The 72,089-nt window shown below is 34.3% G+C and overlaps 4 pseudogenes; 2 read left to right on the top strand and 2 right to left on the bottom strand.

Moving 5' to 3' along the window:
• The first annotated feature begins 693 nt into the window (after positions 1 to 693).
• Positions 694 to 6,639, top strand: LOC120214340 (annotated as a pseudogene).
• A 3,576-nt stretch (positions 6,640 to 10,215) lies between these two features.
• Positions 10,216 to 12,901, bottom strand: LOC120214279 (annotated as a pseudogene).
• Positions 12,902 to 14,308: 1,407 nt separating this feature from the next.
• Positions 14,309 to 16,719, bottom strand: LOC120214292 (annotated as a pseudogene).
• Positions 16,720 to 41,020: 24,301 nt separating this feature from the next.
• Positions 41,021 to 52,684, top strand: LOC120214339 (annotated as a pseudogene).
• The last annotated feature ends 19,405 nt before the right edge of the window (positions 52,685 to 72,089 follow it).

Genomic DNA, 72,089 nt, shown 5'->3' with positions numbered 1-72,089 from the left:
AGAGAGATGAGATGGATAAGGAGAGAAGAAGAAAGAAGGGGTCAAGGGAGTTGAAGAAGAAGAAGAAAAGAAGGTTCATGCCACATCAGTAAAAAAAGATTAACAGAGGGTTAATTGTGAAGTTAGTAAAAACTAGTAACGATATGCGAAATAAAAGTTTGATGATTGTATTGTAAGTTTTAAAAGTGGGTGACTAAAATGTAAGCATCTTAAAAGTTTAGGGACAAGTTATATAATTTACCCTAGTATTAATGGATTATTTTTTAAATTTGAGTTAAATCATTCAATTTTATATTATATATGTATATCACATTAAAAATAAATAAATAAATAAATATATATATGGTTATAAAAATCGTTTAAATTAAAATCAAATAAAATTATAATATTATTAATATTTATAATTAAATTCAAATAAAAATTCGAATAACTCAATTTAATTTAAAAAAAAATTAATTAAAAATAGAATTATAAAATATTGGATATCAACTTAAATAATTTTAATTTTTTTATCTCACTTGATTTGATGAAAGGCTTATCCCTAATTATGATATTGTATTTTATTATATGGCCGATGTCAAGTTGCCACATGATAAATTTTACTAGGAGTTGGTATAAAGAGAGAAAATGATTTAAAAATGAAGGTAGTGACTGATTTGTGATATATAGTCTAATCGAATAAAGACAAATCGCTGGGAAAGTTGACCAAACGAAGCTCTTACAGCTATTAAATTCGATCTAAAAGAAACACCTAAAATACACATGGAATCAGTCATGCTCTGCATTCCATCCTGAAAAATTCAGCGGCAAAAGAGATCTAGTTGAAGTCACAACTAAGATGGGGGGATGGAGAAACGCCGTTCAAGAAGCCGCCGCTTCCAAACCGCTATTCGTGACCATATACGCCACCGTTATCTTGGGGATAGTCGCGTCTTCGTTTTATGTGTTCTCTGCCATTTACTCTCCATCCGCTTCCGCTACTCACTCCATCTCTACTTCTTGGCTGTCCTCCCTCCTCTCTCCCAAGGTATGCTGCTTCTCTTTTTTTACCAAAGCTTATGAGTTTCAGAAAATGGTTGAGCATATTTTATTAGAACTGTACAGTAAATGAAGGATTGCTACTGGGTTTTTGTTAGTTTGACTTTTTGTTTGTATGTTAGACCTGTTTTTCCCTTAGCTTTTCATGGAATTATGTTGAAACGTTTTGCCCAAATGTAGTAAGGTATCGATTAGATCAGTTCAGTTTTATATATAAATGTCTGAATTAATGATTATATATTTTAAGATTTGTGAGCTCCTTGAGCAACCTCAGTGATTGAAGGGAATGTTCGAGCAATTGTGTCTTTAGTGTGTGCGATCATTGTCAATTGTGTAAGAAATATTGAACAGATGAAACCTTGAATCACCCTATATTAATAATAAAAAAAAGATTTGTTTATAAAATAGAAAAGTTATGGTTTTAAATTTAAATGTTATATGCATTTTAGTAAATAACTGAATTGAGTTGATTCATATTTATGTATTTAATTTCATATTTAGATTAAATTAATTAAACTTATTTATGTAATTTATTATCTAAAATATGTTATTTGATTTAATTGGTTCGGATTTTCAAAACCGAAAGAACAAAATAAATTTAATTTTTTTTGGATTAATTCGATTTACTCGATTATTTGCCCACTCCTACCCAACTGCATATTTGGTTGTATTTTGAAGACATTTTTTATGCCTACCATGATGTTCTTCTAAACTGCATCAACCTCACTCTTTTAGCGTTCCTTTTACCATTAGTCCATTACACGATTCTATTAACTAATGTCCTCAACTCAATGTAGAAGATGGTGTATCTCATTCAAGCAGCAGCATTTCTCAACCAACAGGAAAAGCATCACTACCTGGTAGCAACCAGTTGGGACCTATTTTGGAGGTTCCACCTAGTACTTCTAAAAATGCCACCTTTGGAGTCCTTTAGACTAACAAAAGAATTGGTCGGAGAAAGGGCAAAAGATAATGTCATTATAATCACCTTTGGTAACTTTGCGTTTATGGATTTTATCCTGACTTGGGTTAAACACTTGACGGATCTTGGTGTTTCTAATTTTCTTGTTGGTAAGCTGTTAAATCTTCTATCTGTTACATAAGAGGAAACTGTGCTTAAAAGTGGACAATGAATTGGAATCGTTGTGATTTAGGTGCAATGGACACCAAACTGCTGGAGGCTTTGTATTGGAAAGGTGTTCCAGTCTTTGATATGGGCAGCCATATGAGCATAATAGATGTTGGTTGGGGATCTCCTACGTTTCATAAAATGGGAAGAGAGAAAGTATTACTTATAAATTCTATACTTCCTTTCGGCTATGAGCTATTGATGTGTGATACAGACATGGTGTGGCTCAAGGTACTTCTTTTCCTTCTCAGATCAAGCTTTTATACTAAGCTATAGTTAATGGTTTCACTTCTCTTTCCCCTGAATTTGATAAGTTTTATTTATTAGAATGCTATTATACCATGGAACAATATTGATTCTTTTGATGCTATAAGAACTAAAATTCTAGTGATATGGACTAGTTTTTCCCGGGGTTGCGCTCCTTAAACCTTAAAATTTATGTATTCGCTTGTGTGTATTTTTCTTGGTTTGTGTAATGCTTCTTTCACTGATGCCATCATTTTATTGTATTTTTACCTCATGATTCTTTATGGTCACTTCGGAAGATATAAATTAAAATCATACTTCATATGCCATGTTCCTTTCCCAGAATCCACTTCCATATCTTGCCCGGTACCCTGATGCTGACATATTAACTTCAAGGACCAAGTTGTGCCAACAATTGTTGATGACAGATTGGCTGATTGGAAACAAGGTAAAAGATGTTTCTGAAAGTATTTCCTTTCATCTACTGATCTTGTTTTCAAGTTGTGGCCATAGTGGTATTGTTGGTGTAGACCTGCCCTCCTTTATGGAGAAGGGCAGGTGGTGTGGGTTCTGATTTGGTATTTTAAATTTAGCATGTTCTACGTTGCCCTTAGATTATTTTTACCTTCTATATTGTAAGTGTTAAACACTTCCTTTATGTTGCAGCGACTTCCCAGTTCATAATACAGCTTTAAGCCTGTTTTTCTATTTGTTGTCTTGTCTACACTCTTGTATTCCTACGGAACAATAAACTTACTCACTTATCATTATCTTCTATTACTCGTTTTGCAATTTTTGTGACTCCAGTCTATTGATTCTTTCTTTTCCTTGAACAGTTGGTGCTGCCTACAATATAGGAATTTTTCACTGGCGGCCAACTGAGCCCGCGACAAAACTGGCAAAAGAATGGAAAGATATGCTATTATCTGATGATAAGATATGGGATCAGAATGGATTTAATGAACTTGTACGCAAGCAAACAGGGCCAGCCATTGATGATGAGAGTGGACTTTTTATGCTTTTGATGGAAATCTCAAGCTGGGAATTCTACCAGAAAGTATATTTTGTAGTGGGCACACTTATTTGTTCAGGTAGGATCCATATGCTAGTTCATGGTGATATTCATATAGTCTCATGTTTTTATTTTACTGACGGTTGTTGAAGTTCTGGTTTCTTCACGTATATACCTTTACATGTTTATACCCCTGTGAATTTAAAATATGTGCTTGTACCACTTAGTAAATAGCAGCATATGTTGTACAACAAGCTTGTTCTAAGCACTAATGCTTTTGATAGGTCATGTATGAACAACTTAGGCTGGAGCCATATGCAGTGCACACCACATTCCAATATGGTGGTACTGAAGGGAAGCGTCACCGACTACGGGAGGCCATGGTTTTCTATGATCCACCAGAGTACTATGATGCACGGGTAATTTTGTGCCTTTTATTTTCCAGATGTGATGTTAGGAGTTATATTATGATTACAAATGTTCTGTGCCAACTATGACTTATTAAGTATTCTATAGATTTGATTTTAGGATCCATATTATCTCACCAAAATGCAGTTTAAAACAGTTTCTGCATCCTGTTACGTTTCAGATATATTTATTGATCTGACATGAACATGCTAAAGTTTCAGTAAGTTTTTTCATTCATGTAGAGGTGGAGGGGTCATATCTAAATGGATTACGGCATCAAACATATGCAATGTGGGTATTTTGGGATGACTTAAATGGTACATGTAACATGCAGTTTGGTTACAGTATTGTCTAATAATTTATTTGCTTTCCCCACGGATATATCATTGGTTTAAAACTTTGGGGAACAAAGGAGTTGTGTATGATGAATTGTCTTCTATTCATGTAGTGTTAATTTCACTTTTGTGCCCGTAATCAAACATCGACTGGTTCTCTTCTATTATATGTCTCCCTCCTATCATGTTTATGCCTGTTTTGGTTAGGATGGATGCAAGAAGTCTGAAATCTACGATCCAACATGTTATCAAGTACACTTCGAGTTTTATAGTGAAATGAAACACAATTTTTAAACCTTTACCATTAATGAAGGGGCTATCAGTAATCTATCAAGGAAGATCCAAGTCATTGATTTTTTTTTTGGAAATAAACTTGGAATATATTAACCATAAACTGCATCATCCAGTACATGAGTAATACAATCCGGGCATTCATGAGTAAAATATTAAGTCAATTGAATTTTAGATATTATACTTGCTTAATGATCATTCACATGTTTTATGCTGCCAGATAACTTATTGAAAGGAATTATGCAGGAGGATTCTTGTCATTTAAACCATCTATTCCAAAGAGCCTGTTACTGGATGGAGAGCATAATCTAGAATCACACTTCTCTCTTATTAATTACCAAGTATGTGTGTATTAATTTCGAGCACAACAAGCCTTTTCTGTTTAATCCCGTATTTATTCTCATATTTTCTCTTTGATGATTTTGTTCAGATGAAACAAGTAAGGTCGGCATTGCTATTGCTTCATTGTTGAACCGTACACTGGTGTGTATTCTATGATCAGTTAACATGATTATCTTCATAGTTTTTGTTTACTATTCTAATGGGTGGTGTGAATATAATTTCTTGGTGATGGAAATTGAACTAAGAGATTAAAATAGTTCTTATAAGAATCTTGGCTTACACCCTTAAAAGTAGGAGCTTAACATGGATTTCTTGTGCCTAGTGGTAGCAAGTAATAGGTAAAAACATCTATAAATTGAAAAATCCACCGTACTAGAGAAGAGAGCCAGTGAAATCTGTTGCGTAACGGTGCAAGTGGTATCACACTGTGTGGGGAAAGTATCTAATTTATTCCAAATGTAGATTTGTGGTATTTATTTGTATAAGTTTATGTAATCATCCTTTTTCCTTCTCACTATGTCAATTTCAGGTTATGCCTCCATTGGTGCAGGTTTGACAGACTCTGGTTTTCAGGCAACCTTTTCTCTGCCCTTTGGACCATGTTTTGAGGTAAATTATAGTTGATTGTGAGAACCGTTTATCTTTTCTTGTTCTTCCGGTAAGAATCGTTTCATTGCGGCACTTATTTATTCCTCCCTGTTATCTGCGCAACCATGAAAATAAATAATTTCTATGTTAGGGCATTTAGCCTCTTTTATAAGTTCAACATAATATGGATTTGTGGATGCTTTTTTTCTTTAGCATTAGATGTTCTAAATCTGGGGAATATAACTTTCAAAATTGTAGGTAAATGTCATGTTGAAGACCTTCCAGAGGAGGAGTTTGGTTCTGCAATTAACATCAGAGAGTATTTTTTCTCAACAATCCATTATTACCCCAACAAGTAAATGAATATTAGTGGTATAGATTAAATTGTTTCTTTTCTATCATCTCCAGTAAACTTTACTTTCAATGTTGTTTCAGGTAAAAGACTCCTGGCTTGATGTTCAACTTTGCCGAGAAGGAACTGAAGATTGCCATGCATCAAGTAACTCAAGTATCAGGTGTTTTAAGATTCCCGAAAAACAGCACCGAAGAAACGGTATGGCCGATTCTTCACATGCTTTTGTAAAACATTCACCAATGGCTTAAACTCAAGTAGTTTGATAGTCCTATTATAATGCAAAATGCAGTTCACCACAGTGTTCTCTTCATTCAAGGATGTCAAAGTCATCGAATTCTCGTCAATGCAAAATGCTTTTCTCGGTTTCGCCGACAAGGCAAGTCTTTTCATCAAGCTCAATATCCCATGTTCCATTAGTGACTTACTTTGTTGTTTTACACATTTGAGTTTGAGAGTGTACTGATATGTTGAATTTGTTCAGACAAGAGGAAAAAATTCAGGAATCGGATGAAGCGGTACGTTGGAATATGGTGCTGCGTTGAGAACCACACTCCCGGACACATATATACGACATGTATTGGGATGAAAAACCAGGTTGGAAACCTGCCCCACCTGAAACCCCAGAAGAGGATCATCCTCCTTTCTAACTTCCTCAGCAGCTGCATTTGGAATATTACTTCACACATGGTGGCGGGGTCCCTGTTGATTCTTTGAATGCTCATTCATTTTATGTTTAATTTGGGTAATTTACCTATTTAGTCACTCACCTATCACTGCTTTTTATTTTGGTCATCTAACTACTAAAATTTTCATTTAGTCATTAATGTTACGTTTTTGTCTTGTATTGGTCACTGACCATTAAATAATAATTCAAAAAGGTTCTACATTCTATCAATTTCGTAATGATCAAAATAGAATAAAAATATGACATTAGTAACTAAAATGAAAATTTTAATAGTTCAGTAATCGAAACAAAATTCACATTGTGGTTGAACATCTTTTTGTTTTAAACGAAGTAATACATTATATTTAAAAAAAAGTCACGGTTTTGCTAGATTTGACCCACCATTTACTTTTTCCCTTTTCTAGACAATTTCTTCAAACTTTGGCAACCTAATGGTCCCCTAAAAAATTAGAGAAAAGAAAAATCATTTACCCGTATCATATCTTTTCCTTTAATTAAATTTTGGGTAAATACACAAAATGGTTTTGCTTTATTGAACTCTATGACTATTTAAAGTTACAAAATGGTCTCCTGACTATAGGATGTTGTTTTGTTGAGTCCCTCGACTATTAAAGTTACAAAACGATCATTCGACTATTCATCATGTTTCAAATTTGTCATTTTCCTTTTTAAAAAAATTGACTAGTCTGAGTTGGATGTTAATCTACTATTTGAAATATGATAAAATTTGATCCAAGAATTTCAAACGACTATCATATCTCAGACAATATTAAAATCTAGCTCAAACTGTCGTTAATCTTTTAATGGAAAAGGACGAGTTTAGAATATAATGATAGTCAGATGACCATTTTGTAACTTTTAATAGTTGAAGGACTCAATAAAGTAACACCTTATAGTTAGGGACCATTTGTGTACTTTACCCTTAAATTTTATTTATCATATTCCAACCAATTACAAATATTAATATGCTATATAGTGAAATACTTGATGATTACAAATAATAATATTTCATTAAAGCCACCATTATTGAATATTTCCTTCTCGTTATTTTATTATTCTTCTCAGGGTTTTAAAAAACGGTCTGCGACTACGATTTCGGTTGCGATATAGCAGTTTCGTCGCCGTCCGAGTTACCCGCGACAATTGCAATAGCATCTGCGACGGCCGCAATCAAGGTAAATCTGAAATAACCGAAAACACGACCGCGACCGCGATTTAAAACCTGATTCTTACATGCCTAAGAAAAATTAAATTAGCAAAACATTTCTTATTATATTTCATCATGTTCCTTTTCTCTTCTCAAATTTCATCTATTCTACAAAATAATTTACTGGAATTTTTTCAAAAAAAAAAATGACATCCCTCCATACTCACGGTCTCTGTTTGTTTTAACTGAAAAAACAAAACTTGTTTTAGCTCCAAATCAACTTCAAAACCTTGTCTTAGTACCAAAAACTCGATCTTTTCCCGAGTCTGAAGTTAAAAGTGACTGTTTTTCAACTTTGTTTATTTTGGATTTTAGTTTCTTAATTTGAGTTGGTTGAGCTAACCTGCCTAGGCTGCCAACTGATGACAAACCTGTCTGCTATTTGCTGGCTGATCTTATCGATGATAAATTGCTTTTATTCTTTGGCCTATTGAGTTTTAGACTTTGTTGATTGTTGGTTTCTTGGAATAATTACTAGTAAGCTTTTGATATTATGTGGCTATATGTCAATTGTGTGATTCTTTCTACCGTATGGAGCTTGGTTTTGTGGCCATAATACCTTATACACTTGTTTGGGAATATCAAACTGCAACCGGATAGTTTAATGAGCTCCTTAGGATGTTTATAATCGTCTTGCAGGATTATTCAGTAATAGTAAGAATAATGATGTGGTTTTATGGATAAACTTTTGAGCTAATCTTTGTCCCGCTTGCTTTATGCTTCGGTGGTTTTCTGATTTGGTAACACTTGGCCTCAGGGAGGATCGAGGGAGGCGGATGGGAGCAGTGGCGAATCCAGAAATATTTTCAAAATGAACACACACATGTTAACAATATAGAATTTTTAAATGGGACGGGTACAAATAAAATTTCAGGGTAGATACCATTCATAAATATACTAATCGAAGAAAACTTAAATTTCATGGTGGGCACGAAAAATTTCAAGGGGACACCATCAGTAAAATAAGTAATTAATCGAAGAAATTTGGATTTTAAGGTGGACACGTGCCCACCCCGACCAAGCCATGGCTCCGCCACTGGGTGGGGACAGTTGCCCCTTGAAAATTTAAATATGTTATATATTTTAAATTTTTTAATATATTTCTATTGAAATATGTTTGCCCCGACATAAAATCTTGTGTCGTCTGATGGCTTTTGGGTTGCATGCGCTGTTGGGGCTAATTTAATTCTACACCACTGTTAAATGCTGGTGGTATGCTGTTATCTTGAAGGTAGCTTATATTCTGCATAAGGATTGCAGGAATTTCTATTTGGGATGACTGAAAAATCCATTTTTTTCATTGCTGGAAAAATAAGGATGGAGAATACTGTTGTCGTCCTGATTTTACTTGATATCAAAGAAAAAATTGTTGTATAGTACATTGCTGATTTTTTTTTTTTTTTGATGTTTTAGGATGCCACGATGAAGATTATCATTTTCCTCAACAAGGGTCTCGAGCTATATGCATTCTGTCTGCAAATGGGGTGATTTCAAGTGTCAACCTGATTCTTCCGGGGGTACACTGACATATAGATTCTTAGCATGGATACTCACTCTCTTTATATCTCTGCGAATTGGTGTTTGATTTTTTACTTCTTACCTAGAATGTAGAATTTACAAGGAAAAATAACTTCATTTCTAAGCTGCAATTGCTCTGTCAATATACAGCTTGAAATAAACTGTTTATCTTTTTTTTTTTAGTAAAAGGCATGCAAAATCAGAGATTAATGCTTTGTTCAATGTGTTTAATGCTTTTCATCCTAGTCTATCTACTTTCTTAGATGTTTGCAGTTTAGATTGTTTCGTCAGCAAACATCTCATTTCTTCTCAAATTTCTTGGAGGGTCTATTTTAGTACTGTCCTTGTCTGGTTCATTCATGCCTAACGGAACAAAAACCAGATCTGGTGGGATGAGTGTTCCATTTTCAGGTTTCCTAGTAGCTGGTCTCCCAGTAGCAGATTGTTTCGTCAGCAAACATCTCATTTCTTCTCAAATTTCTTGGAGGGTCTATTTTAGATACTGTCCTTGTCTGGTTCATTCATGCCTAACGGAACAAAAACCAGATCTGGTGGGATGAGTGTTCCATTTCAGGTTTCCTAGTAGCTGGCCCAGTAGCTTCACCCTGTGCAGGTTCACTTGTGTTTATGTTCTATCTCCCTTTGTTGTTTCCCCTCCTCTGGGATTTTACAACCTTCTTTTAAGCGAATGATTCCGAGAAGAATGACCCTCTAAATTTCATACTTTTGGTTGTAGTCGGCAGTTTTCTAGCAGGGAACCAGCATGAAAGTGGCAATCAAAGCACAATTGATGAATCTCAATTCTCACTCGTTCATATGTAGCTTATTGATAGCCTTGCAGCTGTTATGTCATGTAGAATATTTCTAATGTAACGTTAACGTTGCTAAGAGGTTGGCTTTTCTTCGAAACGACGATGGATTTTGATTTCAAACATTCCAATTTCATTTCTAATGGCTTGTTTATGTAGCTTTTGACTTTCAATTCTAAAAGTGTGATAAGCTTCATAAGAACAAAAGATATTACAGTTATCGGCCCGTGTCAGGGGAAATAATAAAGAACACTAACCGAGGCCTGTTCCGGAATCCTTGCGAGTACATCTGCCTTGATGCGAGGCGGTCTGACTATACGGTCAATGAGTCCATATTCAAGAGCCCTTGAGCATTGAAGCGTTTCATCCTACTTAAGTTCTTGTTAATCTACATGTGCACGTTCATTGTTATTATGTTTCGATAAATAAAACAATAAACATATCATCAATCAAGGGAAAAGGTGGTCTGATTAGAATTTCGTCATTCCACGAAATCTGAGAAACTAGTCCAATTGGGTAACAATGAAATACCTTAACTTTGATCCTTGACCTGAAAATTAGCAGCTCGGTAATTTATAAGCAAGGAATTAGTAAAAGTCAGCCGTTCAGTAATATATGCAATAAATTATCAAAAAAAACAGTTCAAGTTCTTACCAACAACTGGACTAACTTCTCAGTTTTTGCAAATTAGAGGGACTAACTTTGCAGTTCTATAGAGTGGCGAAATTCATAATTAAACCGAAATCAAAAAGAAATTAACCTCTTGAAGTAAGAGCAAACAAATTCAAAATGGAGATTTCATGTGTTTCCAGTTATCCAGTACCCAATAGCTGTTTAGAGCTAACGCACAAGAGGGGAAGCTGGCAACACTCGAATGAAACAAAAGAAACACATTTATAGTAATTCACTTTTGAGCTTGAGCTTTTAACATACTCACCATCTCAACAGACTGGCCTCTTTCTTAGCTAGCTCACTGAAAAGTAATCTCTGATTCTAAGAACCTCATTTGCTTCATTTTGGATATCATCAGCCTATCAGGATTTAATAACTTCATGATCAGCAGAATCAAAATTGAAAAGTGAAACAGTATTCACTGCATGATAGCATGCAGTCATACCTGACCACGAGCTGCACCAGCTGGAGACTGAAGAGCAATTCTTGAAAGAGGCATCGCAAAAAGATTAACCTTCACATGACAGAAAGCAACAAGTGAATGTTTTCAATATTTCACAACCTAGGGATAGACTGGAGGACTGGCCGGCATTAAAGAAAATAATAGGAATCGCTACTTCATGCATCATGCCATTCCACAAAAGTTTATAGCATTCGCTTGCAATAATAACAACACAAACTTGATAGATTTAGATAGAAAAGAAGGGAAATATTAACTTTTCCCAGCCGCAAGAAGGAAGCCTGCTAGATTGTAGGCATAGCCTACACAGTGGGTGCCTACAGGGCTTTTAAAGCTTTGCATTGTGTCATAGATCACCAAGCTGGGAGTAAGCTGTAAAAGATAACAGTTCCAAATCAGATAGTGACCAGGGATAACAAATTAGAAATAGAAATATACACTTCAGAAAAGCATTAAAAGAACCTTACATCTCCACCAGGACCATTGATGTAAAAGTAAAGCCTTTTATTATCATCAATACTATCAAGGTATACATTGTCGCCAATATTTGGTTGCTAAATTCCTCATCTATATGTTGTCCAATGAAGATAACGATCTCGGTACTGCATCCAATGTAAGTCATTAACCTCTAAAGGTGCATAATAGAATTTAAATCAGGCTTAAAAATGAAAACAAATATTTATGCAATAGTCAAAATCTATTACAGGCGTCAAGAATATATCCATAATCAGATTGTCAAGCCACTTCTGAAAACAGAAAATGATCAATATAACAGCATGACAGTAGAATAAAGCTTGCAAGAGTAGAGAGTGAATTATTGGAATCATCTCCTACATAAAATGACCTGAAGCAGTTAAGGTTCTCCATTCTTATAATGTAAAATTAGTTATGATTGCTCACCAGTGTATTCCATAAATCACCCATTGCCAAGTTCCTTCACCAGGAACTCTATAGGGAACTTTTGGAGTTCCTATAGGCATCATTCCAACTCGTGACCTTGTAGGTTTGCAATTTCGAGTTCTGCATAGACAAGTCATAATCATCAAGAGGTTCAAAAAGAAAAATTGGAAACTTGAACTTAGGGATGTCATGTATTATCTATTGAGAGTTGAGACTACATGGCACAAACTTCGCCTTTTCCATGAGAAAGAAATAAGATACAACAACAGCCATGGCATAAACACAATCAAGCCTTGTAGCAGATACACAATAGTCATCAAACATGCTAAACTGCTTAAAGGATATGCACAAAGGAGCAAGCTTTGAACCAAGAATTATCAAACATAACAATCAAAAGATGTCCCTTTTTTCTTTTTCCTTTGGAAACAAGAAATAAAGTTCAAGAAGTTGGCAGCTTTGCTTGCAACAAGCACACTGTAAAATCCAAATTATTCTTAACTGTAAAGTTGCTAATAGTAACAGATAAATAATGGAGTAATCCAAATTACAGAGTAAGAGTATAAACAAACAATTACCCGCATGGAGACTTTTATTAACTCTGCTATAAATCTGCACTCAAATTCGGTTTCCCAGTTGCAAACAACCTTTGAAAGATGAAATTTAGGGGGAAAAGTTCAAAATTTACAGGGTATATATAAATGCGATTAGACTAGAGAGTTGAGGAAACGAGCATACAGGGAGATTGAAGCTTCGACCCAGAGTAAAGCTTAGTCCCACAACTGGATAGAATAAAATGCAAAATACATGTGTTATATACGTATAAAAATACAATACATATGTATAATACATAGAAGAACGAGAACCTGAGAGAGGATGATGAAGATTTGCGTTGAGAGAGATTGCCATTGTTTTTGTGGGGTTCAACCCTACGATAGAGCTTTATTCGGGAAAGTAATAAAAAAGATAGATATCGGATGATTTAGCGAAAGATCTGATGGACGTGTTGCCGTTGTTCATGACGAAATCTCTGCCGCTCCATTGATATCAGAGTTTGTTGTTTTCTTTTATAAATGTGTTATATTTTTAATTAAATTAATATATTACTGTATAATCATCATTATTCAAAAGAATGTATTTTTCAAAAGAATGTCATTTTTTTGAGATTTTGAATTTGACGTTTGAACAGTTTTATCTAAAAAATACGTGTGTGCTTTCGATGGTTAAAAAATAGGGTAAGTTATACATTTAGTGCTTAAATTGTCATTTTTTATTATTTTTTCTACTTAAACTCTCAATCTTTTCAAAAATCATACTTAATGTTTCGTTTTTTATTTCATTTTAGTATCTCACCATTAAAAACTTAATATGTTTAGTACATAAACTATCATTTAGTCCATTTTAGTACATAAAATTTAAAAAAAATTCAAAAATTAACTTTAAATTTTAAACATATGTACTACAATGATACAAAACTAATTAAATATGATTTTGAAAAAATTAAAAGATTAAATACTAAAACAGGCCAAAACTGATAGTTTAAATATTAAACGCATAATTTACTTAAAAATATTATGAACAAGTACGATCTTTTATCAATCATTTTATAAAATATTTAATATATTAATGTGGTACTTATTAAAATGTAAAATCAGATGTTAAATAAAATAAAAAAAAAACATTTATGAAGAAGTTAAATTTATATATACTGCACTAACCAAGTGGCCTCCATGGTAAAAGAATTGTTTATTTCTAAGGACCGGGTTCGAGCACCATATATGCTAGAGGTGCAAGTGTTCAATGTTGAAAGGTTGAGAGTTATGTTTGAACATATTGTCTTGTACTTACCCTAGATTATTCAAAAATAAATAAATTTATATATACTATATATTTAACCGAATAAATATCTTCAAAGGATTTTATAAGCAAATTTATTTGAGATGTCCAAATAAATAGCTTGTTGTTTAAGCAAATTCTTAATGCTATATATCAGTTGCAACAAAAGATACGTTTAGAGTAAGCTCTAAACCAGCTTAATATTGCTTAAACAAGTCTCGAGTTCGAGTCTTTGTATATGCAGAGAATTCCCGTTAGAAGACTCACCCATAAAAAAAAAGAGACGTATAGATCATGGAGATGTATAGATAGAACTGAGTCAATTATTTCTTCTCTTTTATATAGCTTGGGACATACGGTATGGAAACATACTTGTTCCTTTGTAACAACGTGTTGTTTATTTGGATATAAATACAATCAATTTATCGCCAAAAAAAAAGTTGAAAAAGGAGATTGTAAAAAAAAATAGAAACAGCCAAATGCCGGTGCAGGACAACAATTTAGATCAACAAACAGTTTCAAGGAAAATAAGAAGAAGCAGCAGCAGCAGCCATCTTCCATTAATCATCTACATCTTCTAATGCAGTGCAGATTATCCTAATAAAACACATATGGGAGTTCCCAGGTTAGTAGGCTACTAAATATAAAAGCAACATTTACAGGAAGCATCTCGTATACTGTCAGGGAAAAAAAGTAAAAATACCAGAACAAGGCAAAGAATATGAGAACGGCGACGTAGGCGAGTTTAAAAATGCGTTGCTGCTTCTCCTCATGAAGCAAGTTAAATATCTCTGTAACATCGACCAGGTGCTGTTTTCGAGTGTATCTGATGACCAGATAAAGTTAGGGAAACAACACAACTCGACAAATTATAAACCATCTGGTATTTTTATTTTCCCCAAGGAGTGAGTTTCATATGATTTGATCCATGATTAATACTTATAAGAAGCAACTATAATTAATGCAAGGGGAACCAAGAAGACTTGCATTCAGTCTTCAATGGCTAGCGAGGAAAGAAGGTTGATTTTAACCCAAATGCAAATCTTGAATCCATCTAACTTGGCAAAAACAAAGTGCCTCCCGCTAATCAATCCCCTCTTCCCACTCTTACTCTATTTTCTCCCTCACAAAGATGAGTCAGGCACTCTAAATTCTATTATCGATAAACATTGTCCACAGGACATGCATATACACACATAAGATTAATAGGATTTTCTTTACAATTAGTGCTTCATCGGATAACTCTAAAAACAGACTGAGGGAAAGAGGTACACAAAGAAAACAAAAAGTTATTTGTCGATGATTGTATTAACTGTAATGAGTTTCGTGCAACATATAGGCAAGAAAATTTCAATTTTATTCTTAAAAGCCACAAGGTGAAAAACTCATCATTCACATTATCAAACAAGCTCTCCAAGTCGGAACTTGATAGGATTGAAAAACTAGACCGGGGCTTAAATCCTACTTGACATAGGTCATAAGCTAAGCATTTAAAGGAAGTTGCAGTGAAGAAATTTGAATTTAACACTGAACCTAAGCTAGTTTTCCTCAAAAAGAACTACACCGATAATAAATTTTAGAATGAGAAGGGAGAAAAAAACTTACAGTCTCACATTGTAGTATAAATATGGAGCACATAACAGTGACATAACCCAATGCCCGTTAGCAGATAGAATAAACATAAAAAACCTTGGAGGATAAATTCCGGCAAGACTGCTTTGTTTATCCGCGATGAAGAGTCATAAGGATGATGTAATCCGACTCTAAATCAGCCAAGCATATGAGCTGTAGCAAAATCATCAAGCTGTTAAATTTCCCTTTCCAGTTCTCAATATAACAGGAACTTATCATATGAGCTAAAAATACACAGATTTTAGTTTTCAAACTTCTTGAGTCCATTTAAATTTCAAATCCAAAACAAAACCCCAATGACCTAGTTACTCGATTCAAAGGGACGCGTGAAATTGTATATTATACCTCCAGAGAAAACCCTCCGAAAGTACCAAATCCACCAACAAAGACCGTCGAAGGACTACACCTCTGGCACAGAGCCTCCAGAAGTCCCCCCCCCCGGAGACATTGAACCATCTTCGGAACCACTCCGGAATCCATGCTGTCAACCAATTAACATGAATGATGACTGTAGGCCTGACACCAGCCGTTAAAAGGCCAGCATAAAAGCCCATCAGATCAACCTGATGGGAACTCAACATTATTCATCATCTCCCCACACGACCTCTCTTCCTTTCTGTTGCAGAAAAATCACCGACTAACACCCTTTTTGCCTGGCTCTAGCTCTTCGCAATGAACAACCAACGGAAACGAACAACACAATAAACTTGTTCCCATCAACAAGAATAATACGCCATAATCAAAACTTCAACTTCAGATCTTTGATAATTCACAAAAGCAGTAATAAACAGCACACCATTTTTACAACAAAATTCAACATACCCAGATAAATGCCCACTAAACTACTATTTATTCTCTCTTTTCTCTCAACACAAAGGTTTTTATAGCATTTGATAAGTAATTCACTCGAAAATAGAATGAAGAATCAGCTAAAAATTCATTACTCAGAAAATGGAAAGATAAGAAGAGGATGTTGACCTGGAATAGAGGATAACGACGAGGGCAACGAGGATGAAGAAAGAAAACAGCCATATGAAGAGATTTATCATGCCTCTTCCTATGCCTCTTTGTTTTTTTTCTTATTTCTGCCTTGGATCTTTTGCTACGCTGGGTGACAAATGCACACGGGTTTCTCCCTAGGAGAGATGATGAGGAAGGTTAGTACTGGCTTGACTGATTGCTGTGGATCCTGAAATGTCTATAATAATACGACAAGGAAAGACAGTTTTTAAAGACATCGGCGACTTGGGTTTCTTTAACCATTTAGGATTATTTTCCATTTTTTCTCACATTTACGTCCACAACTCCGACCAGTTTACAGTTTAGGGTTGTTTAAATTAAGGATACATTACTAATTAGTACCTAAATTATCAGTTTTACTCTATTTTAGTGACTAAACTTTAAATATTTTTAAAATCATATCTAAAGTTTAGTTTTTATTTTATTTTAGAACCCGTTCAAAATTTAACCTTACGTTTTGAAGTTTTTTTTCTTGAAAGTTAGGTACAAAAAGGGGACAAACCTAATAGTTTAGGTAATAAACGCGTTAAATTTTTAACGGGGTTACTATAATAAAACAAAAACTAAACGTTAGGTATAGTTTTGAAAAAATGAAAAGTTTAAGTACTTAAACGGACCAAAACGAATATAGTATATATATATATATATAATATATAATATATATATTATATATATATATATATATATATATGTAGTTTACGCTTAAATTAAATAATGGAATATATTTTATGAGTTATTATTTGGTTATTTATGACATTAACAAAAATTGAAAATATATAACAAATATTTAATTTAAAAAGGGTAAATTAGGTGTTTAGTATTTAAACTAATAATTTTAGTCTATTTTAGTACATAAACTTTCAATTTTTTCAAAACTATTTTTAAGTTTAGTTTTTGTTTGATTTTAGTATCACATTCAAAATTTAACGTTAAGTTTGAAATAAGTTGAAAGTTTAGGTACTAAAATAGACTAAAACTTATGATTTAGATGTTAAACGTGCTAAGTTTTTAACAGTGGGTACTAAAATGAAACAAAAACTAAATATTATGTATGATTTTGAAAAATTAAAGTTTCTATGTTAAAAGGACTAATATTAATAGTTTAAATACTAAATGTGTAGTTTAGCCTTTAAAATTATTTAAATGAATTTAATTTAACATAAAATATATTCCGTTATTTAATTTAAGCGTAAACTACATATATAGTATTTAAACTATCTGTTTTCGTCCGTTTAAGTACTTAAACTTTTTATTTAAAATATATTTTATGTTAAATTAAATTCATTTAAAATAATTTTTAAAGGGTAAACTACACATTTAGTACTTAAACTATCAATATTGGTCCTTTTTAACACCGAAACTTTTAATTTTTCAAAATCATACCTAATGTTTAGTTTTTGTTTCATTTTAGTACACACTGTTAAAAACTTAGCGCATTTAATATCTAAACCATAAGTTTTAGTCTATTTTAGTACCTAAACTTCAACTTATTTCAAACTTAACGTTAAATTTGAATGGGATACTAAAATCAAACAAAAACTAAACTTAAAAATGGTTTTGAAAAAATTGAAAGTTTAGGTACTAAAATAGACCAAAATTATTAGTTTAAATACTAAACACCTAATTTACCCTTTTTAAATTAAAATATTAGTTATATATTTTCAATTTTTGTTAATGTCATAAATAACCAAATAATAATCTCATAAAATAACGCACCAAGCATGAAAATTAAGAGTATGTTTGTTTCATGTAAATTCAGATTTTTTCTTCATTTTTAGTGTTTGATTGGAGAAAAATTAGTTATTCAATGTAAAACATTTTTCTAATTCATAGAATTTTATTTGAATTTGTTGAAAAATAATTTACAGTATGATTTTCTATAAGTTATTTTCTAAAATTTCACTTCAAAAAATAAATAATCAAAATAATGTTATTTATGTATTTAATATTATATAATATTTTAGAATTATTTTTATAAAATATTAATTATTAAAATATTTAAAAAATTATTAATTATTTTTTATGGGATTTAAGGCATGAAAGGGGTTTTGTTGTGTATTGTAAAGATATGTAGTGATTTATAACACCCAAACATCATTGTCCCTAGAAATAATTGTATGGAATTCGGTGTCTCAAATAGGCATGTCCCGATGAACTAGTAATTTTTCCAGAAAGGATCGATCCCTTAGGGGAAAGAATCGATCATTTACCAAAAAGGATTGATCATTCAAATGAAATGATCGATCCCTTTTCAAAAGGATCGATCCCTCTGGAGAAAGGATTAATCCCTTTTCAAAAGGATCGATCCCTCGAGGAAAAGGATCAGTCCCTCGAAAGAAATGAGATCCCTTCGTTGTTTTATCAATGGGAAAAATATGGAAATTCATTCAGAAGAGGTCTAAAGCGTTATAAAATGTTGTCTTGGTCTCAGCATGTTTGAATGAGTTCAGTTTGGTTCATTAATTAATTTACCTAATTACTTAAACCCTAAATCCAAAAACTAATTATAATGATCAAACTTGACTAATAACGCTATGAAATAAAGTGACATAAAACTAGCCTTGTTTTGATACTTGAAGAAACGACGAGGACACTCAAGTTACTTAACAACGCGAGCGTCTAAGTGTATAAAATATATGGATATATCCAATCTAGTGCTTGGGCACATTAATGCTAGTTGGATGTTGCATCGATGCTACGTGATCTGACACATCCCGAGTACTCTAGATGAGTAGACTAGTTGGGTAAGTGTCGATGCTTCGTGACCCATACTTGACCCAAGTGTTAAGGAGATATTGATGCTAGGTGACCCAGGTCTTCCTTAAGTGTTGTAAGTATAGAGGGGTAAGAGTTCTGCGATGCTATGTGACCCCGAACTACACCATGATACTTACTATTTTTTTGAGTGTTGCATTTGCTTATAACTATATTGTATCATGCTTATATGTTGGATGCATGTATTACATCTTGGTTATTTTTAATGGCACTGAGCTTGTGAGCTCAACGTATGGAATGTTTTCATGCGTAGGTCAGTAGTAGGTGCCAGCTGATGAGCTCTTCGCCAGACTTGGATTCCATACTCGACTTCTTCAGAGTACGTTTCGAGAGTTTAGAGGGCATGTACTGTCATAGACACTTATTTAAATTTTCAATCGTAACTCTGTATTTCGATTAATATTTTTGGAGACTTATGTCGGGAGCTCCCCTGTATTAAAAACTTATATTTTGTATTTGTTGATAATTAAATTTTATGGATAGTACTTCATGATTTGTTTTTAAAAAATGGTTAGCCACTTACGTGGTTTCGTGTAAATCCTAATTCAATAACCTTCGGGTAAAATTAAATTAGGATGTTATATTTAGTGGTATCAAAGCGTCAGGTTTAGTCTTTTCTAGGACCCGCATGTTAGAGTTATTAAGCGTCCATGAAGTACATGCCTCTAGAGTGTTAAGCTTATTTATAAGTTTGGAAATGTCGATGCTGACTCTTTTCTTCTTCTTTAAATTGTAGGTTATGGCTGACGATCCTACCCACAATTAGGAGGGTTGTGTGTAGAGTCATACCTCATTAGTTGGGGATTCTGGAGATGAGTTTGCTCCCGACTTCGAGGACATGAGTGTCCCGGAGAAGACAGACATAGATGAGGCAACATTCTTCCGTGACCTCACACAGACATTGAGGTACATAGTTAGGGCTATCCCTAGAGAACCCACACCACTTTTTGTTGCCTCTCAAAAGTCCCTCGTTGAGAGACTTTGCCACTACAAGACCACCGATTTCTTCAAATCAAATGAGAAGGATCTTGTGGCAGCTGACTAATGGCTTTGTGATACCCTTAATATCCTGCGACAACTTCATCTTACATCTGAGGATAATCTCAAGTGCATCACCGCTCTACTAAAGAGTGATGCTATTGACTGGTGGAAAAAGGTAGAGATGGCACTAGAGCCCGAGCGTCCTACGTGAGACCTTTTTCTGTTTGCGTTTAGATGAAAGTACATAGGAAAAACCCACACTGATGAACTGAGATATTAGTTTGTTCATCTAACTCAGGGAGATTACTCGGTTTTAGGGTTAGTGACTAAAATAGAAGTTTTTAAATTTGGTGATCAAATTATGAAAATTAAAAAGTTTAATGACTTAATTAGGAGTTTTAATTAACAGGATTGATTGATAGAGATGAAAAGATTGAAAGGTATAATGGTAAATTGAAAACTAAGATAATTATTTGGTAATGGTTATATAGTAACCACGTGGAGTTTGAGGAAGCAAAACTTAAGATTTTCCAGAGTCTTCTTTCTCCTTCAGTCGTGTAGCTCAGTTGTGAAGGTGAGTTCCATAATGGTTGATACTTAAGCTTAAGGAAAGCTTAGGTTGTCTTAAAACTAAAAGATGAAGAAGTTATGATGGATTAAAGATAAGAAGTTTCTAAGTAAAATATTAAAAAAGAGTTGGTAAATAAGCTTTGAAGTGAAATTTGACTTGTCAATGGTTTAATTAAGAAGTTAGAAGAAATAGAAGTGAATTTGGAACATGTTGATTATTTGGTATGATTTTTGAATTCAAATATAATAGTTATATATGGGATGTTAAGATGAGTTAAAGTGAAATAAGTTAATTTTTGTAAGTGTGGTTAAGTTTAAATGCATGAAAGAATAGTAAAATAAAGAATTTAGCTGGGTAATGGTTTATTTTCGAGTTATAGGAGTAAATTCTGGGCTAGGGGTATCGGTACTGTTCATTCAGTACCGATACTTCAAAGAGAAAAGAAGTGGTAATTAAGGTAGGGGTATAGATACTGGTTGAATGAGTATCAATACCCTAAGGCGAAAATTCATATAATTGTTCATAGAGTATCGATATCAATAAGGAGGTACCGGTACCATAGTATAGTAGTATCAATACCATGTTAAGGGTATCGATATCAGGCAATATCGAATCTAATAGTGGTATCGATACTGGAGGGGGTATCAGTACTATAACATAGAAGTATCGGTACTGTAAGGGTAGTATCAATACTACTTAAGTTGGAAAGTAGAAATTTGTACTTTGATTAGCTTACAATAATAAGAATCTTGGCAAGTAATTCGAATTCCTATATTTATTGGATTGTGTATTCGTGTAGATAATGATCGAAAGCAAAGTCCGAACAAGTCGACCAATTAATAGTCCTCGAGAAAGAGATAAGAGATCGACATTGACTAGTGAGGCCAGGTGAGTGCATATTAGTTAGTTTATGATGTTTAATGGAAATAAGACTTACGACAAGTTTATTTCCTATAGTAAAATGTATGAGTTCATAAATATCATCATGTGTTTGTTATGATTTATATGTGTGCATGAGTAGATGTGTTGACATGTTATTGTATATATATATATTACATGATTTGTGTAAATACATATTAATGTTATAAGCCAGGTGAAATAGTATAAATGATCTATGTGATTATATAAGAATATGAAATAAGAGATATGACAAAGACGTAAGGAATGATATGAACATGTAACATAAGCTACGAGCTAAAGAATATATGTGAACGTAAGATAACTCAAGGGTAAGCTATATGATACAGTATAAGTGATTACACAAGAAAGGTTATGAGCTCTATGAGATATGACATATGTGATCATATGAAAATGGACTAAGGGAAATATAAGGAAACTAGTATATAAATGAAGTTATATAAGTGATATATGCTATGTGATTTGGGTGAACATAAGAGAACAAAATATAAGTTGTGTGGTATAAATATAAATGATTATATGAACATGTAATATAAATTAGGGAATGATGATCTAGGTGTTTATATGTCTATAAGAAGATATAAGAATATATCTATAAGCCATATGATATGCACTATGTAAGTTAAATGCTATGTGATATGGTTTATGTAATTATGTGAAAATGTGCAAATTAGTACATGTATAAGTATCTATGTTATTCTATGTTCTATGTTATATATGGGAAACATATATGAACAAGATATGACATACAAGTTTATATGAACACATGAGAAGTGATATAAGTTATGTGACATATGAATATGAATCATATGAAAGTGACATGAACTACGTGAAAATAAGCTACGTGATTACATGTATAGGTGAATATGTCTATGCGATATAAGTGATATGAACTATCATAAATGCTCATGTTATGTGATATGAGAGCTAGGGGTATAGTTGGCATGCCAAGAGTCGAGGGTTCTACGTGGTCCTTCGGGACATATATGTAATCCTTTGGAACATATATGTGGTACTTCGGTACACTTATTTTGTCCATTGGAATATGTATATGGTTCTTAAGGAGTGGTCCTTTGGGACATAGTGGTCTTTCGGGAAAAATTTCATATGCCACTAAGTGGAATTATACGAGTTGTGGTGACAACATAGGTGCATAACCCCAATGTACTCATATATCTTTAGTTCTCACATGTGTACATGGGCTAATAAAGAGATACCAATAAATTCATTATATATGATTTATATTCTTTGTGCTATGAAACATGTTACAAGAATTATATGATATTATGTGTGCTTCTTTGTGAAATGATATGTGTGTTATATGGTATACAAAAATAAGAAGTACAAGATCATATGTTAAAAAAAGATTAATGATAATAATATATTATAATGATAAGAATGTGAATGATGATATATGTGCAGGTAGATAATTGTTACATGACATAATACAAGTTGTTATGTGTGTATTGTTTGATTAAGAATAACTAAAAGATATGAATGATAATGGAATGAGGTATTGATGGAAATGACGGGTTATGTATATGAATATATTTGATTATATGGAATATTATATGATTTTGTGTGATATCATTTTATGAATTGTTCATGAATTATTAGGAGTTAGAGTTTACATTATAAGTTTTTATACCACACTAAGTCATCGACTTAGCGTGTGAATGTTTCATATGTAGGTTTGAGAAGATTGAAGAACAAGGAGGAGCAAGACAGGTTAGCCTCTCCTTTCCGAAGATCATATCAGAAAAGAGTTTTCAAACATAAGTATTTTGTTATATGAAATGTAGTTGACATGTATTGATAGATTTGAATTGAATATGCTCTGAAAAGTTTTGTAAATGTTTTGGATTGAAATGGAATAAATTATGCAGTTTTATTTAATAAAATCTGGAACTTTTCATTATTTAGTAAAAGTAAAAGTTTTGAAAAGTCAATGTGACACCTCGGACTTGTATCCGATTCGGGTACGGGTTGGGTGTGTTAAAGAGTATGAGAGCGAGTTTTTACACCTGAGTCGCTATGCACCTAAGCTAGTGTCTAATGAGGAGTACCGCTTGAGGAAGTTCATAGAGGGACTTCATATTGATATTCTCACGCATCTGGCGGCCAACCCACCGGGGGTATTTTTCGAGCTGACCTACTAGGCCAAGGCGATTGAGCGAGTTCTGAATAAGAGATCTAGTTCAATGAGCGATTCTGAGGGGTAGAGTCATTGAGCACCTGACACCTTCAGACCATCACAGACATTGGCCAATAGAATAAGAGATTCTCGTGGATCATGGAGACCATTCTCATCTCAGTCGTAGAAGTCGGGACAAGTGTTCAACCGTGGACAGGGATCTGGGAGCCGTAGGAGGCTTTTGATTTCAGCATTCGTGGTGACTACTGGCGGATCAAACAGGACCATGCAACCATCGAACTGCAGGCTTTATGGTAGGAGGTACTCAAGAGATTGCCATAGGGTTTCGGGAGCTTGCTACGAGTGTGGGTCCCTTGAGCACCTTATTAGATATTGCACTAAGGCTGGGAGCACCGTATCAGTTACTCAGAGTTCGACCCAATCTACGTAGAGGGGTCAAGGAACTCATTAGTGAGGAGGTAGTATCGCTTCTAGGTAGCAAAGAAGAGTTACCGCCAGATTGGTAGATGGGCCTGAGGCTAAATTTGCTTTCTGCGAGTGCGCCGTTAGGGCTCATAATGACGATGAGCCAGCCAACATTACCTCAATTATCTTTACAATTTTTGGTATGCCAGTTACTTCTTTGATAGATCCCGAGTCAACCCACTCTTATATCTGTTATGAGCTCATCCGGGAGAGAGACATCCCAGTTGAGCACTTAGAGGTTAAGGTATGTATGTCAAGTCATTTGGGGTTAGATATATTGGTGGATAAAGTCCACCGTAGATGTTCTGTAGAGATTCAAGATCAAATCTTCCCTGCCAACTTGATGGAGTTACCGTTTCGTGAGTTTGACGTAATCCTTGGGATAGATTGGCTAACTGAACATGATGCGAGTCTGAGATGTCGAACAAGGCAGCTCAAATTGCGTAAGTGAAATGGTACCGAGGTTGTTATGGCAATCAACGACTTTAATTGTACTTTAAAATTCGTCTTGGCCTTGGAGGCCCATAAGTTGATAAAATCGAGTTGTAAGGCATTCCTAACTCACGTTGTTAACACCCGAATTCCTAGTCTAGATCAGGAAGAGATCCGTATGGTGAGAGACTTTCCGGATGTCTTCCTGAAAGAGTTGTCGGGTTTACCACCCAACAAAGATCTAGAGTTTGGCATTGAGGTGATGTCAGATTCAGCTTCAGTGTCCATCGCTCCCTATCGTATGGCACCAACGGAGTTGAAGGAACTTAAGACCCAGATTCAAGAACTCCTAGAGCGATGGTTCATTTGCCCAAGCGTATCATCATGGGGAGCACCGTTGTTATTTGTAAAGAAGAATGACGACTCAATAAGGTTATGCATTGACTACCACCAGTTGAACAAGTTGACCGTGAAGATTGGTATCCATTTTTAAGAATTGATGACCTGTTTGACCAACTCATAGGATCTAGAGTGTTTTTAAAAATTGATTTGAGGTTGAGATACTACCAGTTAAAAGTTAAGGAGGCTGACATAGTAAAGATTGTGCTTCTTACATGTTATGGTCACTACGAGTTCTTAGTGATGTCGTTCAGCCTCGCCAATGCCCCCGTAACGTTAATGGATTTGATGAACAAAATCTTCTATCAGTAATTATATTGTTTCGTGGTGGTGTTCATCGACGACATCTTGGTATACTCGCGTTCTGAGGAGGAACATGACTGTCACCTCCTCACCATTCTGCAAACCTTGACAAAGCGCTAACTATATGCCAAGTTCAGTAAATGTGAGTTTTGACTAGCAGAGGTATCATTTTTGGGTTATGTAGTGGTTGTTGAGAGTATTCGGGTGGACTCATAAAATATTCGAGCCGTAGTTGAGTGGGAACCACCAAAAAATATAGCCAAAGTGCGTAGCTTTCTGGGACTTGCTGGTTATTACTGATATTTCATGAATGAGTTCTCTATGATTGTCACTCCAATGAAAAAGCTACTGCAAAGGGGAGTGCTTTTCATTTGGGATAAAAATAGTCAGTAGAGTTTCGAAAGGTTAAAATAGATTTTGACTCAAGCCCTAGTGTTTACCCAACCAGAACCGGATAAGGACTACACCATGTTTAGTGATGCTTCACTAAATGGATTGGGATGTGTATTGATGCAAGAATACAAATTGGTTGCGTATGTGTTCCAACAACTCAAGTCGCATCAGCGCAACTACCCTACTCATGATCTGGAATTATCTGTGTTGGTCTTCACTTTGAAGATTTGGAGGCACTATCTATTCAGAGAGAAGTGGTACATCTTCACTAACCACAAGAGTTTAAAGTATATGCTCTCCAAAAAAGATTTAAATATAATGGATAGAGTTAAGGATTATGACTGCATGATTGACTACCATCTGGGTAAATTAAATGTAGTAATCGATGCTTTGAGTAGGAAGACTGTATCTGATCTTCGAGCTATGCTTGTGCGCCTGAGTTTGATCATCAATGGAGGAATATTATCAAAATTACGAGTATAACCTGAGTTAGTTAAGGAATTCATAGAACTTCAGAGTACTGACACTCGATTAATGAACAAGGTTGAGCAAGCCTCACGCGAGCCAAGATTTTGGGTGAGATGAATTGTGGTCCATTTTTTTCCACCCGAGAGGAAACAAGATGTATCAGGACCTTTGACAGTTATACTAGTGGCCATGCATGAAAAAAGAAATATCCGAGTTCGTGTTCAGATGCTTAGCATGTCAAAAGTGAAAGTAAAATATCAGGGTTACTTCAGCCCATCCAGATTCCGCAGTGGAAGTGATTGACTATGACACGAATGAAACACGATGTTATTTAGGTAGTGATTGACCGATTGACCAAGTCTGTTAATTTCTTACCTGTTCGTATGGACTTCGCCCTAGAGAGGTTAACTAGGTTGTACACTTAGGAAATAGTGAGGTTACATGTGGTTCCAACATCGATAATCTCTGACCGAGACCCACACTTTACGTTGAGGTTCTAGAATGTGTTTCACGAAGCTTTGGGAACCCGAATGCATCTTAGTACGGCTTTTCACCCGCAAACCGATGGTCAGTATGAGCGTGTGATCCAAATCTTGGAAGATATGCTTCGATGTTGTGTGATTGATCTCGATGGTAGTTGGAAGATATGTGTCGTAACCATTTTTCGGTTGGGCCCCGAAATTGGGCTTCGACGTGAATTAAATAAATTGGGAGTCGCCACCGATCATTTACTTTACGAAAAGCGGGTTGATCGGATACCTTATTTCTTATCTGATCTGCGTTTTACCAGAGATATGTCGGATTCGGGAGTCGGTTACAGTCAAGGAAGGGTTAGCACAATTGAACTGCTCTTTTAGTACTACGTAATTTCCAGTTGTCATCAAGTAAGAAAATTGAAAGTTTAACTCAAAAGGTAAAATTACGATCCAAAATTACTTACCCTAATTCGATTTGAAAATATACCTTTTAAAAAAAGGTGAGAAACATGTTAGAGGAAAAAGACAATGAAAATAAATAAATAAAACAAAGAAAACACATAAATAACACGAATAAACAAAATAAGATAAAAAATAAGAAAATAAAAGAAGTAAAAGTAAAAATAAACAAGAAAAAAGAATGAAGTAACGAATCTAATAATAAAAAAACAACAATAAAAATAATGAGGAAAAATACAAAGAAAATAGAAAATAAATGAAAAGAAAAAACAATCACATAAAAAAATAAAAAAAATATAAGTTAAAAGTAAAATAGTATATCAATTATAATGATAATTATAAAAATATAAATATACGTTAATAGCAAAAATAAATAGTAATAATACTAGTTATGAATATATATATATATATACAAACTTATAAACAATGTATAAAAAATAATAGTAATAATAAGTATTAAAAAAATAGTAATAAATAAAAAAAGAAATAAAAAAAATTATGAAGAATATGAAAATCAAAGTAATATATATATATATATATATAATAAAGTATAAATGAAATAAAAAATAATAATAATGGAAATATAAGTAAACATATATGATACTAGTAGGAGATTAAATTGAAATAAAAGCTAAATCAGTGGGCAAATGTCAAAGAACATTGAAGATTAAAACCGGCAAAAATAAAAAAGTTTTCATTTTTTTTTATAGATTTTCGCACTCTCACTCCAAAAATGTAATTTGTTTTTGCGAAATAGCCTCTGTGGAACGTAGATCTGAAATCAAAGTTTCGAAAAACTCCCTCCGGGTCATCGGTTAAAGCATTTGTCTTTGGGGTTCTCAAGCAAAGAAAACGCGATTAACAACGTATGCAAGTGAAGAGTAAAGAGAAACAAACGAAAGGTAAAAAAAAAGCTTTCACCTTTATTACTTCGAATCGTTTACAACAGCCTCAAAATCACTTTTTCTTTGCTCGTATTTTTCTGGCATTCATTTTGTGTAACTCCTGTGTGTTCTGGTGTGGTAATTACAAGGCTTATTTATAGTACTAAAAACCCTATTTTAGACTAGTATTTGAGTCCTAATCCAACTCTTCTTTGTTGGTTACATGAAGACTCCTCGGTTGGCAGGAGAAAATCTGGTGTCTTCAATATGATCGTTGGTTGAGTTCACCTACAATAACAGCTACAAGTAAATCATCCAAAAAATGCCTTATGAGGCCTTGTATGGGAGGAAATGTAGGACGCCCATGTGTTGGACAGAACTTAGTGATAAGAAGCTAGTTAAGATATGAAGCTAGTTAAGCCTACTTTGATCCGCGAGATGGAAGAGAAGGTTTGACTTATTCAAAGATGACTAAATGAGGCCTTCGACCGACAAAGATCATACGCTGACTTAAAGCTAAAGGACATAAAGTTTGAGGTCCGTGACAATATTTTTCTTAAAGTATCATCGTGGAAAAGAGTACTACGGTTTGGCCGAAAAGAGAAACTAGCTCCGCGTTTCGTCGGGTCGTATGAGATTCTCGATATAGTTAGACATGTAGCTTACCGCTTGGCTTTGCCGCCGGAGATGAAGCGCATCCACTATGTTTTTCATGTGCCGATACTTAGGAGATATCATTTGGACTCATCCCACATTATTCCTTTGGAGCATATTGAGGTAAGTCAAGATATGACTTATAAGGAATAACCAATAAGGATATTAGATCAAAAGGTCAAAGACTTGAGGAACAAGAAGATTCCCTTTGTGAAGGTTCTATGGAGGAACCATGGGGTCGAAGAAGCTACATGGGAGACCAAAGTGGACATGCAACTCTAGTTTCCGCATCTATTCTTCTCAGGTAAATTTTGAGGACGAAATTTCTTTTAAGGAGTGGAGAGTTGTAATGCCCCTATTCCCGGGTTAGTAGTTTTGGGTAAAAATCGAGTGAATTTAAATGGGCTAAGGAAGTTATTTAAAATCTTTAGGTCAATTCATAGTTATTTTGGTTTGAGCTTGAGCCCAACAAGGTTTAAAAATGGTGTTTTTGAGTTGAACACCAAATGAGAAGGATTAGGAGTGCAAAATTTCCCTAGCTTGGTCAAAAGGTTGATTTCTTTTAATTTCTAGGTGTCAACACACATTTTCGTCCTACTAGGATTCAAACTCCTAAAAATAGGATACAATTTTGCTAGGATTCAAACTCCTAAAAATAGGATAGAGTTCTACTAAGATTTAAATTCCTAAAGATAGGATCCACAAGCACTATAAATAGCCATTGTAACTCACCATTGTAACACACGATTTACACACAAAACATAGAGGAAAGCACGGGAAGATACAAAGGCAAAGCTATTGTAAAGGATTCGAAAAGGAAATAAAAGACAACTGGAAACTACGTAGTACCGAAAGGGCGGTTCAAGGGTGCTAATCCTTCCTTGACCGTAACCGACTCCCGAGCCCGACATATTTCTGGTAAGACGCAGATCAGGTAAGAAATAGGGTATCCGATCAACCCATTTATTTTTAAATAAATGATCGGTGGCGACTCCAATCCACATTTTTCAAGTCGAAGCCCAATTCCGGGGCCCAACCGAAAGACGGTTGCGACAGCTTGGCGACTCCGCTGGGATTTTCAAGTGAGTCAGGCTAAGGTAATTTTCAGTTGTCTTTTCAACGAAAAGGGTAAGTTTAAATTTTAAGGTAACAGTTCGATCCTTATTGCTTACTTTTGATTATATTTTTTCGCGTAAATAGTTGTACTAACCGTTTTCTCAATGATTTCAGCCCTTAAAGTCTTTTTTCATCTAAGGCTCTAAACCCGAGCTCCGAACCCGTTTTAAGTGGGGGTGAAAGCGACGCATTCGTGTGAATTTATTCACCGCATATGCCTAGCAAGTAGCCTTCGGGATTCATATACCTTATGTCTTCGTGTGAATTTATTCTCCGCATAGACATAAGGGAATGTGTCCTCTCGAGTTTAACTTAGTCCATATGAGCCTGTCATGGGTTTAGGACTAAGGGTCTGGCAAGCCCAAGGGGGCACCAGTAAGGAGAACTCGGGTACCATTTTTTAGCACCTAAATAGGGAGACTTTGAAGAATTAGAGCCTACCCCAAAACCTCATTTCAAACCTTAGGATGCCAGAATTATTTCATGCTTTACTTTCTGTTCAAAGCATACGAACTAGATAAATATACGGTTAGGATTTGTTTGAAATTAGCATGCGGGATAGAGATCATCTCCGAGTAGGAATACTAAGCATGTTCGGGTATATATCATGTGGGGTAGGATTTTTCATTTTATTATTTTGATTTACCTCACTATTTTTTTTATTTTGTCCTTTTTTATTTTGTTTTCATCATTTGCATCATAACAAGAGGCCATTGATCCCTAAAAAGGTATTTGTTACACAAAATAATCTGAATTAATGGACAAAGGGGTTGTAATACAAGAGATGAAAATACAAAGGATAGTCTACAAGGCGACTATGTGTCACATTCAATCCAGAAGACGTGGTGCCCACAATTGAAGAGTGTATCACTCTGCTACATTATAAAAGACTCAGAATGAACCGAGTCTACATCAAGCACAATGAAAGCTTATCTTTGAAGAACTGACTGGCAGAGGTTGCAGGGACAAGATAAAGGTTATGTATCTTGGAAGTCCATTTAAACACGAAAATGGCAAAATGATAGCTGAAATTGGAGACTATTGCTGGCGAATTCAAGAAACAGACTAATGAACTTCACATAGTTCCTATCAGTTAAGGGCTCCAATGACGAATTCGTTAGGAACAGGCTCAACAAAAGTAAATGCTCAAGATGCGGTCGTTCGAGACTTCTTGGACCAGTACAAAAAACAACTCAACATTTTCACGGTTCATCCAGAGAGGCTGGAGCGGTTCGACAGGTTATTCAACCGATGAAAGACGAAAGCAGAAGACTAGTCAACATGTCAGAAACTGTTAGGATATTTTTGTCTCTTAAAAGATAAAACATTTTTGTCCCCAGTAAGGATTATTCATAATAACAGGCACATTTCTTGGATCAATGCCTCGAACATCTCATGCATTTTTGCATTTTGCATTTTGCATCTACATTCATTTTAAGCATTTTCATAAACATGAAATTTCTTCACGGAGGATTCGATAACACCACAAATAAGAAAGATTGTAACATCAAAAGAAAAAAACTGAAAACAATACAATGGGAGCCCGATCAGTTGGTTGTATGACTAAGCCTGCTAGGATGATCTAAGAAAAGAATCCCCGTATCTTAAGGGCTACGATGTTGAAGCTGTTAGCTATTACCACATAAGAAGCCCCAAACATTCCTCTGAAAACTGTAAGGCGCTTGCCGAAGAAGGGGGCATGGCATATACCATTCGCACTTAGAGAATTGTTTTGTTTGAACACGTCTTTGATCTTTCATGTTTTCTTAATCTTTTGAATTTATGCTACTTTCTAAGGTAGAGCAATTGAACAAATTCTAATATTTAGTTCTTCAAATATTAAATGAATTAAGGATTCTTTTAATTCTTTAAGAATTATAGATTTTTGACATGTGACAAGATTATGCCTTTCTTATCCTGTTTCAAACCCCAAAATGAAATACCTCAATTTTTTACCCAAAATAACTCATGGTCATTACCAAAAGACCAAATTTTGACATACCTCCCTTTGAAATTTTTAAACATTACCTTTATCTTTTTTATACACCCACACCTTCTTTGAGTCAATAAGATCACACCACTGTCTTTTTAGGCTCAAAATTAACCTTTTTACTATTAAAACTCAAGGCATTGAGTTGTTCATTTGAACATGAGCATTCTTATAAGACACAATTTGGGGCATCTCGCCGGGAGCCTGAACATTGAGACATGTTGGGAGCAAAAAGAAGAAGAATTCATTCAAAATAATTCTATCACGCATTAACTACACTATTTTCATGTGAATGAAGTTAATCCTGAAAATCTATCCCCATGGGGATACCTCTTCTGTGAATACTTACATGTATGAAATGATGAACGACTTTCTTTCTTTATCCCTTCACAACAGGAGAAAATATATATCCCTTGTGTCCCCTTTTGAGCCTATAGTATTTTTTTCTTCTGATTCAACCCTAACCAAGGATCACCCTGCACACTGGGGGGCAAGGTGGAAGAAATCTAATCATATGAGTGAAGACATCAATCCAAAGGTGGACCAAATGGCAAGTGCGAAGATCCAATCAAGAAAAAAAAGAAAAGAAGTAAAAGAAGAAAAAAAAGAAACAAAAGAAAAAAAGAAAGAACAAAAATCAAAAAGAAAAAGGGACAAAAAGCACATGCAAAGATTCCCTAAAGACAAATGGCACATCAAGCTTCAAACTATGAGATTGATCAAGCACAAACATTCCCGAATCACTGAATCACTTCACTCGAAGATCATAGAGCATCAAGAGAGAGACATTTTGAGCAAGACATGATTGAAGGCATCAGAATGAATTGATCATTGGTTCAACACCCTAAAATACTTGTTTGGGCCTATTTATCATTTTCTTTCATAACCATGAACCCTGGCCTACATTACGTGCCTTAAAAGTCCATTCTAATCATACATGGATTTCTAAACAGAAGAGACTATCTTCAGATTTCATCCCGCCCATCAGGATTAATCTTTGTTTGCAAAAAACAATGTAATTAATGCATGGTAGAGAAAAATAACAAAGGGGGGTTCAAGACGTAAATCTTGAATAACGTCTTGAAACCAAAGGAGGGTTCGAGTTGAAAACCTGAAAAGATGGCTCGAATATAAAAATTGTGCAACTGAGGCGACCACACAAATTCCTTGATACGGCATCACACAACCCGAGTGTGATCACGAAGGTTGGGAGTCAGAGAACACTTCTAGTAGAGGAGCATGCAAGCTACCCCATCAAATCGTTGAGCATCAAATGCCAAACCTATGAGCATCAAATTCCAAACCTTTGAGCATCAAATGCCAAACCTTTGACCAAACATAATAACCTGAGATTTTTTTTATCTTTTCCTTACTTAACCACTTCCCAAAAATAGCTTTGATCTTGGCACTTGTCAAATAGCTATAATTCATTAAAGGATTAACAACATAATTAATTCTTTGATATCCGATGAACTCTAGTTTATGATTCATCTCAATTGTAAAACCGTGAAAGTGACAATATTTTCAAAACTTTGGATCAAACATTTTTCAAAACTCTTTTAATTGATATTTTCATAACTTTGAAAATAAAAGAGAAATAAAAACATTTTTTTCAAACAAGACAGTTTCTCTAGAGTGGATCTTGGTAAATGACATGTGACTTTTAGACACAAAACTCATGCTCAGAATCAATGCTGAAGCAAGAAATGAGGAACATTTGGGGCATCTTTGAAGATTCAACATCAAATATTGGGGCATTTTTGGATATTGGGGAATCATTTGGGGATTCAACATCCTAATGCAAATTATCAGACCTTTTTCAGGAGATAAAATATAACCAATTCATGTTACATGCATCTTATGCATACATTTTAGAGCATCATATTTATCATTTTCCATATACATAATTTTTTGCAGCTTTTAGAGTCAAGTTCAACTTCACGGCGAAGGGAATTGTGTCCACCCGCAATATACAATACTTGGATTTCAACTTCACGACGAAGGATATTCAAGTCAAGGCTCAACTTTACAACGAAGGGGCCATATGCGATTTCAACTCCACGACGGAGGATATCGTGGCACTCGAGACAACACAAGTTCAACTTCACAACGAAGGGACGGCTGGTTGTCAACAAACAACTTCTCAATTTCAGAGCCAATTTCAACTTCACAACGAAGGATATTGGACTCCAGACAACGCAAGTTCAACTTCACGACGAAGGGACCGCTGCCTGTCAACAACAACTTCTCAATTTCAGAGCCAATTTCAACTTCACAACGAAGGATATTGGACTCCAAACAACGCAAGTTCAACTTCACGACGAAGGGACCGCTGCCTGTCAACAACAACTTCTCAATTTCAGAGCCAATTTCAACTTCACAATGAAGGATATTGGACTTCAGACAACGCAAGTTCAACTTCACGACGAAGGGACCACTGCTTGTCAACAACAACTTCCCAATCTCAGAGCCAATTTCAACTTCACAACGAAGGATATTGGACTCCAGACAACGCAAGTTCAACTTCACGATGAAGGGACCGCTGCTTGTCAACAACAACTTCCCAATCTCAGAGCCAATTTCAACTTCACAACGAAGGATATTGGACTCCAGACAACGCAAGTTTAACTCCACGACGAAGGGACCGCTGCTTGTCAACAAAATTTCATTCAGAGTCAATTTCAACTTCACAGCGAAGGATATTGGACTCGAGACAACACAAGTTCAACTTCACAACGAAGGGACGGTTGGTTGTCAACAAACAATTTCCCGGTTCCAGAGCCAATTTCAACTTCACGACGGAGGATATTGGACTCGGAACAATGCTACTTACTTGGATTTCAACTTCACGACGAAGGATATCCAACTCAAAGAAGGATTATCTGCCATCAAAATTGTCGAGTTCGACTCCATTCAGCTCGATGACACATCAATCGCACTACTTTCCGGTTGCAGTCGAGGTTTTCAAGTCGAGAAGATGACATGGGTTAGCCGTGCCTTAGTGACAAGCAACCATTTTCAAACAACATAGCTTAAGTCAATAAAAAGCTATCTGTCAATGAAGATTTCTGAGTTCGATTCCGGTCCAAGGTCCTTAAACCGAGAAGAAGACCGAAGGGTAACGGGAAGCCACGTGCTGATTCAAATTCTGAACTACGGCTTCAATTTCATATCATTTCAAGATGAACTCGACTTCACGATGGAGGAGTCATCCGTAACTCAATTCGACAGGGAGTTATTGAAACATCATAGTTAAATTTCAACTCCACTGAACGAAAAGTGTGTCTTTTAATCTTTACCATATCCCCGTTACACGACTATGGGCAAAGAGGGGCAGCAAGCTGTCGCAACCGTCTTTCGGTTGGGCCCCGGAATTGGGCTTCGACTTGAAAAATATGGATTGGAGTCGCCACCGATCATTTATTTAAAAATAAATGGGTTGATCAGATACCCTATTTCTTACCTGATCTGCGTCTTACCAGAAATATGTCGGGCTCGGGAGTCGGTTACGGTCAAGGAAGGATTAGCACCCTTGAACCGCCCTTTCGGTACTATGTAATTTCCAGTTGTCTTTTATTTCCTTTTCGAATCCTTTACAATAGCTTTGCCTTTGTATCTTCCCGTGCTTTCCTCTATGTTTTGTGTGTAAATCGTGTGTTACAATGGTGAGTTACAATGGCTATTTATAGTGCTTGTGGATCCTATCTTTAGGAATTTAAATCTTAGTAGAACTCTATCCTATTTTTAGGAGTTTGAATCCTAGCAAAATTGTATCCTATTTTTAGGAGTTTGAATCCTAGTAGGACGAAAACATGTGTTGACACTAGGTAAAGTCACGGAAGATTAAAACACCAAAATAATAAGAAGCTCTTCCATCCTCTTTTCCTTCACCATTGTCTTCTTCCTCCCTTTCAAACTCTTTCATTATTCTCTTTGAGCCCAAATTAAAGGTGGGAACTTGTTGCTCAACATCTCCACTCCACAATTGTGAAGGTAAGATACAAAATCACCTCTCTAAGAGCTTTATTTTGAGCTCTCAACTTGGTAGTTTGGACATGGAAGCTTGAGTGAGAGTTGAGTGGGGTTTTGAGTTATAGAACCCCTTAGGACTCCAAATCCATTTTAAAAGCTTAAAGACCCTATTTTCAACCTTCTTAGATCCTTAAATGAGTTTATAACTCACTTCTTTGATGTGTTCTAGTGAGAGAAGAAGGTGAAAGCTCCAAGAGCAAAGACAAAGAGAAAGAAGTTATTGGGGAGATTTTGAGGTTGTTTTTACAACTCTTAGGAGTGCGGTAGCACATTTCTAACTTTTTCGTAATGCTTGTAGATCAAAATGTTAAGTTTTGATGTATGTTATGTGTATAAGCCTTTGTTTGCACTTGGATGGGGTTTAAGGCATGAAAGGGGTTTTGTTGTGTATTTTTAAGATATATAGTGATTTATAACACCCAAACGTTCATCTTGTCCCTAGAAATAATTATATGGAAGTTGGTGACTCAAATAGGCATGTCTCGACGAACTAGTAATTTTTCCAAAAATAATCAACCCCTTAGGGGAAAGGATAGATCATTCGATCGAGAGAATCGATCCCAAACTTTCTGTTGTCAAAAGGATCGATCCTTTTTCAAAAGGATAAATCCCTCGGGGAAAAGGATCGATCCCTCGAAAGAAAAGATCGATCCCTTCATTGTTTTATCGATGGGAAAAGATGAAAATTCATTCAGTAGAGGTCTAAAGCATTATGAAATATTATCTTGGTCTCATCATGTTTGAATGAGTTTAGTTTGGTCCATTAATTGATTTACCCAATTACTTAAGCCCTAAATGCAAAAACTAATGATAATGATCAAACTCAACTAATAACGTTATGAAATAAAGTGACATAAAACTAGCCTTGTTTGATACTCGAGGAAATGACGAGGACACTCGAGTTACTTAACAACGTGAGCGTGAACATGTATAAAAATATTTGGATATATCCAATCTAGTGTTTGGGCACATTAAATGCTAGTTGGATGTTGTGCTGATTCTACGTGACCCGGACACATCCCGAGTACTCTAGTGGAGTAGACTAGTCGGGTAAGTGCCGATGCTTCGTGACCCGGACTTGACCCGAGTGTTAAGTAGATACTGATGCTAGGTGACCTAGGTCTTCCTTACGTGTTATGAGTAAAGAGGGGTGTGAGTTCTGCGATGTTGTGTGACCCTGAACTACACCATGATACTTACTGTTTTCTTAAGTGTTGTTTTTGCTCATAACTATACTGTATCATGCTTATATGTTGGATGCATGTAGTACAACTTGGTTATTTTTTGTGGCACGGAGCTTGTGAGCTCAACGTATGGAATGTGTTTCCGTGCGTTGGTCAGTAGGTGCTAGCTGAAGAGCTCTTCGCCAGACTTGGATTCCAGACTCAACTTCTTCAGAGTACGTTTCGAGAGTTTTAGAGGGCATGTACTGTAATAGACCTTTATTTAAATTTTCAGTTCTAACTTTTTATTTCAATTACTAATATTTTTGGAGACTTATGTCGGGAGCTCCCTCGTATTAAACACTTATATTTCGTATTTGTCTGGTAATAAAATTTTATGGATGGTACCTTCATGATACGTTTAAAAAAAATGGTTAGCCACTCGCATGGTTTCGTGTGACATCGTAATTCAATGACCTTCGAATCGAATTGGATTAAGATTTTACAGTTTGCACAATTCATAACAAATAGAACACTTGAGAGAATAAAAATAAAGAAATACACAAGTGTTATTGAAAGTAAAAAGAATATTTGAGAATGTTGACTTGAATTTTTGACTCTATGCGATTGCTTTGACTTTCTCTTTGATCTCTTATCTACACATATGACTTGAAAATTTGTTTTTATATCCCTTCATTTAATTTTAGCCGTTTGGGTAATTGTGAGAGTTAATAGAACTGTTGGGATGAAGTTTCTCATAATAAATACTACCCAAAATCCTTGAATGTCAATACTCATGTTTGTAGTATCGATACTTCCTGCATTAATTACAAAAATATAGTCGTTGGGGAAATAGGGATATAAGTACTACTTTTATAAGTAGTATTGATACTAGACGAGTATTAATATCAAAATGGTATAATGTAATTTAAAATTCTCAAAGACATAAGGGAAGCATCGATACTCCCACTTGGGGTATCGATACTGGTATGATAATAACATAGTATCGGTAACAAAATAACCTATTTGAATTTGCAAAAGAAAGGCACCATAAGCAGTACCAGTACTATTGTGTATTTTTCATCTTTAGCATTGATACTGCATCGATACCACATGAACAATATTCATACTTTTCTTGTAGTATCGATATTGCTAGGCTTAAAAATAATTTTTGACTTAATTACAGTTCGAAATCCTTCGTAAAATCATTGTAAATTTTTTTTTATATGACTCAATTTTTCAATAAAGTAAGGAGTAAAATGGAGTTTTTGACTTCAAAAAGAATTTCTATATTCGAATGATCAAATCGAATATAATTTTAAAATTTATTAAAAATATTAATTTCTTTGGTACATCAAAAATATCAAATTATGTTGAATAATCTCCCTTTTTGACTTCTAAAAGAATTTATATATTTGAATGATCGAATCGAATATAATTTTAAAATTATTAAAAATATTAGTTTTTTTGGTATATCAAATTATGTTAAACAATCTCCTTTTGAAAATTTTAAGATTTTCTTGAAAAATACTACCTCTTGCTCTAACATTTATCCTTTCTTTGTTAAATCAAAAAGTTAAAAACCAAACAAGATATATATATATATAGCGATGAAGATCAATAGCCAAATGAAGTTGGTCAACATGAATAAATATTCTCAAAAAATAAAATTAGTTCATAATCAAATAAATATTTCTCAAAATATAATATGCATAAATATCCATAAAATATTCAACATAAAAACATTTAAATCCCACAAACATAAAAAATAAAACCAAATCCACACAAGATTAAAGTATGTGAAAACAAACATATGAAACTAAAATTATCCAAAATGTCTAAAGTAAATAACATAAATCCATCAATGAATTGTTAGGAATTTGAAAGCGGAAAAATAACCAAAGTGATGTCAACATAAAATTAGGTATGCACAAGAAACAAGATTTAACGTAGTTCGGTCTTCTCTACCTCCACGGGCGAGATGAACAACAATACACTATAAACTTAGAGAACACGATGAGTATAAATACATGATTTCACATGTATCCCAAATCTTAGTATAGATATTAAAACCCGACATATCCCAAAACACTCTTCCAACACCCTACAAAACTATCTCTGCAGCATAAGCCCCAAAAATTACAAATATCCCAAAAATGTTACATCTATAAAAAAAAATAATTCTCTCACATTACCCTAAAGGATAAGATATACTCTCTATATAAGAATTCTTACATATAATAAATATTTATTTTATTATATAAACCTAATTACCAAGAAATCTTCGATAATTTGAATTATAATAAAATTCAACTTAATTACTAATTTTAATTTACCTTAAAGGTTTTGGTGTTGGTTGTCGATCGTCGATTCTCTCTTTTTTTTTTTAATTTTTTAATAAGAATAATTTTGTATTTAAGACATGTTTATCTCTACCTTTGTGGTACATTTTTCATTTTTTCCTGATCATTTGGTTATTCTATTATTTATGTTTTCTTAAGGTTGGATTTGACGACGTCATGACTGATTAAGATGACGCTTATTTGAAATCTTGTTGATCTTCCCTGCTATGGACCTTCGGATTGAATTTGGATGCGTGATTTTGTATTCGTGGATAGTTTCTTATAACGCTTAGCTCTGATTTACGGTCCTCGGTGGTCTTTCAATAGCTTAATTCTCTTTTATGGTTCGTTTGCTAATACAATCAGGTTTGTTTGTATTTATTTTTATTCGATTCTTTTGGTTAAATTTTAACATTTTTCATGTACGATTCTTATATGATCTAAAGTGATTAGTTACAAAGTTATAGGAAAATATACAAATTATATATTTAATTTATGATGATAATTATAAAATTTTATTATAATTTTAGATATTTTCACTTCTTAATAATGTTAGCGGCTTCTCTTTTAAAAACATATTCAAACATAAAAAAACTCTAATAGACATTAGATAATATTTAGCATACAATTTAAACAATGAATCTTTTTCTCGAAGCATAGAATATCGTAAAACACAAGAAATCAAGAAATTTCCTAACCAGAATCTTCGCAGTTATGAACACAGAGAAGCAAGGGCATAATACAAGCACGGTGAACTCTTCCACAAGTTCCAGAAGTACATGTGAAAATATATATTTGGCCATTTCAACATTTGTCAGCAGTCAACACGTCATCCAATACTGTACAAAAAGAAGAAATTCAATAAAATGCTGTAATTTTTTTTCTCGTAAATTATGTAATTGTACTTTTCTTGACCAATAGATTAAGGGTAAAATATACAAATGATCCCCAAATATAAGGTTATATTTTATTAAGTTTATCAATTATTAAAAATTATAAAATGATCTCTTAGTTATAGGGTGTTGCTCTTTTGAGTTTCCCAACTATTATAAGTTATAAAATGATCATCCAACTATTTATTATCATTTATCATTAGAAAATTGATGATAGTCTGAGCAAGATGTTAACCTACTGACTAAGATATGATAAAATCTTTTTTGAAAATCTCAAATGACTATCATATCCCAGTGAACATGTTAACGACCAACTTAGACTACAATTAATTTTTTTAACAATAAAGGATAAGTTTAAAATATATGAATAGTTGGATGACGACTCAATAAAGAAATGCCCTGGAGTTAGAGGACTGTTTTATAAATTTTAATAGTTGGAAGATTCAACAAAGTATCACTCTATAATTGGGGATCATTTGTGTACTTTACTCCTAATTTAATTATATAGTTGTACATAATAGAAGGAAGGAATAAACAAAAAAGCAAACGAAAAAAACAATCTCCTATTCCATTTCCTCTCATTTCCCCTTCTTCTGCTTTGGTTACTACAGGATCTCTCTCTATTCGCTTCTCTTTTTACTGGATCGGTTGATCCGAGGGTTCTCTAAACGATGTCGTATTCGGATTCCGAATCTTCCTCCTCCTCTGGCGACCACAACTACAAGAATTTCAAGCAAATCAGCCGTGAAAGTGAATTCTTACGTTCTCTATTTATTCAAAATTTCATATTCAATCTTAATTTCTATGTTCTCTTTTCCAATCAGTCTGCCTGTAATCTATCTGGTTTCGCAATCGTTAGTGATAGTTCCAACCTAATCATGGAATTTTCAACTGTATATTTTCTTAATGAATTTGTCAGTTAAGTTGATAATATTGTCAACAATGAATTCAGTAAGACTTAAATTTTTGTTTTTAGGAAGTATCTTAATTTGAAGAAATTTACTTTGAAGATGTAAAGGGAAAACCGAGAAGAAAAGATATTATGATCATTTCATAACTGAACCTCTAACTGTATTTTTTAAAATTTATAGATTTTGATGTATAGAATTTTGAATGAAGAACGTGAATGATCTATTATTCTTACAATGCTAATTCGAAAACATACAATTAGTTCTGTGACTGTGTTATACTGCATTATAATGCATTTTTCTGAGAACTTTAAGGATAATATTTTTCATGAAAGGAGTCATTTTTTCATGAACTATATTTGATTTTATTGCGTAAGAGTTTATCCTTAACTTTCCACTGTGGAATTATACATGATAGTAATAGGAAAATATGTAAAAAAAAAAAGGAGTTAAAAACAATTGCGAGCTGTGCACTTTGTATGATGTTTTGACTAGTGTAAGCAAGAGTGCACATGCATGTTAAAGCTTAAAAGCATGGGGCTGTACTGTAAGTGCATGCCCCTACCCCCTCGAAAAGTTTCTGCTTAGGCTTATTTAGTTTTCTTGTCTAACTTTCATGTAAAAAAACCAAGGTTATAATGTGTTTGAATTGTGTGTGTGTGTTTTATTACTCTTTTTTTATTTATTCCTTAGACATGATCTTGTTGATCAATTTTTGGTGGCTGAACTGATTTAATGTTTTACATATACTTGATGTATGTGAAGGGTTATTACATGAAATGCTTTGTTCTGCAAAAATGAAGGACACAAAATCTAACTGGAAGGTACGCTTATTTTTTTCTTTTCTTTTTTCATTTATTGGTTGGCTTTGTTCCGTTGGTATTTTTATTGGTTACAGGAAAAAATCCTATTTATCTTTGTTTTTCAATCCCTTTTAAGCAGGTGCTAATCATGGACAAACTTACGGTTAAGGTAATGTCTTACTGTTGCAAGATGGGTGATATCACAGCAGAAGGTGTTTCATGTAAGCCAAGCTTCATCTTATTTTAGCTGTTGCATGACAACTGTTCTAACAGGGTGAACAGTGAAATACTAATTCGCTACATAAGTTAGGTCATTATCTTAAATTTTCAAGGATTAGTTTTCTCTTATAAGTTGATGATTCTGGTTTTGTAATGCAGTGGTAGAAGACATATACAGACGCAGACAGCCATTGCCATCAATGGATGCTATATACTTCATTCAACCAACCAAAGACAAGTAATGACTTTTATCTTAGTTTCAGTTATTAAGGGTTTTGCAGGGGTAGGTATTATCCTCATGGGATATGGGTATTATGCGTGGATCACATTTTAGGCTTTCCTCCCTTGTTGTTGCGCATTTAATTTAATCATTTACAGGGAAAAGAAAGTAATCCATTTCCAAACAGTTGCATACTTTATGCTGAACATTTTCGGTTTTCCCATGTTAGGTCTACATTCATAATTTGACTACCTATATCTTGGATTGCCTCATTTCATAATTCCCTCAGAAATTGAAGCCTTTCTTTTTCTTCTATTTTCTAGCAGAACTTTCCCTTCGAGTGAGAGTTTGTGCATGAGTGCATGTCTTTTGTAAAAGTTTAGTTATCCTAATTAGTAGATGGAAATGTTTATGTGATATGTAAACATGACAGTTCAACATATTCCATTTTCTCATGTGGTTTTTTTGTCCCCCCTCACCCCTTTATTGCTTCACTTGTGTGCTTTTGCAGTGTTATTATGTTCTTGTCAGACATGGCTGGAAGGACTCCCTTATACAAGAAGTACGTGAAAAGCTTTTTACTTGGTAACACGAGTGATTAAATTTTCTGAACTCTGAGCATATTACAGCTTCTGATATGTATTTTATCTTTTATCTGGTATATGGAAAAGGGCATTTGTTTACTTCAGTTCACCTATTTCAAGAGAATTGGTTGCTCATATCAAGAGGGATTCAACTGTCTTGCCTCGCATAGGTGCATTGAGCGAGGTTAGGGTTTTCCCCGTTCGTCTTCTTCTTCGTTTAGATTGCCAGTTTGCCTGAAGGAATCTGCACTTTGCAAACTAGTCACATTGCTCTCTCTATTGATTGTTGAGTTTTCATTTAGTGCTGATTGCTTCTTGGTTGGCATATGCAGATGAACTTGGAGTACTTTGCAATAGACAGTCAGGTAATTTTGTCACTTGCACAAATTGAATTAAAATAGTAATCATCATTTTTTCCTGAAAAATTATATTAGCCCACGTGGCGCTTTCATATTCTTGTGATAACCAGTTCATTTAGATTTACTTGGAACTTGCATCTACAAACATCAAGGCTAACATATGAGATGCAAAATTTAGCAAAAACTTTTGGTGAAGAATAAGTGATATATGTATATAGTTTTGTATAACCACTGACATGTCCTATCTTGGGATCAAGATAATTTTGGAAGTTTTTAACTTTAAGATTTAAGCTAGCCTCTCATGATATATGCTGAAGCTCGTGTATCTTAACTTTATCTAGTTAGAGTTAATGTGAAAACTTTTTCTGACAGTTAGTTCTCTCTAACCCCTTCCCCCCAATTGATGGTAATGGCTCATCGGCATTGTTTTCATGTGAACTGTGATTTTCTCTACAGGGTTTCACCACTGATAATGATAAGGCTCTTGAGGACCTTTTTGGTGATGAGGAAAATACTCGCAAAGCTGATGCATGTTTGAATGTGATGGCTACCCGCATTGGCACAGTATTTGCTTCATTAAGGGTATATGCTTCGCCTTTTGAATTTTGATTCTCAAATAGTGAAAATTTTCTCAGACATATTAATATTTTAGGAGTTTCCCTTTGTGCGCTACCGAGCTGCCAAGTCTCTCGATCCAATGACCATGACTACAGTCCGTGATCTAATTCCTACCAAGCTTGCAGCTGGAATCTGGAATTATCTTGTAAAATGTAAATCGATTGCTAACTTCCCTCAGCAGGAAACATGCGAGTTGCTCGTCCTTGATAGATCTATAGATCAGGTTTGCATATATTATTGGTTGAAACTAATGTCATCTGTATTGCATGCTTGTTCAATTTGCTTATGATAAATGGGTTAATTTCCTTATCTAGATTGCTCCTGTCATACATGAGTGGACTTATGATGCCATGTGCCATGATCTACTAAACATGGAGGGGAATAAATATGTGCATGAGGTATGTGCTTTTGTCAGTTTCAGTATGTTCTTGAATTTTCTAGGAACTTCTTTCTGGTTTCTGTATATCAAGCAAGTGTACTGTTTAGGTTCCCAGCAAAACAGGAGTCCCTCCTGAGAAAAAAGAGGTTCTTTTGGAGGAGCATGATCCAATATGGCTTGAGCTTCGACATGCACATATAGCAGATGTATGTATGGTGCTTTCTTCTTAGTATATCCGACCTAAGTTGCTCTAATTTTTCATTTCCATCAAGTGCTTAGATTGGAAACCTGTCAGGCATGTAAAATTGGACATGTATATGGGGTTTTAACTGCCACATAGAAGGAAAAACTTAACAAAAATGAATACCTTCGTGTATGACCCATATCATGTCCAATTCTCTAGAGTCTGACTAACATGACACTCCATGTTGAATCCTAATTGACCCTTGGGTGTATTCTTAGGCTTGTGACAGGTTGCATGACAAGATGACCAATTTTGTATCAAAGAATAAAGCAGCACAAATTCAACATGGTTCAAGGTTTGTGTAAATGCTGTTTTTACTTCATCTGTGGTATGCATGAAAGCTTTATGGAATATATCGTCTTTTCTCCGGTTGTTTCATCTGTGTTGTACAATAAAATATCCATTCATCGTTTATTTCATTTTGCGGAAAATTGTTGCAATTGGCTTTCAAGCTGTATTATACTCTATGATTTATCTATGTGGTTATGGTCATATGCCAAGATGTTAGAAGTAATTACAAATACTTAAATGTAACTTCTGAAAGAATGAGTTAAATATTTAAATATGATAATGCTATAAAATTTTGTGCTTGCTAGGCTTTATTTGGAACTTTTAGGTACATCATGACTCTTCTCACCATAAAATTGAACATTTTTTAGAGATGGGGGTGAAATTTCTACAAGGGATTTGCAAAAAATGGTTCAAGCATTGCCGCAATACAGTGAACAGATTGAGAAGCTATCCCTTCATGTAGAGGTCAGTTTCTTGCCTGTGCGTACGCATAGAATATTTTGCCCCAGATATCTGTACTCTGTCCCTGTTCTCTAAAGAGAAAAAGCCATCTATTTCTGTTTTAGCCTTCCTTATGGTGCTTGCCCCTTTTATTCCTTTGAATGATCAGATTCTTTGTATTCTTGCATTGAATCTAGAGATTACTTTTTTGTGTTTAGCATTGCAGTACCACGTTTGCTATTAATCTGTTAAACTATCTTCCCTGTCTAATTGTCCAATTCTCATTGAACCTTGGTGGCGAAAAAAACATTTTAAATATTTGGGTGATTCATGAGGATCATTTTTTGTGCTATCAGACTGATAACATTTCTCTTTGTGACATGATTATGAGATATACCCTCTATTCATGTCTAAGAGCAGCCAATATTTGCTGAATAAAAACAGATGTTACCGGTTCAAGTTTCATGTGTTTCTGTACAAATCAGACTATAGAAAGAAAACAGTCTGTATAGTAGAAAACAGACTGTAGGAAACAGTCAAGTCTGTTATTTTATTCTTGCATTCTTTCAGTAGAAACATATTACATATTTATATACAAATTATGCCTCTAAACTAGGAAACTCTAAGTTAGGAAAGATACTAATCCTAGGAGATATAATCCCTTGAAATAAGGGATTTGAAAAACACAAAATAATTACAGAATCTCTTGACAGCTCATTGCTATAATTCCTACACTCCCCCTCAAACTGGTGTATATATGTTGTATATACCCAGTTTGAAGGACAACTCATCAAAAGTCACTCGTGGAAGGGCTTTGGTGAAGATATCTGCAAGTTGTTTCTTCATCGGAATGTACTGCAGTTGTGTAACTCCATTGTTGACCTTCTCGTAAATAAAATGTCTGTCTATCTCAATGTGTTTTGTTCTATCATGCTGCACTGGGTTTTTTGCTATACTCATAGTTGATTGACTGTCACTAAAAATCTCAAAATTCTTCTTGTCATCTAAGTCCAGTTCTGTGAGCAGTCTTTTAATCCACATTCCTTCACATATTCCGAGAGCCATTGCTCTAAACTCTGACTCAACACTACTTCGAGAGACAACGGCTTGTTCTTACTTCTCCAAGTCACCAAATTACCCCAAACGTAAGCACAGTAGCCACTAACTGACCTTCTATCAATTAATTCACCTCCCCAGCTTGCATCCGTATAAACCTTCACTGTTCTTTCTTGATTTTTTCTAAATATAAGTCCAGCTACTGGGGTAAACTTCAAGAACCTTAGAATTCTGTTAACATCTTCCAAATGTTCTTCTCGAGGATCACTCATATGTTGGCTGAAAATGCTCACTGAGTATGCAATATCAGGCCTGGTCATTGAAAGGTAGATCAACTTCCCAACTAACCTTTGGTAGGTTTCCTTGTTTACTGGATTTCCAGTCCGGTCCTTGCAAAATTTCAAGCCTGGCTCCATTAGAGTTTCAACTGGTTTGCAGTCGAGCATCCCCGTTTCTGTAAGAAGATCCAAAACATACTTACGCTGGTTTATGACCAGCCCTTCTTCGGACCTTGCAACTTCCATACCCAGGAAATACCTCATACCTAAATCTTTGGTTTCAAACTCCTTTGCAAGATTCATCTTTAGCTTTTCTTTTTATTCTATATCACTGCCAGTTATAATCATATCATCTACATAGACAATTAGGAGGGTTATCTTACCACTCGGTGTAATTTTTCTGAATAATGTGTGATCCGCTTGCCTTTGTTTGAAACCATTTTGTGTCATAGCCTTAGCAAATCGATCAAACCAAGCCCTGGGAGACTGTTTTAAGCCATATAAGGATTTATTGAGCTTGCACACAGTTTTCTTAGTGACCTTTCCTTCTAATCCGGGGGGACCTCCATGTATACTTCTTCTTCAAGGTTCCTATTCAGAAAAGCATTCTTTATGTCCAGCCGATGCAATTTTCAGTCCATGTTAACAGCTACTGATAACAATATTATGATGGTATTCAATTTTGCAATCGGTGCAAAAGTCTCCTGGTAATCGATGCCATAAGACTGAGAAAAACCTTTAGCAACCAGCCTTGCCTTGTATCTTTCCACACTCCCATCCGAATGATATTTGACTGTGAATATCCACCTACATCCAACAGCTCTCTTCCCTTTTGGCAAATCTGTCAAACTTCATGTCTTATTCTTTTGCAATGCTTTTATCTCCTCTTCCACAACCTTTTTCCACTCAGGAGATTGAAATGTTTCTGTCACATTTCTTGGGATTTTCACACTGTTAATGCTGACAGTGAAGACCCTGAAATTAGACTGTAATTTCCCATATGCAACATACTTATTTAAGGGATGAGCAGTGCATTTTCTTACCCCCTTTCTAATAGCAATAGGAAAGTCATCAAGATCAACAGTAGTAGCCTCTTGGTAACCATCATTACCTTCTGTTTTAGATGCAACAGGATCCGAATCTGGTTCTTGGCTTTCAGAGGCAACAGGATCCGAATCTGGTTCTTGGCGAATGCTAGGCTGACTGATTTCTTCAGCAACATCTTTCTTTCTTCTTGAGTAAACACTGAGTTGTTTCGAAATTGGGAGTTATGGTTTCATGGTCATTGTTAGGTGCATTTTTTATAGTGGTGGAAGGGGTTTTGCACGGACTAGAGTTCTGAGGTAAGAAAGGTAATTCATCAGAGTTATTTAGGTTATTCCCATCACCCTCACTAGGAACTGGAACTGTGCTAGCCGGCTTTGGAGAGACAGTAATAGGTAAATAAAGGATAGGCTGTAAAGAAATATTGGTTTGAACAGGCTGAAATTCCTTGTAACTCTCCCCCTGAATTTCTGTTCTCGAAAAATAAGGTTGGTTTTCAAAAAATGTAACATCAAAGGAGACAGATGTCTTTTTTGTGGAAGGTGAGTAATACTTGTAACCCTTCTGACTCGAAGAATAGCCCAAGAACACACTTTATGGACCTAGGATCTAATTTCCCTCTGTTGTGGATATGAACAAAGGCTGTACACCCAAACACCCGAGGAGAAAGACTTGAGTTTAAATGTTTAAAATGGGGAAAAAGTTGAAACAGAACCTTAGTAGGAATTTTGAAATCTAAAGTCTTGGCATTCTATTGAAGAGGTACGTGGCTGTAAGAAGAGCTTCCCCCTAAAGATACTTAGGAGCATTAGCAGCAAACAGAAGAGACCTAGTAACCTCTAGAAGATGTCTATTTTTCCTTTCTGCTATCCCGTTTTGTTGAGGTGTGTTGACACAAGACGTAAGGTGAACAATGCCTTTTTCCTTAAAGAAATACCCAAGAGTTTTATTCAAATACTCACTCCCATTGTCACTCCTTAGAATTTTTATTTTTGTCTCAAATTGGGTTTCAACTTTTTGATAAAAACTTTTAAAAAGGGACTCAACCTCAGACTTTTCTCTCATTAAGAATACCCATGTTGTCCTAGAGTAATCATCTATAAAAGACACAAACCACTTATACCCAGAAATACTTTTGACAGGAGAAAAGCCCCAAATGTCACTATGGATGATGGAAAAAGGTGTTGTTGGTTCAAATTTGGCTGCAATATATGGTTTTCTGGTGTGTTTGGCTATTTGACAAATTTCACAGGAAAACAATGATGGATCTTTATTTATAAATAAGTTCGGTAACGTTTTGGAAAGAGAGTAAAAATTAGGATGACCTAATCTAGAGTGTCATAACATAATTTTATCAGTATTGAGATCATAAGATAAAATTAGTTTCCTAAAAGCATTGGATAAGGCATGATTATGAGATGCTTTACCTCCAAAGGTGTACAATCCTTTGCCCAGCCTAGCACTGCCAATCACCCTCTTCGAGTCCTGTACCTGAAAAATGCAACCACCAGTACCAAACACAACATTACAACCAGAATCTTTAATTAATTTGCTGACTACAGCAGATTGCATGCAAGTCTAGGAACATAGAGGACATTATGAAGTATTAGATTTTTGTTTAATGTAACATAACCACTCCCTTTGACTGTAGTGAGAGAGCCATCTGCTATTTTGATAGAAGCTGGTAAGCTGCTTTCATTATATTCTTCCAAGAGATCAATATTTCCTGTCATATGATCTGATGCACCCGAGTCTATTATCCATTGTACCGAGAAAGCATATGGATTATTTCCATCAATAGCAGTATAAGTCACATTGGTAGGCTTGGCTGTCATACTGCTCAAAATCTGCTGCAGCTCCTCTATCTGTTTCTTGCTAAAACTGCTTGAGGAATCGTCTTGAGAGGGAATATGGGCCTCCTTTTGAAACCTGGACCGTGTGGGCTGCCAGTCGGCTGGTTTTCCGTGCAGCTTCCAACATTGATCTATCATATGGCCCGGTTTCTTACAATGTTCACACCAGAGGCGATTTTGCCTCTGCATCATTGAAAATCTGAAATCTGAAAAACAGATTGAGATGGGCTGGTCTGGGAAGTGATTTCGGATGCTGAGGGATCCCGATTAGCCATGAAAAAAAATAGAGTTGAACAGGAATTGATTTAAAGAGAAGCGGAAATCGGATTGATTGCTCTAACCTAATACCATGTAGAAATCAGACTAGAGAAAGAAAACAGACTGTATAGTAGAAAACAGACTGTAGGAAACAGTCAAATCTATTATTTTATTCTTGCATTTTTCAGTAGAAACATATTACATATTTATATACAAATTATGCCTTTAAACTAGGAAACTCTAAGTTAGGAAATATACTAATCCTAGGAGATGTAATCCCTTGAAATAAGGGATTTGAAAAATAGAAAATAATTACAGAATCTCTTGACAGCTCATTGCTATAATTCCTACAGTTTCCTACCCAATTTCTGATGTATGGATCATGATTTTTTACAACTGAATGAAAACACAGCTGCTTATCAAAGATATAGTGGCTTCATACAGATTCAGTTTTATGATTGCAGATTGCTGGAAAAATCAACCAAATAATCAGAAATCAAGGGCTTCGAGAACTTGGGCAACTGAGCAAGACCTTGTTTTTGGTGATGCAGGAATGAAAGAAGTAATTAAATTTTTTACTACAAACGAGGTAAGTTTAACTAGTATAAAAGGAGGTATTCTACCCCGACAAGTTTCTAAAAACTAGAAATACCACTTTTTGCAGGCAGTATCTCGTGAAAATAAGTTGCGTTTGTTGATGATTATTGCGATCATTTACCCTGAGAAGTTTGAGGGTGAAAAGGGTCTTGATTTGATTAAGGTTGCAATATTTTTTTCTATTTTCATTCTTTCTACTTCATCCCCACCCTTCCCTGCTCCCATTTATTTCTCCTACTGGATTTACAGCATTGCCCTTTTCGTTTAGAGATTTGAGTTCAAGCAGTTTTCAATAATTTGCACGTTTCTCCAACTTGACGCTCTAAAAATTTTCAGTTAGCAAAGTTACCACCTGAGGATGTGAATACTGTGTATAATATGAGGATGCTTGCACCATTATCAGAGACCAAAAAAAGTTCAACAAGTTCCTTCTCTTTGAAGTTTGATATTCATAAGGTATGTTTTGCTAGTTGAAACTCTGGTTTTGCTGTTTTCTTGTTAATATCTGTGCTTATCCTTCTTTCCTTGCTTCTTTTCTTATGAATTGCCAGAAGAAGCGTGCAGCTAGGAAAGACCGCCATGATGAGCAAGAAACATGGCAATTATCACGCTTTTACCCTGTAATAGAGGTGTGTTTAGACTTTGTTCATTCTTTGGGATCCTTTTTTTTCTTTTACATTTGTGACTAGCTGCACTGTCTTTGCACTTTCGAGTAACTTTTAGTTTTAAGTTCCACTTTAGAAAACTTGAATGTTATAAATTGTTTTGGTCATAAAATGATATGTTGTCTGTTCTTTCAGACGAAGCTAATGTTTTGGAGGTATCGGTTGGAAACCTTTAACTTTCTATGTGTTTGATTTTGTTTATGAGAAAGATCCAAACTTCTTTCTGTGGTATGATTTTCCAATGTATTAGTTATACCATGTCCAGACCTCCCAAATATTATATAAATCAACTAATACATCTCAACTCAACTCAATTCTATTTATGTTTTATTTCATTGATAATAACTAAACTTTAATGCGAGATTATTATTGCAATTGTCTTGTTGCATAATAGGCTCACGCGTCTTTCAAAAACCTATTCTAATGGGTAAAAGAAGTGTTGCAACTTTGCATCTGACATATTAGGAGTTCAAGGCAAAATGTATTACTTACACATGAATTCTTTTCCATTTTCAGGAACTTGTCGAAAAACTTAGCTTAGGAGAACTATCTAAAGATGATTATCCTTGCATGAATGATCCTACTCCAAGTTTCCATAGCACATCTCCAGCTGTATCCATCATACATGATGCTCCAGTTGCTCATTCCATGAGATCAAGGAGGACGCCGACATGGGCTAGGCCTCGTGGTTCAGACGAGGAGGGGTATTCAAGGTACTGAATATGCATACCTAGCAATTCCCTTGGTAGTCATTCTCCTTTTTTTCCCCACTCTTCATTCAATGATGTCACTGATTATGCATACCTGTGCTTTCTTATCCTTGACGCTCTTTCTTTGTGAATTTCATTTTAATGTTCATTTTCCTATTTCATCTCAGTGATCCGGTACTAAGACATGCATCTAGCGATTTCAAAAAGATGGGCAAACGCATTTTTGTGTTTATAGTTGGTGGAGCTACAAGATCCGAGGTATGAAAAATTTATGATCTCGGGAACCAAGACCATTAATCTGTACGATGGTAGACATTTCTAATACTGTCTCCTAAAAACGTCCTTTTTATGTACAGCTAAGAGTTTGTCACAAGCTCACTGGAAAGTTGAACAGGGAAGTTGTTTTGGGTTCAACAAGTATTGACGACCCTCCTCGGTTTATTACGGTATTGATTTTGAGCAGGCTGTGATTTTCTGGTTATGCTTTGAAGGATTCTTGAACAGCTGACCAAACTTTGTATTTGCTAATCTGCAGAAACTGAATCAGCTGACTCCAAATGAACTCTCTTTGGATGATATGGAGATTTGATCGTGGTGTAGGAAGCTAGGGTCCATGCTGGTAATCATAGATGTGCACTATACAGCCATTTTTTAACATTCGATGGAAAATGTCCGCCTCTCTCTAGTCATGTATTGTAATTGATATGCCCGAAGCCACCAAGTAATCTCATGTCTAACATTATCGTCAGTTATAGTAAATAAGTAGCCGGAGATTTTAAATAATGTAAGCCTAAATCCATTCTTAAGACGATTTTTTGTACAAATTAATGAATTGTAACAAGGTCAGGGAAATCTATATCAGCCTGGAAACTGTCGTGAGAGTAAAGGGGAAGCATGTGCCTAATCTTTTACTGCCATCTGGGTTGCTTTTCTGTTTTTAACCTCACTCAATGTTTGCGAACTAATAACTCGAGTGGCCACTTTTTCTCTTAACATCACGGAATAGCGTTACTCTACCCAGACATAATGCCTTATTCCAATGTGCTGTTTAGATCCTTTTGTCCAATCGAGGATCTCTTTAACTCCCGCTTCATGTGCTTTCCCATCAGTAGGGGTGTAAACGAGCCGAGTCGAATATTGTTGAGTTTGACTCGACTCGAAAATTCTAAAATGGAGCTCAACTTGACTCGAAAATTAGTGAGCTTAAAATTTTCAAGCTCAACTCGAACTCGAAATCTTGAACTGAAGCTCGTGAACAGCTCGAAATGATTTTTTTTAAAAAAAATTAACTCGATTGAAGCCTCAAACTCGAACCTGAACCTTAAATACATGAAAATCTTATTGTATTTAAAAAAAATCAATACATAAATATTAATATTATTAATAATTTATTTAAAAAAATAAAAATTTAATATATTATATTTTCGATATGCTCATGAATTTTTCGAGTCGAATATTAAATAGCTCGTTTCAGCTCATTACGAACTCGAGTCGAGCTCAAGCTCGAGTTAAGTCCATTCAATACGAATATTTATCAAGCCTTTATCAAATCGATATCGAATAACTCTCAAACTGTCTCGTCTCATTTATAGTTCTACTCATAACTCTAAGAATCGGGGGAAGTCAAAAGTTGTCGTTAGTTCCTCTTGGGAGACAATAGCTTTCCCACCCGGAGATCTCATTAACATCCCCAGCTCCGATGGAGCCATCTTCCCGTCGCAGTCCGTATCGAAGAGAGTGAAAGCCTCCTTCACAGAGGATACTTGCTCCCCGCTTAGGCATTTGCCCACATTTCTGCACTTCCGACCACTTTAGCCTTCAGAATATTGGAAGGGAAGACGAAAGAATTTTCAATCTTTAAGTTGTTGTTGACGAATTAATCAATTAGCGGTGGGAGGTATAATGAAGGGAATATCGGGTTGAGATTGAGAGTAGTGAGAAAATAAAGAGGGGATTTTCGATTTTTACGTTGTTATTGACAATTTAATTGAGAGTAATTTAATTATATGCTTAATTTTGAGTAAATTACACATTTATTATTTAAATTATCAGGTTTTGATCTATTTTATTTAAATTTTTATTTTTTTCAAAGGATAAACTGTAAAAATTATCCCTAAACTTTTAAGATCCTTATATTTTGATCATTCAACTTTTAAAACTTTTAATATAGTTATTGAACTTTTAGTTCGTTTTCAAAAAGATATCTATCATTATCTCCGTTAGCTTTTTTTGCTGACATGACAGTTAACTTGCCACCAACTCTCTTCTTCTTCTTCATCATCTTTCTGCTAACCAGTGACGCTTCAAACCAGCAAACATGTTTTTGTTCCCGAAGTTCTTGCACCAAAGCTGCGAAGGAATCAACCGGTCAAGCTGATGAGGTCGTTGATCGAGCTCGGCTGATTTCATGGAAGTGGGAATGCAGATGAGGAAGACGCCGAACATGACGAAGGCAGTGTTGCGACGCTAGTGCTTGGGCTGGCAGTACGGACCTCCGAACATGCTCCTCACCTTCTTCTTGAAATCCTCAACTCTATACCCATGCTCTCCCCCTCCTATTTTTTGCCTTAATTTAATCGATTGATGGATAGAATCGCAAAGAGAAAATTGTAGGTCCAGAACAACGATCAACGGAGGTTATGTTTTGGGTCTATTTGGAATAGACAAAGATAAGCAGAGACGGGGGGAAAAGTGAAAAACAAGAACTGAATTTTACCAGTAACTTCCAACTGATTTTATTTATTCAATTTTTATTCAAGAGGGTCATAAGTCATCACATTTACCTCACTTGTACCTTCAATTTCAAACTAAAAATGGTGAAAGAAAAAAGAGAAACAAAAATGAAGAATGAAACTCCTAATCTCTATGAAAATGATGAAAGCAAACTAGGACAAGGATTACCTCAACCATATTCTAAGATCACTAGTTGGAGAAGGGGAGATTTCACAGCCATGGCTGTCGTTGTAGTAAGAGGAATAGTTAGATTGTTGTTCCAATCCAGGATGTGATTCAGCTACACTCCAAAAACTTGGACTCCTTAAATTACGACCATAACCTTCATATCCCGCCCGAACACCATAAGGCTCCGGGATCGGATACGATAGTCATTTCCTCGTGAACCGTTTTGATCCCTCTCTGGTGTGTATGACCTTTGCCTTGGTGCACTTTGAAACCTTATTCAAGTTAGGAATGGTCAAAATACTCGAACCCGACGGTTCCCGACCCGACCTATAGAGACAGTTTTTTTAATTTGGGGCTCGAGGTGGGGAGGGGCAGGTTATATGGTGTAAAATTTTGAGGCAGGTCAGGGTCGGGTTTTAGGTGAAAACCACCGACCCTACCTGTAACACCCCCAACTTGTACCCGACCCGGTTACAAATCTGAGGTGTCACATTGACTTTTCAAAACATTTACTTGTACAAAATAGTGAATAATTTTAAATCTTTCACTAAATACAACTGAATAATTTACATAAAATACAATCATATGATTTTACAAAACATATTAGAGTATATCGAATTCAAATCTTTATTTACATATTCCTATAATCACTTATGTCAATACCACATAGCTTGTATTATAATTTCATATATTCATGTAGTTCAATATCACATATCACATATACATGTAATTATGTATATCATGTCACATATAATAACATATGACACATATATCCATTTTCATGTACTCATGCGCACATAAGAATCACATTAATCATAAATTAAATAACATTTTAGGAGTCACTTTTTACCATAGTAACTCCGTCACTGGCTCATTGCAAGCCAATGTTTGTTCGATAACATAAGTACAAATTAAATGTGCACTCACCTTGACACTTTATATATCCAAATCCACTTCTATGATTTATATCTTTGGATTGATCCTAACTTTGCAGTCGTTTCAGAACTTGCTTGTGCTCAATATCTACACAATCATACATATAATATCCATATCAACATTCCAAATATTATGATTCGATCCTTCATTTCTTAGACAAAAAGAAAGATTTAATTCTATTTTCCTCTTGAAGTAGGATCGGTACCCCCACAGGGTATATGTTGAGTTAATCGATTGACAGAATCGGCCAAGAGGGGAGTGAATTGGCAATAAAAATCTTGGTGGAAGCTTTTGCAGAAAATTGAAAATATTTGCACAGCTATTTAGAGTGGTTCGACTTTCTCAACCAAAGTCTACGTCCACTACCTTAGCTATCCACACTAAGGATTTTCCACAACTTCACTAATTTGTCTTTCTTTTGAGGACAAAGAGTAACCTTACAAACCCTCAAGAATTATACCCCAAATTCTTGAGAACACACTCTCTCAAAGAGAACAATACAAATTTGCAAACTTACAAGGAAATCCTCACAAGGTAGATTGTTTGCACAATTCTAGAACAAAGAAAAGAACACTAAAAAATGAATACAATTGAGAACAATAAGTGTTCTTGAAAGCAAAATGAATATTGAATGAAAAATAGGCTTGAAATGCTCAAACTTGAGGTTTGATGCTTTCTCTTTGATTCTCTCTTGATTCTAGTTGCTTGATGTTTCTTGTTGTTGATCAATGGCTTCTAAGCTTGCTTAAATACACCTTGAATCACTTCTGAACGTTGGATATCATTAATGAAGATAATATAGTCGTTTTAGTGTGAAATCAATTAATAAAACAGCTTGGAGCGTGGGGGGAATCGGTACCCCTCATAGGGAATCGGTTCCCTAAGTGTAAAATTCAAATATTTCAACCGTTGAACAGTGGGGGGAATCGCTACCCCCTGGGGGGGAATCGGTTCCCTTCGAGCATACTGGAATTCTTGGAGCCAAACCATTCAGGGGGAATCGGTACCCCCTTGGGGGGAATCGGTTCCCTCTGAGCAATATGGATTTTTGGTTTTGAAACGGTTCGAAATACTTTGTAAAATTATTTTGAAATTGTTTTAAGATTAAAACTTAATTTTACACTTGAGTAAGGATTAAAAATGACTTTTGAAAGATTTAGAGTAATGTTTTGATATTCGAATAATTATATCGAATATACTTAGAAAAACTTTTTGGAAAATCTTAAAATTCATTTAACTTAATTTGTTATATCGAAATATCAAAATGTTTTCAACAATCTCCCCCTTTTTGATATAACAAAACATTTTAGTAATTTTAAGATTTTGAAATCAAGTTTTGAAATTACTCCCCCTTACTTTAACACTTCTCCCCTTTAAAACTCTTTATTTAATATTTCTCCACCTTTTTGTTAAATCAAAAAGACTTTTAAAACAAGGTTTTGAAATCATTTAGCCAATTTATGATAAATATATATAGCGTAAGCTGCTAAGATCACAATCAAGAGAAAAATTAGCCATTAGTTTCATAATCAATATTTATAATTAATGTGACATGGCAAAATTGGTCATATATCTAACATGATGTAAATGATGCAATGAATTAAACCAAATATATAAATTCAAACATCCAAACAAATCCAAAGTCTAACAATCCACAAAATCAAACATTCCAAAATATTCAAAATTTTGAAACAAAAATCTTTTAGTTCAAAGTTCTAAAGCTAAACACAGAATCAAACATCCGGATCGAGAGAAGGAAAATGAGCTCGCATAGCAGCCATCTCATGTGAGAGTGCATTAATACGTTCATTCATCTAAGCGTTGTTTGTGCGCATCACTCGGAGAATTTCTAATTGTTGAGCTCCCATTGTGGATAAATGAGACTCTATAAAGTAAAGCGCGAATCCATGGTAGCATATCGGAAATCGAATGTCTCCATAAAAGATTGAAAATATGGAGGCATTTGATGCGTTTGTTGTGCTTGCTCCTCGGGCTGTTCAGGCTCATCTTCGGCTTCATCGATGTCTCGCATTAATTGTTCAAGCTCGGGATCGTCGTCAGCTTCTGGTGGAGCTCATGAAGAACTAGCTCCCGTTGTATTTTCAGAAGGTCGAAGCCATTCACCGGTTTCCTTATTCTTTATCCATCCCGCTCTCATTAAGGAAAGAAGATTAATTTGTTTCTTTAGAGGAAATGAGGCATCTAGACCAACTCTAAGCCCGACTTTAGTAAAAAGAATACTCAGAATGCAACCGTAAACTAGAGATGAACAAAGTTTCTTGTTAGGAACAAGATTTACGGTTTCAACAATTTCAGCAAAAATGATATGAGTAGGTTTATTTTAATATTATTTTCGAAACAATGTAACCACCAAAGATCCAAGGCTCTAAGAGTAGAATAACGACCTCCGGATGGTCGAAACCACCAAGAAATCATTAAATGAAGAAAACGTTCATGAAGGTCTAAGACACTCGCACTATCCCTTCTTTTATAACGAGAACCTAAAATTTGTTTTTCATTTGAAATACCATCGTTATCTAATCCTAATGCCTTGGCTATGTAAGCCGAGTTAATATGTAAGAATTGTCCTAGGAGGTAGGAACGAACTTCTATGGTCTCAATTTAAGCTCGGTTTTTGACACAAACGACATTAGAATAAAAGATGCGAATAAGTTGATGGTCAACTATAAGTTCAAGGTCACAAAGTTTATCGAATTTCCACTCTTGTAAAAGAGGAAGATATTTAAAATTAATATCTAACATAGCTTGACGAGAAGGATACGTTCTTCTCTAATTTTGTAAGAATCGAAATATTGATAATACCAAAAACGATGATTTCTGGTACCAGGATGATTGAAGCATGAATTTTGAATAGTTAAATTGGGATCAACTGGATTAGGATTAGGAATTGGAATTTCAGGAATAGGAGGAGGATTTGGAGGTGGATTTGGTTGACGGTGTGAGCGACTAGATGATACCTAGCACGTTTAGGATTGGACATGGTTTATGAAATAGGAATAGAATGGATAACCTACAATTTAGAAAACACATGTATGCAATTCAATCAATCCCAAAACTCAATTGAGTCCTCAATATTTCAAGGTTCTCTAAATCAATCCTAATGGGCAAAGTTTTTGAAAACTATTGAAAAATAAGATTTTGAAAAACAATATATGTATAGTTTTCATAACAACATAATTCAATTAAAACACAATATTTTGAAAAACATTTTTTTATTTCCAAAATTTCTAAATTTTTGGAAAATTCTTGTGTTTTTGATGAAATTAGTTGTAATATCTAGTTTCTAATCACTAAACAATCAATGCCCGATTACTATTTCTATCTAGAACTAATTAAAATTAGTTTATGTTCAAAATCAATGAAATAGAGAGTTTAGAAAAATTTACCTTGAAAGATGAGATTGAGTGGATTTTGATGTTGTTTGCATGATTTTAATGATGCTAGCAGGTTTAGAAGATGTTATTTGAAGTGAACTTCGATTAAAAACGTTGATTTGAGGCAAAATGGAGATTTGAGAGAGTAGAGGGGAAGAACGGTGACAATGAGAGAAAGAATAGGGTTTTAGGATTTTTGGGTGTTCTGCCCGTGTTAAATTCCAAAACCCTAGGGGGGTATCGATTCCCCTAGGGGGAATCGGTTCCCCTTCAAAGGGGGAATCGGTTCCCTCATGAGGGTATCGATTCTCTCTGCACCAAAATGCTAAAATCTGATTTTAAACACACAAAATGCTAAATTAACTTTCTCTAGTGGTATTGGCAACTCATATATTGAAAATTATTTATGTTCAAACAATCAAATTAATTTTTAAATGATATTTGAACATAAAATTAATTTTCATCAAGAATAATAAACTCCCCCTAACTAATAGCAATGAATGCAATAAAAAATTAGCATTTTTCATTTAGTCTTAAAAGTGCTAAAATTATTTTAAACACTAAGTGAAGATAGGTTGGTCAAACCTAATTCTCTCCTAAGTGTCCAAAATCTTTCCTTGTCTAAAGGTTTTGTAAAGATATCCGCTAATTGGTGCAAAGTATCAACAAATTCTAGAACTACATCTTCCTTAGTGACATGGTCTCTAATGAAGTGATGTCTTATTTCAATGTGCTTAGTTCTAGAGTGTTGGATGGGATTTTTAGTGAGACAAATAACACTAGTATTGTCACACTTGATAGGGAATTGTAACACCCTCAACCCGTACCTGACCCGGATACGAGTCTGAGGTGTCACATTGACTTTTCAAACTTTGACTCTTGACAAAATTCAAAGAAAATTTAAATCTTTCATTAAAGTAAAAGCGGTTTAGTTACATAAATTGACCACAATACCCAAAATCAATCAGAGCATAACTAATTCAACCAATTAGTACATGCCAACTATACTCAAAATAACCAAAAACATTTAAATCCTCTATTTTCTGATATGAAATTTTGTAAAGGAGGTGCTGACCTGTCATACTCTTCTTCTCTTCTCTTCTCGCTTCTGTAACCTACGTGTGAAACAATCACATGCTAAGTCGATGACTTAGTGAGGCATAAAAAAACACATATAATGAAATTCATACCCACTAATCATGCATGACTGTTTTATGCTATCAAATTATATAGCTCATTTACATATACATCAACATATATATACACTTGTACCATGTCACGAGAAACACACATATCATTATATCAAAACATACATATTTATGTACAATCATTTCTATTATTATCAATTTGTACATTAGTCCTTATAATTTTATTCTCTTATCCATAATATCCTTAATTATCACATCATACCACATATATCAGTTCACAACGAAATAAACATATAATCATACCAAGTTTATTTATCCTATTATTTTTATTAGCCCATGAACATATGTGAGAACTATAGATATGTGAGTCTATAGAGGTTGTGCACTAATGTTGTCACCACAGCTCGTATAAATGCACCGAAGTACCACGTAGAATTGCACCGTAGTGCCGCGTAGAAATGCACCGAAGTGCCATATAATAATGACCATAAGGACCACATATCATTCCTTAAGAATCATATACATATACTAGGGATCAAGTATGTGTCTCACAAGACTTCACACATGTTCCAAAGAATATATATATGTCCCGAAGGATCGCGTAGACCCTCGACTCTTGGCATGCCAACTATACCCCTAGCTCTCATGACACATAACATGGGCATTATCATTTATGTCATTTCACATGTTCACATATTCATATTACCTGGGCACGTAGTCTCATAGTTTTTGAACATAGCTCATTATCACATTTTCATATAATCACATAGTCACATAATTCACTTACACGTAGATCATTTCCATATAATTCACATGTTACATATCTCAGGTTCTTGTATTCATATAACATATAATCACATAGTTTACTTTCACATATACATGTTCTCATATAGTTTCTATCATTTCTCACACAATCACATTTATTCATGTTTAGTATTTCATCTAAACCGTATAATAATGGCATATACTCATATCACCGAATAACTTCACCTGAATATATCTTTTGTTCATTTCAATGCTTAAATCATATAACACATAAGTTTTCCTTATGTTATTTATGCTACTTATTCATATAATCTTATGTTATCTCCTAGGTAAATGCTACCTAACTTATCTCATTTTCCATTTATACCAGTTTAATCTATTTATTTAGTTAAATTTGACTTAAATCCTATATCATAATTCTCTTTAAAGATACTTCTTCTCTATAACACTTATCTTATAGTTTGGCATCATCATTTATACTCAATTCCCTTCACTAATATATTATTCTCATATTATTCTATAGTCTAATCTTATTTAACTCATCACCCTTCTCCTGTAGTCATATAAATCTATTATATTGATTCTTATAATTGATCACATTTACTATGTAACATGGATGGTCACCTATCATATAACCTATTTCACATTCTCATGTAATCATATAGATCATTCATATTAATTCCTATAACTTATCACACTGCATGCATTCACACAAATCATTTAATACATACTATAATATATATATCACATATACCCAAATCAAACATATGCATATGATCATACATTCAGGCCTTCTAATATAGGAAATAGACTTGTCGCAAGTCTTATTTCCATTAAACATCATAAACTAACTTGTATGCACTCACCTGGCCTCACTAGTCAATTTCAATCTCTTATCTTTCCCCTTGATTGATCTTACTTGTCAATGATTCCGGAACTTGATTAGGCTCTGAATCTACATAATTATACATTTTAAGACAATTATTAGATACATATACCTTGTAATTTGATACTAACAACTTAAACGAACTTATTAAACCAATATTCACAATTTTCTTTAGGGGGAATCGGTTCCCTACTATGGGGGTATCGATTCCCTCATGACATTCTGGAAATTTTTGTTCGTTTGAAGGGGTATCGGTTCCCCTTGAATGGGTATCAATTCCTGTTGCCCAGAAATCATATTTTTAGCTCAAAAATCACTTCATTTTCAGATCAACACTTAATACTTCACTCCCTTTAATATTCCTAACTTTCATACACATACTTAAACTCATTTCTACTCCATAATCACTTCTTTAAACTCAAAATTCTATCATTTACATGGCATTCAAGAATCACACTAAATTTCCAACATGTTCTAAAACCCATTCTATCACTTCATATCTCTTAATTTAACCCTTGACAAGTCAAATTAAAGTTCAAAATCTATTAACTCCTTCTATTTCAAAAATTCACTTAAAAACTCATTTTTCTTAATTTCTCATAACTTGCTAATCTTTGAGTTTTAAGCCACCTAAAGCTTTCCTTAATCTTTCTTAACATCCCAAGAATCAAAACAAGCTTTAAAACGAAAGAATTAACCAACTGAAGACCCACTTACCTTATACAAGGCTTCACGGTGGAGAGGATGAAGAAGAAGACTGAAGAATACTCTGGAGAAATTATCTCTTTTCCCACGTTTTTATATCCCTTAAAAGAGAATAAAAAAATCTTCTCTTAGAAAAGACCATAATACCCTTGTTATTTCCAAACTTTACCATTAATTCCAACATCAACTTTCCTCAATTAAATCCATGAACTTTTAACTTATTTCGAAATCGAGCACATAGTTTTTAAAATTTGTAATTTAGTCACTGACCCTGATTTAAGATGTTACAGGAATGATACCAACTTCAATTCCATAATCAAAAAGTTGTTGTTTCATCCATAAAACTTGTGCACAACAACTACCAGTTGAAATGTATTCGGCTTCAGTGGTAGATAATGCAACACAATTTTGTTTCTTTGAAAACCAAGAAATCAGCATATTTCCAAGGAATTGGAAAGTACCGGATGTGCTTTTCCTATCTAATTTGCATCATCCATAATCTGCATCAGAAAAAGCATGCAAGCTAAAGCTAGAGTCTCTAGGATACCAAAGTCCTAAACTAGGAGTGTCATTATCTAAAGATTCTCTTAACAGCTAGTAAATGTGATTCCTTAGGGCATGATTGAAATCTAGCACATAAGCAAACACTAAACATAATGTTCAGTCTACTTGCAGTTAGATAAAGTAGAGATCCAATCATTGTCCTATATAATTTAACATCTACACATTTACCTCCTTCATCTAAGTCAAACTTTGTTGAAGAGCTCATTGGAGTGTCATGAGGTTTGCCATTTTCCAGTCTAAACTTCTTGAGCATATCTTTGACGTACTTAGCTTGATTGATGAAGATGCCATCTTTTCTTTGCTTGATTTGGAGTCCCAAGAAAAATGAGAGCTCCCTTATCATGCTCATTTCGAATTCACTTTGCATTAGCTTAGAAAATTCATGGCTAAGAACATCATTAGTAGAACCAAATATTATATCATCAACATAAATTTGAACTACTAATAAATCTTTACCTTTATGCTTTAAAAACAATGTAGTGTCAACCTTCCTTTTGAAAAACCTTTTTCAATTAAAAAGTTTGACAATCTTTCATACCAAGCTCTTGGAGCTTGTTTTAAACCATAAAGTGCTTTTGTCAATTTAAGAACATGATCCGGAAATTTTGAATCTTCAAAACCTGGAGGTTGTTCCACATACACTTCTTCTTTTATAAAACCATTTAAAAATGCACTTTTAACATCCATTTAATATAATTTAAATTCATGAAAACATGAAAATGCTAATAACATTCTAATTGCTTCCATCCTAGCTACGAGAGTGTATGTTTCATCATAGTCTATGCCCTCTTCTTGAGTATACCCTTGAGTAACAAGTCTAGCCTTGTTTCTCACTATATTACTACTCTCATCAAGCTTATTCCTAAATACCCATTTAGTACCTACAGTAGATTTATTACTAGGCCTTTAACTAATGTTCATACTTTACTTCTCTCAAATTGATGTAATTCTTCTTGCATAGCCATAATCCAATGTTCATCATTTAATGCTTCTTTAATATTCTTAGGCTCTATGCATGAAATGAATGCAACATAATTACAAATATTTCTAAGAGAAGATCGAGTTGTTACCCCTTTGGATGGATCACCTATAATCTCACCATCCTTGACATAGTTGTACTCTCTTGGATAAGATACTTCCCTTTCTTCAATGGTTGGATTTCCAAGAGGATCATGAGTTTCCTCATTTTTTGTTTCTTCCTTTGATGATGGTTCTCCAACGTCATTTCTAACGTCATTTGTATTTATAATACCTACATCATCATTCACACAAGAATTCTTCCTCGGAAGGGGATTATCATCGAAAACAACATGTATAGACTCTTCTACAACTAAAGTTCTTTTATTAAATACTCGATAAGCTTTAGAATTTAAGGAATAACCCAGAAAAATTCTTTCATCACTTTTAGCATCAAATTTGCCAAGGTTTTCTTTACCGTTGTTTAAAACAAAACATTTACATCCAAAAGGATGAAAATAACTAATGTTAGGCTTTTTATTTTTGAAAATTTCATATGGAGTTTTCTTTAAAATAGGCCTAATCATTACTCGATTTACAACATAACAAGCGTATTTATGGCTTTCGCCAAAAAATATTTTGGCAAATTATTTTCACAAAGCATGGTTCTAGCCATTTCTTCTAAAGTTCGATTTTTCCTCTCAACAACTCCATTTTGTTGAGGGGTTCTAGGTGCTGAAAATTGTGACTAATACTATTACAATTACAAAACTCAGTAAATCCAAGATTTTCAAATTCAGTGCCATGATCACTCCTAACACTAGTTATAGAGTAACCTTTATCGTTTTGGATTACTTTTGAAAATGTGATGAATTTTTCTAATGTTTCATCTTTAGTACTTAAGAATAGAACCCAAGTATATCTAGAATAGTCATCTACCAAGACAAATGCATATTGTTTTCCACCCAGGCTAGTAGTCATAGTTGGCCCAAAAAGATCTATATGGATCAATTGTAATACTCTACTAGTTGATACGTCATTAATGGATTTAAAAGAAACTTGCTTTTGTTTTCCTTTAGCACAAGCATCACAGATTTTATCATTATCAAATTTAAGCTTAGGCAATCCTCGAACTAAATCACCTTGAGTTAGCCGTTGTAAAACACTCATACTAGCATGTCCTAGTCTCCTATGCCATAACCAACTATCATGTTCATCCTTAGCAACTAGGCACAAATTAGTCATATCAATAGAATCTAAATGCACCATGTATATGTTTCCTATTCTATGACCAACAAGCATAATCTGATTAGATGCAATGTCAATGACTTTACAACCATTAATATCAAACATGACATTGAATCCCTTATCACAAAATTGACTAATACTCAATAGATTATGCTTTAATCCATTCACATATAAAACATTCTTAATTTGTATGGAAGAGGTATTATCAATAGTACCAATACCTTCAATGTGACCTTTTGAATCATCACCAAAAGTCATTTCTCCTCTATTTTTGGCGTTAAGCTCAATGAACCGGATTTTGTCTCCGGTCATGTGTCTTGAGCATCCACTATCAAGGTACCATGAATTTGGATTTGTTTCCCGTGCCTTGTAGCAATGCTCCTTTTCCTACAAACATAGATTAATTTCTAATTTTTGGTACCCAAATTCTTTTGGGTTCATATTCATTAGTTTCCAAAATCCTAGTCCCCTTAGGTATCCATTTGTGTAGGATATCCTTATCTTTAGTAGTAATGAGCTCTTTAGGAACCCATATACTTCTAACGATTTTCCATTAGAGGTTATTTGGGGACCTATATGATTGTAGTTTTTAAAACTTTTTCTAACAAAGTTGGATTTTGAATTTTCTCCATTTTCAAAACGTTGTGTTCCAACTTTATCAAAAGAAGTTTTAAGATCATCAATTTTCTTTTGATGATCATCATTGACCTTTGAAAGTAAATTTTGCAAATCCAAATTTTTCTTTTCAAACTCTTCTAGTTTGATTTGCAAATCTTTGATTTTACATTCAAGATCGTTGTTGGTTTTGGATATGAGTTTATTTTCAATTTTCAATTTTGAAACATCATTTTTATATTTTAAAAACAATTTCTCATAATCCGAAGCCAACCCATTATATTCCTATAATAACTCATCATAGGATAAATCATCAAAATCAGATGAGTTAGAGGTTACCTTAGAATCTTTCCTGAATGTCATCAAGCACATGTTTACTACTTCTTGTTCCTCTTCATCATAACCTTCTTCATCGCTCCATGTAGCCACATGAGCCTTGTGCTTATTCTTTGATTGACCCTTTCTCTTCAATTGTGGGTAATCATATTTGACATGCCCCGGCTTTTTGCATTCATAGCAAATGATCGGGTCCTTCTCTTTTGGTTCATTTTTGAGGCCTTCATTTCGTTTGAATTTTCTTCCTCGGTAAGGTCTCATCATTTTTCTGAACCGTTTGGCAAACAATGCCATTTCCTCGTCATCGTCATCTTCATCCGAATCACTCTCATTTTTTGTGGATTTGAGAGCAACTCCAATGTTTTTCTTCTTCTCCTTCTCCTTTGGTGTCTCTTCAATCTTATCAAGGTCCACCTCATCTTCAAGCATCATTTCATGAGTGAGAAGTGAACCAATTAGCTCTTCAAGAGTTAAGGACGTTAGATCCTTAGACTCGATGATTGTCGTCTTCTTTGATTGCCACGATTTTGGGAGGGAGTAGACTAACTTCCTCACAAGCTTTTCATTTGAAATGATCTCTCCATAAGATTTGAGACCATTGACAATCGTTGAGAATGTATCTGTCATAGCTTTGATATCTTCATTTGGTTTCATCCTGAAATTTTCATAGCTATGCGTTACAATACTAATTTTAGATTTCTTTACCCCATCGGTACCTTCATGAGTGACTTGAAGTTTGTCCCATATTTCTTTGGCGGTTGTACAAGATGAAACTCTTCCGTATTCATCTGGTCCAAGAGCAAAAAATATGATATGGATGGCTTTGGAGTTGAGCTGGAACATTTTTGTCTCTCATGTCACTTGCTTGAAGTATCCTTCTTCTACGACATTCCATGCTCCCATGTCACTTGCTTGAATGAAGTACATCATCCTATTTTTCCAATAGGCATAATTAGCCACATTGAAGAAAGGAGGCTTGTTGACGGGCATCGAATCAAGACCGGAGTCGAAGTTTGAAGTAGAGGCCATTGATGACATTGATTATCGATGTAACTCTTCCCGAATCGACTCAAGAGGTCGATTAAACCTTCAAATGAGTTAGGCTCTGATACCAATTGTTGAGTTAATCGATTGACGGAATCGTCCAAGAGGGGGTGAATTGGCAATAAAAAACTTGGTGGAAGCTTTTGCAGAAAATTGAAAATATTTGCACAGCGATTTAGAGTGGTTCGACTTTCTCAACCAAAGTATACGTCCACTACCTTAGCTATCCACACTAAGGATTTTTCACAAATTCACAAATTTGTCTTTCTTTTTGAGGACAAAGAGTAACCTTACAAACCCTCAAGAATTATACCCCAAATTCTTGAGAACACTCTCTCTCAAAGAGAACAATACAAATTTGCAAACTTACAAGGAAATCCTCACAAGGTAGATTGTTTGTACAATTCTAGAACAAAGAAAAGAACACTTAAAAATGAATACAATTGAGCACAATAAGTGTTCTTGAAAGCAAAATGAATATTGAATGAAAAATAGGCTTGAAATGCTTAAACTTGAGGTTTGATGCTTTCTCTTTGATTCTCTCTTGATTCTAGTTGCTTGATGTTTCTTGTTGTTGATCAATGGCTTCTAAGCTTGCTTAAATACACCTTGAATCACTTCTGAATGTTAGGGATCATTAATGAAGATAATATAACCGTTTTAGTGTGAAATCAATTAATAAAATAGCTTGGAGTGTGGGGGGAATCGGTACCCCTCATAGGGAATCGGTTCCCTAAGTGTAAAATTCAAATATTTCGACCATTGAACAGTGGGGGGAATCGGTACCCCCTGGGGGGGAATCGATTCCCTCCGAGTATACTGGAATTCTCGGAGCCAAACCATTTAGGGAGGAATCGGTTCCCTCTGAGCAATCTGGAATTTTTGGTTTTGAAACGGTTCGAAATACTTTGTAAAATTATTTTGAAATTGTTTTAAGATTAAAACTTAATTTTACACTTAAGTAAGGATTAAAAATGACTTTTGAAAGATTTAGAGTAATGTTTTGATATTCGAATAATTATATAGAATATACTTAGAAAAACTTTTTGGAAAATCTTAAAATTCATTTAACTTAATTTGTTATATCGAAATAATAAAATGTTTTCAACAGTATCGGTACTTCCTTAGCTGTGGTACCGATACCAAGCCTGGGTATCGATACCCAAATTGCATTCGAAGTTCTTGTCCCAAAAATGGTACCGATACTGATCTTATGGCATCGGTACCCTTGGTATAGATATTACCTACCAATTACTTTTACAAAGGTGCAATTACATTTAAGCACCTCAATTATGTGAATGTTGCACTTAAATCTCCAATCTTTTCAAACTTCTAAAATGGTCATATTTCACATCTAAATGCTCATTTTAATTCAAAAACAACAACTTCCAGCATAGTACATCAATTATTAAACAATTATATAATTATTTATAACTTTTTTAAAATTACTAAATTGGTCCCCTAACTTTTCAAAAATTACAAAATGGTCCCCAAATTTTCTTAAGGCTTGTAGAATGCTTCCTACATCATTTCCAGACCTTGTATAATTTTTCCATAATTTTTCTCACTCCAATAACCCATGGTCGAATACTTTAACATTTAAAACCATGTTTTCATGATTTTGCTCGATTTTGATTTAATTCAAGCATGAAATCAACTTTCAATCAACCTTATAACATATATACAATCAAATCCCTAATCAACTCTCATCAGAACACAAAGTTCTACAATTTTCTCTTTTGGCCGAATTTAAAGAATAATTTCTAGAAATATTGAACATGTTTTAACCATAAATCAAGCTTGAAAATGAATCTACAACCTCTAAATCATCAAGATTTATCATCAATTTCATGAATCCTATCATCAACATAAACCCTTAGATTTGGGATCTTTGAATTCCAGCAAGATTAGAAAGAACTATTGGTACCAAATGATAGCGTTTTTCGCGTAGATCACTTTCTTATTTCACGGCATAACTCGAATTCCAAAGTAATTGGCTCAAAAATTGAAAACAAAATATTTTCTTACCTTTGGGAGAAGCTCACGACAATGAAGAAGAGATTAACAACTTTGGCATGAAACTTCAGATATTTTTCATGCTTATCTAGCTTTAAATTATCCTTTAATGAATATTAAATTCATTAAATTGGGAAAATACCAATTTACCCTTAATAAAACTTCATAATTACCTTTAAACGTATATACCTCAACCTTATCATCTTCCAAACAGAGACATCTCAGCCTTATCATCTTCCAATAGTCAAAGATGAACAAAATATTTTCCCACTTTACCATTTTGCCCTTGAAATTTCCAAAACTTACAATTCTACCACTTTAATCCTACAATCCAAATTAAACATGGAATTAAACCCTTAAATATTATTTTCATACATTTAAAAATGTGAAAATAATATATTTATTTTCTTATTTTCGAAACCAATTGTAACTTTTAAAAAATTACCATTTTAGTCCCTAAACTTTTTCAAAGTTTATATTTTGGTCACCAAACTTTCAAAATCTTATAATTTGGTCACTAACTAAATCTATTTATGGAATAAAAATTTTTTTGGGAAAAATACCACTTAGGTCTTTAAACTTTTCCCAATTTTCTACTTTGACCATCAAACTTTCAAAATTTGCATTTTGGTCACTAGTCCGCTTTTTGGGATGTTACAAATCTCCCTTTAAGAAAATTCATCCTCAAATTTTCACTGCACAAAGAGATGGGAAACTGTCTACTCATATCTTATTTGCATTTCCCTATTATACTACAGATTCACATCTTTTAAATATCTCATAAAGTCCAATGAATGTAGGTCTTATTTTCCCTTATCGCCCAAAACGAAAAAAAATCTTTTTCCAAGACGATACTTTAAGAAAAACTTTATCGTATTCATGAAATTCAATCTCTTTCCGCTTCAAATATGCATAATACTTCTACCGATCAGATGTCATCTTGGGATTATCTTGAATTATCTTTACTTTATCCTCAACATCTTTCAATAAATACTGGCAAACAAAATTCTGATATTTTAACTTGAACCAAATTAATGGTGTTCGACATTTTCTCCTATATAAAACTTCATACGGAGTTATCTTAATGCTTGATTGATAGTTGTTATTGTAGACAAATTCTACTAAAGGAAAATACTTTTCCCATGATTTCTTGAACTCAATCATACATACCCTTTTTAAAGCCTGAATAACATGTTTAAACTCACTATCTATCTATGCATAGATATCAATGCTACAATTAATTTGAATTCCTGAGACCTTTTTCAAAGATTTTCACAACTTTGAGGCAATCTTAAATCTTCATCAGATATAATTGAGAGATACCCTTTACAAAATAAAACAATCATTTCATATAACCGTACTTACTTATCCAAGAAATATTTACCTAATTATGATAAAGGATGCTAACTTAATCAATTTTCTTCATAAACATCCCAATTTAGTCTCCACAAAAATTCTGATATAAAATTCATAATAACTCTTTATCGTTTCCACTTAGAATTGAAAATTTCTTACTTCTATACTAAACTTATACTTTATACCTCATCATAACCCTTATCATACTTGAGTCTTAAAATTACATCATTTAATTTCCTTAGCTTTTTATTCCTTCACAAATCAAAATCTCATTGCAACCTAGGTCGTATCTTTTTTATACTCCATTACTCTTCTCATATCAATGTGAGAAACATTATCATAACACTTATACTCATATCTCATTACAATTTTTTTTTCACATCTTCATATCCTTGATAGTTAACACTACTTGCACAAAACCTTATTCTTTATCATTCTTATACTTGTATTTTCTCCACTTGATTCAACAATTACCAGATTCCAATACTCACATAATCCATTAAAAATACTTTTTCTACTTCAATTTACATAATGTCTAACAGAGCTTTTAATCCAATTCACAAAGGTTGTTTTTAAACCTGACTTATTATCAATTAACTCCTTGTTTAATCTTTCAGTAGCAGACCCTACTACTTAAATCTGTCTGACTCTCATCAAATTTGATTCTATGGTAGAGAATGCAACTAATTCATACCTGGTATGAAGTTGAAAACCAAAATCTCTACCTCTCTTTAATGGTGTTGAACTCTATGAAGCACTAGTTCTCTTAATCATCTGAGATTTTTGTTCTCAAAACCTTTCATTCTGAGCTCTCTCTCTAGAGCTTCGACATAATTAACCACTTCTTGAAACGATAACAAATTCAAAACTAGTAACACTCTTTTAATTTAAGGCGCAAGTCCTAAACATCCAATCACATGAATCCTTTTCAGTCGGAATTAACTCAGCAAAAATATGCTTAGCTTATTAAACTTACATTCATACACATACAAGGTGTAATTCCCTTGTTTCAAGCTCGTATATTCTAGCTTCATTTTTCTTATAAATTGGTCATCGATGTACTTATTCTTGAGCTCTTATACAAACAATAATCATGTCACTTGATCTTTTAACATTCTCCTGATGACATTTATCCACCATACTCTAGCTTGCCCACGTAGTAACGAAACTACTCCATCTAATTTCTCCACTTAGGAGTAGTGAAAACCCTTTTAACATTATCTTTCTATTATTTAACCAAAGGTCTGTAACAACAGAACCTTCCTCAAATTAACCCTTGAACTCGGGTTCTCTTAACCCTTTTAACTCTTTTGATACATTCACTCTATGAGTTAAAGGATA

The sequence above is a fragment of the Hibiscus syriacus genome, unplaced genomic scaffold (genome assembly GCF_006381635.1).
Source record: "Hibiscus syriacus cultivar Baekdansim isolate YM2019G1 unplaced genomic scaffold, ASM638163v2 tig00110057_pilon, whole genome shotgun sequence".
Classification (NCBI taxonomy): Eukaryota; Viridiplantae; Streptophyta; class Magnoliopsida; order Malvales; family Malvaceae; genus Hibiscus; species Hibiscus syriacus.
This window is presented reverse-complemented; position numbering and strand designations above follow the sequence as displayed.